General features: G+C 46.1%; 1 pseudogene; it reads left to right on the top strand.

Annotated features, from left to right (window-relative positions):
* Positions 1–224: 224 nt before the first annotated feature.
* Positions 225–56,373, top strand: LOC141239266 (neural cell adhesion molecule 1-like; annotated as a pseudogene).
* Positions 56,374–58,924: the final 2,551 nt, after the last annotated feature.

Raw genomic sequence — 58,924 nt, 5'->3', positions numbered from 1 at the left:
GTTGTAGTGTTCTATGCTTAGAAGTGCCGACCATCTACTGCTTTTTGTCACTATTTTTTATTGGGATGTAAAAAACAAGTGATATTACCCCAGTAGAGTCAGCTAAGCGAAGCGATTTTCATAGCCCTCACCCACCGGCCACCACCTCTAGCACCAACCAGCAAATCGAATTTTACAAAAAGTTCACGTTCTCCTGAATCTAATTTTTTTTAATTCACTTTCTGAGGATTTAGAAAAGCAGCAGCCGGCTGGCATTTTGCTGATTTGTAGAAAGGTGTAAAAAAAATCACCATGTTGCTTCTTACCCCTCGCTCTACAGCAGCCCTTGTCTGTCCCCTGCGGAGCTCTATGCACCACCGCATGTGAGACTCTTATCTTCCAGCATCTTCACCTGTGGTTTCACTCAATGCTTCACTGTCACAGGTGTGTCAGAGGTGACAGACAGTCGCCCTGCAGTGGTTTGCAGGAGATCTCAACGTTTGGCAATGCAGACAGTTGCCTAGATAGGAGGCTGTGTTTAGGACCCAGCGACTACCTCCCTTTAGTCTGGGTGTATATATACCTGGTGTGTCTAGGTGGGCGTCGCTGGTTATACTCATTTCTACTTGGAACTTGGCTGAAGAAGCATCACATCCTCTCTTGAGTCTTGAGGACATGTGCCCTGTTGGAGTTCTTCTAAAGCTAAGTTGTTGTTCCCCTGTGTTGTCTTCCCTTTTTGTCTTTAGAGTGCTAGTGGAGGTTGAGTAGTGCTCATCTCCTTCCACCCCCAGCTATAACCTAACGCCAGGGATAGTAGGATGAGGCACGTGATCGGTAACAGCTGCGGAGGCTGTATAGGGACGTTAGGGGGAGACAGGGTGACGCTTGTCCAGATTAGGAGATCACCTCTTCCCGCTTTCCCTATTGTCTGGGCTCCCATTCCCTTTCCCCCCTGTGTTGCACTCACTCCTGGCGTGACTCTCTGTGTTGCACTCACACCTGGCGTGACATTCACTCTGTGGTCGGACCGGAGTCAGTGACTCAGGCTGCACATAGCACAATGTGATATCGTAACATGAGAGGTGACATCAGTGGCCTACTCCATGGAGGAGGAGGTGAGCTGTGATATCTCCTATTGTGAATGGTGGATCCTGTGTTATCTACTGTATATAGAGGTTTTATCAGTCATTGTACAGGAGGAGGAGGAGGGGAGAGCTGTGACATCACCTATTGTGAATGGTGGATCCTGTATTATCTACTGTATATAGAGGTGTTATCAGTCATTGTATGGGAGGAGGTGAGCTGTGACATCACCTATTGTGAATGGTGGATCCTGTTTTATCTACTGTATATAGAGGTTTTACCAGTCATTGTACAGGAGGAGGAGGTGAGCTGTGTGATCACTTATTGTGAATGGTGGATCCTGTGTTATCTACTGTATATAGAGGTGTTATCAGTCATTGTACAGGAGGAGGAGGTGAGCTGTGACATCACCTGTGACATCACCTATTGTGAATGCTGGATCCTGTGTTATCTTCTGTATGTAGAGGTGTTATCAGGAGGATAACTAATTGAGAAACTTGAATTCAATGATTAATGTGTGTCTCGGCACTTTACTCCATGTTGTGTAGCTTCCCTATCTACTGATCTCAAACCATGAGTCTCTGGGATGTTTCCAGTCTCCAGCTGGCAGTGTGGGGTCTGTGTTTCGCAATGTGCTGTTCTTGTTTCTGAGCTCCAGATGAAATATCTGTCAGTGATATGTGAGACTTACAATGGATCAGACGGTAAGGTGGGATCCGGCTACCGCTTTTCTATTTTTGTTTTAGATTTTTTTCTGTTTTTAGTAGTTTTGCTAACTTTGTGAAGTAATAAAGCTGTAAGATGGAGGCAGTGACTGTAAAAAAAACGTGAACCAAAAAGGATTAGGAAGGGAGTTTTTCATGCAATGAAGTTTTGAAGAAACTTTTGCTTATTGCTGCATTGCCTATTATTTTGTGCCAAATTTATAAAAAAAAATGTTTGCACGATGTTTGATAAATTTGGTGCATATTTAGTTACAACACTTTTGTCTATAAATGTCTTTTTTTTATACTTATCCCCTATGGTAGTGAGAAATGCAACTTTTTTTGCAACTCTTTCAAAATTGCAATTTTTAAAACTGGCTTAAACCTATTTGCATCTCTAGCCACTCTTATGTTCCCACCCACATTTTAATAGTGAAGAAAATCGCAAATAAAAACACACATTTTTGAACAAAAACAAATTTTGACATAATGTGCAAATTATTGATGCCAGAAAACTGATTTAAAAAAAACTATTCGCAATTATTCCAATTTTATTTTTTATTGTTGTTTTTGTAGCAAAAAAAAATAATTATCTTGTTAATATTCTAGAATTTTGAATTTTTTGTTTCGTCTGAAGATCACAATCATTTCCAAGAATCAGAGATTTATTTTTGTTGTGATTCTGTGTTATACCGTGCTACTCATATGTCCTATAATGTGTTTCTGCTATCAGTGAGGTTATTTATGGTCCTCTCACGAAGGTTCTGCCACTAAATGCATTTGTAACTAACAAGTCATGTCAGACTAACTTAATTTCCTTCTATGACAGAATCACTGACTGGGTGGATCAGGGAAATGCTGTAGATATAGTATATCTTGACTTCAGGAAAGCATTTGACAAAGTATCTCACACCATCCTTATTGAAAAAATGACCAAGTATGCAATGGACCAGGCAACTGTTAGGTGGATTCATAACTGGCTTAGTGATCAGACTCAAAGGGTGGTTGTAAATGGCTTCACATCCAGCTGGATGAATGTCTCAAGTGGGGTACCACAGGGCTCCGTCCTGGGACCTGTATTGTTCAACATCTTTATCAATGATTTAGATGAAGGAATTGAGGGTAAACTGATTAAATTTGCTGATGACACAAAGCTAGGAGGGATAGCTAATACTAGAGAAGAGAGAGAGAGGATTCAAAAAGACCTAAATAAACTGGATCAGTGGGCAGCAACCAACAGAATGGTTTTTAACAGGGAAAAATGCAAAGTACTACATCTGGGCAATAAAAATGAAAAAAGCATATACAGAATGGGAGGAATAGAGCTAAGCAACAGTACATGTGAAAAAGACTTAGGTATACTAATAGATCATAGACTGAACATGAGTCAACAGTGTGATGCAGCAGCAAAAAAGGCAAATACAATTCTGGGATGTATTAACAGAAGCATACAGTCTAGATCACGTGAAGTCATTATCGGTCTTTACTCCTCTTTGGTCAGACCTCATCTGGAATACTGTGTACAGTTTTGGGCACCACATTTTAAAAAAGACATAGACAAACTGGAGCAAGTTCAGAGAAGAGCGACCAGAATGGTGACTGGTCTGCAAACCATGTCCTATGAGAAACGGTTGCAGGATTTGGGAATGTTTAGCTTGCAAAAAAGAAGACTGAGAGGAGACTTAATAGCTGTCTACAAATATGTCAAGGGCTGTCACATTGTAGAAGGATCATCTTTATTCTCATTTGCACAAGGAAAGACTAGAAGCAATGAGATGAAACTAAATGGGAGGAGACACAGATTAGATATTATAAAAAACTTTTTGACAGTTAGGGTGATTAATGAGTGGAACAGGCTGCCACGAGAGGTGGTGAGTTCCCCTTCAATGGACGTCTTCAAACATAGGCTGGACAGACATCTGTCTGAGATGATCTAGTGAATCCTGCTTTGAGCAGGGGGTTGGACCAGATGACCCAGGAGGTCCCTTCCAACTCTACCAGTCTATGATTCTATGATTGGGCAATTCGTCAAGATCCGCTGCTGGCAGCTCCTGTGTAGTCACCGACCAATGACGTCCCAGATGTACTTTGTCAGAGACATCAGGGATTTGTGCACACACAACCCCGATTACTCACTACGTAGATATCGGCAAGCTCCCAGTGAGCGTATGGCGTACACTCTGCCGGATCCCTACGCATGGAATTTGTTTATGCGCCCAGTACGGTCACTGCCAGCTTCACAAAAACCCACTTATTATTATTCGCTCCCACCACTGGCTGAGTTTGAAATATAATAACACCTGGTCGGACACCTGCGTTCTGGTAGCGCATATGGCTTCGGGGGAGGGAACAATTACAGGACAAAAGAAACAGGACTATTAAATGTTATATTTAATCCAAAAGGGAGGCAGTGTTAGGAAAAATATACAAGGATTTTACAAAGGGGACATTTACAGTACAGAATATACAGTTACACAAAGTAAACAGGATTAAAGAAGACTTACTATAATGATCGCTGAGACAATTCATTATAGGTGGAGGGGAGGCACTCCAGATTTGACCATTACCGAAAGGCATCCTTTGCTATAAAAAAATATATCCTCCCGGCAATGAATACTGATCCATCCTCAGTGGAGTCTTTTATGCCAAAGGGGGAGGCCGGCCCACACACCCCCTGTGCTGACATCATGTGGGCTGGGCTCCAGCCTTCACATTTTTATTAAAATCGCTAACTTCTGGGATAACTTATCGCTCGTTGATCGCAGAAGCTTGCAAACAATGCCATAATTTCCATTATGAATTTGCCTTTCTTTAGAGACCACACATTACATAGTTGTGTTCTGCTATTTTGTTACTTTTGCTTTAACGCTCCCCGGAGAAGTTCACAGCTCCAGAAAAATAATCATATTGTTCTTTGGCTGACCCTGCCACTAAAAATATAGGTCCCGTTATTGTCAGACGTATGGAACTTGAGATATTCCATATTACATATAAGCGCTGGCCCGGCTGCAGACATCTGTTAAATTCCTTTTGATGTCCTGGGACTACAACCTTCTTACCTAGATGTATATTTATCGCAAGCCAGTGTTAATTGGGTTTGGTAGCACCCTTTGTGCTAGCATTTGCTATAAATTATTTCTCCTTTGTGGGATAATTTGCATGGGGATTGCTGGCCAAAGTGCCACTATAGGGGAGGGGGAATGTGAAGAGGGGTCTGGGAGGGAGAAATCCTTAATATTTCTTAATACTTTTCTGACATACTTGATGGGAGAAAAGTCTGAAGACTCTGCAGCCATGGGAGCACGTTTAAGCCATGATGGCTGCTCACAGTACGGACGCTTTCACTCTCCATTTTGTGGGAGGTTTGGACATAAGCCCCGACGGGTCAAAAAATATAGGAAAATGGGACAAAGCGCACTGCAAAAGGGACCTAACACTAGCAACATGTGGCCTGGTGTTGTCGAGTTGAATAATGCTCCTGGTACACTTTCACATTCCCTCTTGAAGTCCCCTCTGTAGGGTTGTCCACATGGTTTCCAGTACAATCTCGGGCTATCATTGCATCAAAGGCATAAGCAGAACTTATCACTAAAGAGCAGAGACCTTCATTACAGCCTCCATTGCTGTCTTGCTCTGCACACTGATTGCCCTTGAGAGCAGTGGTGTGAGGTCAATGTAACACCCAGGGGTGGATTAAGAGTAGCAAGGGCCCCGGGCAGTTTAGAAGGCGCGGGCCCCCCCCACACACACACACACCTGATGTATCACGTGACATGTCACATGATCCCCTGTGATAGATCATGTGATAGTTCACGGGAAATTAATTTGGCACAATATTAATTGTGCTGCCCCATCTGAGAGCAGCACAATATAGGGGCAGATACCCTGATTCCAGCGATGTGTCACTTTTTCAGCTGCTTGTTGTCATTTTGAGAAAATCACCGTTTTATCTGCTGCAGATCTAGCAGCTCTCTGAATGCTGCACTCTGTATAGCCCCGCCCACACCACTGATTGGCAGCTTTCTGCCCATGCTCAGTGTACACAGAAATCTACTGATCAGTGATGGGGGTGGGGTCCTACAGAACTTACTAGTCATCTAGTGATAATTACCTTCCGACAAATCAATGATTTTATCAAAACAACACTAAGCAGCCCAGTAAGTGACACATTACTGGAATCAGTGCCTCTAACCCTACATTATGCTGCTCTCAGATTAGGTGGCAAAAACCTGATGACAGATTCCCTTTAAAGGAGCTGTAAACACAAAAAAGTTTGTATTAAAAAAAATACAAGCCATTTGGGAAATTAACTTTTTTTCATTGTTAATTCACATTAGACTGTATCTTCAACACTTTTGTCAGCAGGTCTTATTACAGACTCTGAATAGGGCAACTCTCTCCCTCTCCCTCAGCAGAAAGTCACAGCATGGTTAAAAAACGGGATCTTTTATGATTTTCTCATAATAAATAAAAAAGGACATGCAAGTCCTCCAAACTATTTTCCATTTCTCTATAGGGGGGGGGCCTAAATCTTTCTTGTTCTTTAGTTGATCACATGTCAAAAAGGCAAAGCATTTACTATGAACTCGCCTAAAAAAATATACACTTGGAGAGTACTATCATCATCTGCATGTAAATATTCCTTGACTCTAAGGGCTCGCTCACACTGTCGTATAACACGGCCGAATGCTATGTGATGTTTTATCAGATAGGACTCGGCCCTATGTTATATTATGGGAAAGTGCAGATCTGCGATTATTGGCATGAGAAAATAATCTCATTCGATATTCGGACCATGTGCACCCATACAAGTCTATGGGTGCACGTAAAACATTGGACTGCACTCGGATGTCATCCAAGTGCAGTCCGATGAACACTCACAGAGACTATGGAGAAGATGGAGAAATTAAGTTCTCCATCTTCTCCATATCTGTGCTGCGAGAGAATCAGATCACACTCAGTTGAAGCTCTGACAGAGTTTGAGCCGAGTGTCATTAGCATAATTGGCCCTATTCTCTTGCACGAGAGAATATATGGCTTAGTGAGTGGACCCTAAAACTGAATAGTAGTTAGTGACGGACAGGCACCTCACAAGCGGGATCCATGTAGCTCTCAGATGTCATGTAGGTAGGGCTTCATTCCATGGGGTAGGGCTTAATTTCAAGGTATATAAAAAAAAATGGACTTCAAATAAAAATTAAATGAACACAAAAAGCACTAATTGAATTATTTTTTTCGTATTTATGTTTGCAGCCCCTTTAAAAACCCTTTGAGGACCAAGGCACATATATGTCCCATAGTTTTAAACTGGAAAAAAATTTGATTGAATAAAATTTAAGGTCCTCCAAGGTTTAAGTAGGTCATAAATTCATATGAATACTTGCTCATACAATTGCACATGCCAAAAGATGAAGAAGAACAGAATCAAAAATATGACATTAAGTGGAGCACTTACAGGTATTCAAGGTGAAAGAGACCCGCAAAGGCATCGTCTCGAATGACAGTAAATGAGTTAGAATTCAGCAAGCTGAAAATGAAGACAGCAGGTTAGAAGAGAACCAGACTTTATGGTGCTCAGAATTAGTCAAGCAGAATTTATTGACTGCTCTTGCAAAGCACTGAGACTCCCGCTGTGTATAGACGGCGCCGTGCGGCCTCCCGCTGTGTATAGATGGCGCCGTGCGGCCTCCCGCTGTGTATAGATGGCGCCGTGCGGCCTCCCGCTGTGTATAGATGGTGCCGTGCGGCCTCCCGCTGTGTATAGATGGCGCCGTGCGGCCTCCCGCTGTGTATAGATGGCACCGTATAGATGGCTACGTGCGGCCTCCTGCTGAGTTTACGTGTATAGATGGCTACATGCGGCCGCACAGCGCCATCTATACTCAGCGGGAGGCCGCACGTAGCCATCTATACACAGCGGGAGGCCGCACGGCGCCCCCCCCAGACAGCAGGAGGTCGCACAGCGCCATCTATACTCAGCGGGAGGCCGCACGTAGCCATCTATACACAGCGGGAGGCCGCACGGCGCCCCCCCCAGACAGCAGGAGGTCGCACAGCGCCATCTATACTCAGCGGGAGGCCGCACGTAGCCATCTATACACAGCGGGGGGCCGCACGGCGCCATCTATACACAGCAGGGGGGCGCACGGTGCCATCAATACACAGCGGGGGGGCGCATGGCGCCATCAATACATAGCGGGTGGCCGCACGGCGCCATCAATACACAGCGGGGGGCCGCACGTAGCCATCTATACACAGCGGGGGGCCGCACGTAGCCATCTATACACAGCGGGGGGGCCGCATGGTGCCCCCCCCAGAGACAGCAGGAGGCCGCACGGCGCCAACTATACTCAGCAGGAGGCCGCATGCAATCACGCACACACACAAACATATACAGACATATACATACACGCATAAACACATTTGAAACACAAAAATACAAATAAACAGACATCACACAATGATATCTGCCCATACACACACACACACACACACAGACTCACCATCCCCCGGCTCCATTCCTCCTGCCTGCTCTGACCTCTCCGTTGCAGCAGTGCAGGGCGCGCACTGCGTGACGTCAGAGCTAGGAGACAAGGCCGCGCACAGGGCCGTGTCTCCTAGCAGTGACGCGGCCGGGCCAGCACACAGGGAAGTTAACTGCTGCAGTGCTGGCCCGGCCGATGAAGAAGTAGCGGCGGCCGCTGCTGGGGGAGCGGTCCGGGGCCCCCCCTCCCACCACTGCGACTGGTATGTGCCGTGGCGGCCCCCACATATAATGAGGGCAATCCGGCATTAGACACCCCGCCCGGAGCCGCGGGTCCCCTGCAGGCCCGGGCCCCCGGGCGGTAGCCCGGATTGCCCTCATTATAATCCGCCTATGGTAACAGCTGTAGCTGGACGTTTGGCTCATAGCCCAATGTCGTGCAGATGCCTTCTGATGGTTGGTGTAGTCACACTGTTTCACTTGTTATATGACATCCAATCTCACTTGCAGAACACAATGGATCACTATGCACAAGTCTTCTAATCTGAAGACACCACATGAGCAACACAATGAAGATGCCTTCAAAAGGAAACGCCACACCTGTCCTACTCCTGGAATTATAGTGTAGGGTGGCATTATGTACAGTAGCTGGACCCCTCTAGTCTTCATTCCAGGTGCATTGCAGCTCATTAATATGGTCAATGGAATCAGTGTCCATTTCTCCAAAGTGTTCCAGGAGCCATGTTCCAACACGACAATGTCAGGCTGCATATTGCTTGTGCTACTGTGAGCAGCCTGCATGGCCTAAAGCTGATCACATGGCGGCAGCGTCTCCAGACTTGTCTCCCATCGAGCACATTTGAGTCGTCATTGTTATTGGTCGGTGATTACACAGGAGCTGCCAGCAGGGGATCTTGATGATTTGAAGTGCATTCAGCAGCAGAACCTTCCTCAGATGACCATTAATAATCTCAGTGACAGCACCTGAAACTGGAAGTGCCGGGATCTCTGCTAGTTGTGACGCTTATACTCCAGATTGAATTAATTGAGATATTTTGAACATTCTGTTTCCTTTTTTTAACACGTCTATCCATTCTGTGATTTCTGTAAATCAATGACTTTTCCTTCTTGGTGTCGCATTTTCAATCTTGAGGAGTGTATTTTAAATATTGGAAAAAAATCTATATATATTTTGTATAAAAAACAAACAGTAAAGTTATACTTTCTGCTAACGTAAGTCAGTAATTCTTCTGTAATCTGCGCCTTGTTTGGAGCGGTTTTATCTTCTCTGTACTTTGTCCCAGTAATGATTACGCTGTATAAATATAATATTGTTTGTAGAACACGTCTCGTCACATCTCCCATTCAGACTTTATACTTCAGGACGATCAACACAGGATATTTCATTGGGCATCTGAGCTTTATAAATGCTTAATGTGCGTTATTTTATTACAATTTCTCAAAATACAGCAGTAATTCATTTTACTCACTTATATAGCGCCATCATATTCCGCAGCGCTTTACATACGTTATCATTGCTGTCCCCATTGGGGCTCACAATCTACATTCCCTATCAGTCTTTGGAATGTGGGAGAAAACTGGAGAACCCAGAGGAAATCCACGCAAACACGGGGAGAACATACAAACTCCTTGCAGATGTTGTACTTGGTGGGATTTGAAATCAGGACCCCAGCGCTGCAAAGCAACAGTGCTAACCACTGAGCCACCGTGCTGCAGTCAATAATATTTTACATCAAGTAAAAAATATTTTTCAGTATTTCAACATTGCAATGGTGTAATTCTTCATTTCACCTGTGGGAGTGCTGCAGGGAAATTAAGCATTTGCATTAGACTATGCTACTGTTATAGTAAAATTCAATTAATGTGATATGATAAGTTCTAAATTTTGGGGGATCCTGGATTATTTTAGAGCCAAAAAAGTAAATAAAGCTTACCTGTAAGGGCCGCCATAAATATTAGATGGCCGTCGGCCAAACGATGCTTAGGCGGATCGTTCGGCCAACAGCCACCTAAACCAACAATCCCATACACAGTAGTGCTCATTCGGCCGAGCGCTCCTGTGCGCTCTACGAAAAAGCCATCAGATGACGCATCAGCCGGCAGCTTATCTCAGGAAGATCAATGCAGTCGGCAGTCTGAAGTCAGACATGTCCAATCGACATCTCTTCCGACCATTAGTGGACCCGCGCTCCCATACACATTAGACCATTGGACGTACCTGTCGATAATGGAGTTTTCATGCGACATTATTCTAATCTGTATGTGGGCCTTAAAATTCAAGGATCTCAAGGACAGTTACCCACAACTGTCCTAATATAATATCCACTACCACTTAAATTTTAGGGTCAAACTGATTCATAAAAAAAAAAAACAGGAGGACAATTGTATGACCGCATAGTCTTAAACATTATAGGGTCCTAGACACAACACAGCCCATTGGATCCAGCAATTAAAGGCGGCAAAATCTTGTGTTTCTATAGTGGGATGATGGCCCCCATTAAAAAATTTTCTATGGTGGGCTCAAGGTAGTTCAGTCTGATCCTGTCAAATTATGGAATCATTTTACATTACACTGTGGTTTTGCATCTAAGGGTTATGTTCATACGTGATGTTTTTGCAGTGTTTTTCTGCGTGCTTTTTAGTGTAGGAAAAAAATCGATGTGTTTTACAGCACCAGGAAACGAAATGTTTTGGAAAATCTCGTTTACAAGCTGCGGTCATTGTTTTTGTTGTTTTTTTTTTTTTTTTCGGCTGTTGGGCGTTTTTTTCTAATTCCAAAGTCCAATTCTTTTAGCGTTTTTACCGCGTTTTTCAGTTTTCACCCATCCAAAAAAAGAAAATGCACGTGAGAATTCTTGAAAAATGCGTGAAAAATACATATACTATATGTAGCATTTTTCCTGTCAACATTCCTGTCTTTGGTGCAGAAAAATCCGCAGCAAAAATACTGCGTGTGAACATACCCTAGTGGTTTGTTTTATGGCCCATTCAATAAATAATTTTTAATTTCTTTTCAGAGATCATATATTTTCCTAGTCTGGCTGCTCAGTTCAGTTTATATTACCCGTGAATCAGGTAAGTGGATGAATTATCATCTATTTACTTTTTTTAAAGACTATAAAGAGAATCTGTCAACGGGTGAAAAATGTCCAGTTTATGCCCTTATTTTATTACTATACGGTTCCAAAGATAAAGATTTATGATCTTTACAATTTATTGTTTTTACTGATAGGGAGGTGAGGTGCCTAAAAAACAAAAACGCATTTACATTTTGATATACTAGATTTTTACAGATGTGGTTGATATGACATATGTCTTTTTTATTTCTTTATTTTAAAAAGGGGAAGTTGATTCACATTTGAATTTTCTGTATTTTTAAAATCTCAGGGGCCTTGAACATGCGATTGTCTGGGCACTTATAATACCGCAGTATTGAAATACTATATATAGGACAAATTGTGGTCTTCTATGAAGTTCAGACTGTGGCTTAGCTTCACAGGAGAGCCACAATGGCAGTGATGGGGGACTTCAAATGCAAAGGTGCTCTTAACAAAATTATAGAAAAAGTAATCCTTAACTTGGCAAGCGGTACAATACTTTACATGAATACAGTACCAGAACCACCACCAGTACATAAAAAACATCACCAAAACCATCATCAGTATATGTATACAGCACCAGAACCACCATCACACAGCGATTTAATTTCAATGTCATGTCAGCCCCCGCCATATACACTTGTATTGCATGAACCTTCAATTCCCAGTATGTCCTTATTATTAAGGATATGCTGTCTCTTGTTACCAGCCATGATCAGACTATTTACCATACAGGAACCACAGTACTGATGACATGTAGGCAGTATCACAAATACATATTTACATCAAGGTGCCTTATAGGTGACATCTTCTCTGATTGAAGTTGTTTTCTTCCTTTTCTTCTTCATCTGGTCCAGATGCAATATTGACTTTTCACATCCACAGTTTGTCTAAAAATGACTTCCTCCTCCTCCGCCTTCTGCTGCACATTCCAACTCTGTACCCTTAAAAATACCTGAAAAAATAATTGTTCCTCATTGTGCTCCCTATGCAAAGTATGTTCACTACACTGTCCTTCTCAAGGTACAGTGTCTCTACTATCTTCTCCTCTAAAATATTGCCTACACACTGTTAACCTTTAAGAATTAAAACCGCCACACTGTCCGTTTTTATGAACTATATACACCACACTACCCACTCTTATGAACTATAACCACCATACTATCCACCCTTATGAGCTACAACTCCAATACAGTCACCCCTTATGAACTACACCTTCCACACTGTTTCACCTTATGAAATAAAACTGCCACACTGTCCACCCTTATGAACTATAACTACTACACTGTCCTCCTTTCTGAGCTATAACATCCACACTCTTCCCTATTATGAACTATAACCACCACACTTAAAAAATAATAACTGCCTCATTGTCTTCCCCTATGAACTATAATGGCCACATTTCTTCCTTTATGAACTATGGCCTCCACACCATCCCCACTTTTCGTTGTTGCCCCTCTTCTGTTTCAGTTCACGCTGTTCCTATCTCCACACTGTAACCCCTCATGCTGCTATCTTTCCACAATATCTCCACACACTATACTCCACCAACGTTGCCCCCTCTCCATACAGTTCTCCCCACACTATTCCCTCTATGTTGCCCTCTATATATACTGCGCCCCTTTTCACACTGTCCACACTCACACTGTCCTTAGCTCTACAATTTTACTTCCAACAATGCCCCTCTCCATACTATGCCCTCATGCTGTTCCACTACTCACTGCTCACTCTCCATACTGTGCCCTCATATGGTCACCACACACTACTACCCACTCTCCATACTGTGCCCCCTCCTCAAACTGTCCACTCCCCATACTGTGCCCTCACACTGTCCCCCCACGCTGCCTCTTCTCTACACTTTGCCCCCTCCTCACATTTCTCCCTCTCCATTCTGTGGTTCCTCTCACATTTCATTCTTCAACTCCCCCTCAGAAATAATAAAAGTCCCACATATCTTTGGCTTCATAGAGGAGCAACTATCTTCCCACTGTCTTCACTTATTGAGCAGCACAGCAGTGACAGGAGCAGCATGATGAGGTGACGTCATGAGGATGTTGCACGTCGCCTCTGCCCCAGCAGAACTGGTGCTCATTTCATCAATTATCTTCTCATCTAAATGACACACATAAAATGTAATGCAGACAGCAAAGAATCAGCGTTCTACCAATTCTCTGAACCAGATGTCAGTTTAACAACCGGTTTGATAACTGATCGGATCTCATCACTGGGCTGAGGCAATATGCTGCCCCTTGAAGAAGACACCTCAGACCACCGCTTGAGGCGAGATGCCCATCCCATCTCATGGCAGAAGCATTCCTGAGTCATACCTCAAAACAACTGACACCTATAAGTAATGCTGGACAATAATCAGTAAGACTTTTTTTTTTTTTACATGAAAGCATTTTTGGGGTAATGCAATATTTTTTTCATAATATATCTAAAAATCAATACTGAAATATTTTTCATATTTTTTTTAATTCTCTGGATTATGTTTTTTTATTCTCTTTTTACCTTGATTCTGTGTCTGAACAGCTGCAAAGAGATTCGTTTTACAGCAGTGACAGGAAAAAGCAACTTATTAAAGGGATGCCTTTGTCCATAGGGACAGAAGAAACTAAAAATGTCTGCCTGTCGAAAGGGGTTGGTGGCCAATAAGAAAATATTATGAGAATTTTTAGCATCTATAGTGATATGGAAAAATTAAGAAATACCTCATCAATTGTCTTTCAGAAATATCTTTAAAATAAGAGTTAACCAATAGTCATAGTGTGATGATAGATTCTGTTAGTTGGGGAATAAATACAAAAACTGCACCATTAAAAGAAAAAGAGAAAAACTCCTCCACCTCCATGTGGAGCTCATCATAGAACTGTATTACTTTGAAGTTTATAGTTCACTTTGTATCTGTCAAATCCCAAAAGAAAAGTTCTCACAATTCACAGAGAAGTTTTTGTTAATTTTGCAGATGTGGAAATTGAAGTTGGGCCGGTGGAGTACGGGAAAAGTGTAACACTAAAGTGTATTCTACCTCCGCCCATTACTGCCGGGCAAGTGACATGGACAAAGGTTGTAGACGGCAGAGAAACCACTGTAGCCACGTATACGTCAGACTCCGGAGCTGAAATCAGTGAAGGCTACAAGGATCGTGTCTAGATGAGCACTTCAGGCCTAAACGAGACGGCGATCACGGTTAATAAAACCAGCATTCAGGATGAAGGTTGCTACCGATGTACTTTTACTTCCTTCCCTGAAGGGTCAATAATGAAAGAAGTCTGTCTTACTCTTCCTGGTAAGATTTCCAAGAGTTTTCCAAAATTTTGCAAACTTTTATTCTTTTTATACTATTTTTGTTTTTTTTCTGAAAAAAAATCCAAACACATTTAAGTAGCATTAGATGAGAAAAAGATGGCTGATTCCAAACAGAAACAGTGCCACTCCAGTCCAAAAGTTTTTTTCTAGAAAGTGCAAAACCAAATATGGGCCAAGCCCAGGAATGGCGCCATTTCTAGAAGATGGTAACTATCTTAGTCCGATGGATGAGAGTTTTGGAAAATTTAAAGGAGTTTGTCACTACTTTTCAAATAAACCCCATTTGGCCTGGGGAGGGACGGCTGTAACAAAATAAAAAAAAAATTTTTTTCTCACCTTACTGAGGAGCGCCGCTCCTTTGCCCCTTGCAGTTGTGTCCTCCACATCAACATATTGGGGGAGGGCTTCCGTGATGGCTGCAGCCAATCAAAATCGTGATGGAATGAGAAGGCTGATTGGCTGCAGGCAGCACATGACGTCCTCCTGTGGATGTTGATGCCAGTACGTTGGCGGGGGACATAGTTGGGAGAGCAGAGTGGCACTCTTCAGGGAGTTGAGAACAAGTTTTTTTTGTAACTTTTCTTATTTCCTCCATAATTTTATATTGTATTATTGAGTCGATAAGGAGATTTTTCTCACTACAGCAAACTATTGATATATGATTTTAGGGCATAGCTTATGAATATGATAATGGTAAGGGGGTCGCTTGTTTGAGACCCCTTTTGTGATCCAAAGTAACAGAAAAAAGATTCAGCTTGTTCATGTACACGAGGGATTTCTGAAGCCAAATATATGGTTAACAGTTGATCGATGAGCCTGCTTCATTTGTAGGACTATTTTCCCTAAAACAACCAAGTTAATTTGTAACTTTTTTGTCTATAATTTGTTTTATGTTTGTAATTTTTCCAATTTTTCCATTTTACGTATATATTTATATATATTTATATATAAAAAGTTAAAACTTCACTCTTCACTGTCTCCACAGGCGAGGTGTTTATTGAAAAACATCACAGGGTGAGACTCCTTCAACCCGTGACCCTGACGTGCATGAGCAGAAAAATATCTAGGGATGAAAAAAAAATAGTCACGCAGGTATTGTGGCAGAAAAATGACGAAAACATCGCAATCTACAATTTCATTTTAAAGGAACACATTGAGCCAAAATATCAAGGATTCCTCAGTCTGACGATGGAAGACAAGGACACGTCTGTCCTCACCCTGTCCAGGGTTAACGCGAGCGATGAAGGAAAGTACAAATGTCTATTCAACGTGTTTCCTGTAGGATCGGCTGCAGCGGAGACGTCCTTACAAGTTTACGGTAAGGAAAACCACACAAGAGGGTTTCTTAAATATATTTTAATATATTTTTGCTTTTTTTTAAAAAAAAATATGTAAAATAGTTAAGGTCATACAAACTCCACAACCAATTTTTGTACAAAATTACAAAATTTAAATTTTTTTTTCCAGAATTAAAAAAATCCTATAAATGTATTATATCAATGAAAAAAATGTGTAAAGGTGAATAAAGACTTTGAATAATTTTTAAGAAATACGTTCACATTTTTAAGACCCTGTAGTGACAAAAAAATTATGATAATTTCCTTTAATGAAAAATGTGAATGAAGATTCTTCCTCTGCCGTCATTCCTCAAAAAAATGCTATTTTGGAAGGATCTTTTGATCAGAGCTCCACTCCTGATGCTGCTATTAAAAACTGATGTCGGCTGTGTAACACAGCCAGCGTCTATCACATAAGGAGAGAGTTCTGCTACTTACATCCCTCCCTACTTACACACGGTGGTCCCCAGCGCTGATGAATATGTACGGGATTTTACGGGTGGTCCACTGCTTTTAATTTAAGATTAAAAATTGGCACATGGTGCTTCTTTTAAAAAAAAAACAAAAACATATACTCAACCACAAGTCTTCTACTGCTCATCCATAATGAAGCTCTCATAGTTTCTTCTTTGGGCAGATGATCATCAGATGATCAGATGATTGGCTTCAGTGGTCTCATCGTGTCTGATTCAGAAGATAGTCTCTTAGCTCTTTCTTCTAGCTGGGATGGAAGGTGACCACCGCAGCCAATCAGTGGCATCTAGTTGGCTTCATTGACCACTTGATGCCGTGCAGGAAGAGGGGACCAATCTGAGACCAATAGGTGAGTGTTTTTAGATTAAGACAACTCTGAGCCCCTTTTTGACCTAATTAAATATAGTGGACAACTCCCTTAAATGCCCCCACTAACACATCTGTCAAAAACAGTTTTAAAAATAGAACATTTTGTGTTGGGCTCCAGGATCCCTAAGTTTTTCTTGACCATTCGTCATAACGACTTGTCCACACTCTCCAGACTCCAATACTCAAGTTTCTGTTTGTTCTTCTAGAGCCTTTGAACGTAACAGCGTTGAAGGATCATGAAAATGGGCATCTTAAAATAACATGTGTGGCCCGTAGTTGGCCTCGTCCTGTGATTTCTTGGGTGGATGTAGATGAGGGAACCCTCAATGGCACCAGCAATGATGGATTCCTGACGGTTACAAGCTGGGTACTGATAAGAAGTCCGGACACTCAGCAGATAAAAATGCCAAAATGCAAAGTCATCTACTCAGGAGAAGAATCCATATTTGATGTGTTTCCAGGTAAGGAAGGGAAAACCACAAAATCCCATACAGATCATCTCATATCATATAAAGGGGTCTGGCAACAAAACGATGCTGCTATGCCTACAACTGTGTGACTACCACTGATGGTTCTCCATGTGTCACCACCAGCAACGACCCTATTTCTAGCTAACAGTCTGAGCTTCTGGCAGCTGCTGAGCTAATATGACATATATTAACCCCTTCACGACATGTGTTGTATATGTACGGTCCATCTCGTGTCTCCCCCTTTGATGTAGGCTCCGGCTATGAGCCCGCATCTTTCCCGGCACATGACAGCTGATCTGATCAGCCCTTAACACTAATGGGTGGAATCGCAATCCACCTGCAGCTGTTAACATGTTAAATGCCTCTGTCAGTCTCTGACAGCGGCATTTATAACATGGCCGCGTGCCGGAAGCGCGTCACTAGTCCCGCCCATCGGGCAAGTGAGCGTTCTTGCTACACACAGCAGGGCTGAAGCCCAGATATGTGTAACACAGGCGATCGGATGATCGCAGCTTCTAGTCTCCCAATGAGATTATTGCAGCAAATGAAAAGTAAAAAAAAAAAAAGTTTTAAAAATATTAAAAAACTTAAAAAAATATAAAAGTTCAAATCAGCCCCCCCCCCCTTTCGCCCCATTCAAAATAAAACAATAAGAAAAAAAACACATACGCATATTTGGTATCGCCGCATTCAGAATCGCCCGATCTATCAATATAAAACAAGAATTAATCCAATCGGTAAATGGCGTAACGAGAAAAAAAAATCAAAACTCCAGAGGTTTTTGGTCGCTGCAAGATTGCAATAAAATGTAATAACAGGCGATCAAAACATCAGATCTACCCCAAACATGGTATCACTGAATACATCAGTGCGCAAAAAATAAGTCCTCACCTGGCCCCAGATCCTGAAAAATGAAGACTACGGGGTCTCGGATAATGGCGCCATTTATATATATTTTTTTTAACAAACTTTGATTTTTTTTTCTATATAAGTTTGGTGTCTATGTAATGCAGGTGCCGGAATGCAACGCAGAGAGACACAAGGCGAGAACAGTCAGAGATGTTTGTAAACAGTTTTATACAACAGGTATACTGAAACAAGGGATTAGCAACAAGGGTAATGAACAGTGGTTTGAAATATCAGAAAAATACGAAATTTCTCAAAATAAGGCGCAGTCTCTTAAAATAAGGCGCAGTCTCTTAAAGTAAGGTGATGCCCTCAAGCATGAGGAGCACCACACAAGTTCTTTAACCGTGAATTTGGCCCTAGCGGGGGTCACCGGTTATTCCCGCTAGGCCGTGAGTCTCTTTCCGGATAAATTCAATTAAATCACGTTGTGCTACTTTAGCCCCAACCGTTCCCCTCCCAACCTGAGTACCTAAACCCAATTGTCCCCGGTACCGTGGGTGAGCAGTGGAAGTGACGGCCCTGCTCACGTATGCAGCTCCTCTCTGCTTGGCCGTTGGAGGCAGTCTCTCAAGCCGTGGATAGGGGGGTCCAGGCCTCGTCTGTCGGCGGGCGACGTCGGGTTCCGCGAACTCACTCAGCACCGCGATCAGGTTCCTAGTATCCTCAGCAGGCACAGCACTCGGGTCACAACTGTGAGGGATCTGGAGCTCTTTTATCGGTGCCCGGCTGGAGCACCTCTCAGGCCTCTGGATTTGGCCTGCCACGCGGGGTTTCTCAGTATGCAGGGAGCACGTCTGCTCCTCTCTGCTGCTTGGCGCCAAAGACCCCTCAGGTTTGTCGCGCTGGCCTCTTATCTCTCTGAACTCCTTCCTGGAAATCACCTGATCGGGTCCAGTATCTGAACCTGCTCCCCCTGCAACTTCCTTTGTATATTTTGGTTCCACTTGACTGTATCTGGCCAGTAGATGGCAGTCTCGCTCCATCCTTGAAACGTCATGTTGAAGTTCTTTTACAATCTTTCTTGCCCGTTCTACATTCCTCCCTCCTTTTTGCTCGCCAGTCCTCGGGCGAGTGGACTCCTCGCAGAATTGATGTCTCCTTCCAGGCAGTGCAAGCTCAGACAGGAGTTGGGCACACTCCTGCGTTTTCTGTTGGATTCGAGACCAGATAAACTCTTCCTGAGCATACCGGTTAGGAGGAATTCCGGCATTAGCCCGCTCAGTTCTGCGGGGCTATTCTTGCGGAGGAGACTCCGGGAGATCCGAGGAATCAACTACTGGGGATTGCAAATCATTTCCTGACTCATTCTGAGTTCCACTCGGGAGTGGCACCAACGGTTCTGACGGGCCCAACTGCATTGTGGCCCACCCTTCTTCATCCCCCAAGGTTCCTGTATGTGGCACTTCAGCCAACACGTCTGAGGGCCCAGCCCCGTTACAGACTTCTGCTTCAGAGGAGCAAGGTCGCAACATATTACGGTGCAACACCCTGGATGTCGCGGCATCATCCCCTTCGGGCCTAACCTCGTAGACGGGGTTGTCTGGGTGAACCTTCTTCACCACCCGATATGGTATTGCCTCCCAAAGATGGTCCAGCTTACTCCCAAATCGTTTAGCCCTCACCAGCACTCGGTCTCCTGGCTGAAGCGATCCACCTGTGGTCGGGGGCCGAACTGCATGCTCTACTTCCTGAAACTTCTGAGCAACCAGTCTTCTCACGGTATGGAGTCGACGTTGGTGTTCTCGAATCCAGGTACTTGGGCTACTGCCCGGACCGGGGTCTTCTGAGTCTAGCTCCAGTTCGGTGATTTCTCGGCCACTTCTTCCAAACAGCAACATGTAGGGGGTGTAGCCGGTGGTTGCATGAACTCGATTATTATACACCCACACCAGCTCGGACACGAATTCGGGCCACTTCATTTTTTTGTCCGTTTCCAGTGTTCGCAACATTTGCAGCAGGGTTCGGTTAAAGCGCTCGCATGCACCGTTCCCTTGCAGGTGGTAGGGCGTTGTCCGGGAACGGTCGATCCCATAGATGCGGTATAGCTCATCCATCACTCGTCCATGGAAGCAGGCTCCCTGGTCAGAATGTATTCGCTTCGGGCACCCATAAATCCGGATGAAATCTTGACAGATGGCCTTGGCTGCGGCTTCTGCCGTCTGATCTTTAGTGGGCGTCACTACTGCGAACTTGGTGAAGTGATCAGTCATGACTAAACAGTGTCCATAGCCGTTGTATGAAGTTCCTACCATCAAGTAGTCAATCATCAAGACTTCCAAGGGGGCAGAAGTCCGGATGGTCTGAATGGGAGCTCTTTACTCCGGGGGCTTGTTCAACTCACACTGGCGACATGTTCGGCAGACCCCCTTGACTTCTTGTCGCAGTTGAGGCCAATACACCAGCAGTTGCAACCACCGGAAGGTCTTTTCTACTCCGAAGTGAGCACCTCTTCTATGAGCTTCTCGGGCTAGCTGTGTTACTAGCGTTCCTGGAACTACCACTTGCCAGGTAACATCAAACTCTCGAGGCAGCTGGATTCTTCGGCATAGCAAGCCGTCCTTCAGGAGGAGTCTCTCCCACTGGCCTAGGATTTGTAGGGTAGTTGGAAGTGAAGCGGCTCTGGTTTCCTGGTCGGGTCTCTGATTAAGGGCGACCCATTCTCTCAACTGCTAGCTCCGGGTCGTATTGCTGCAGATGTATCCATTCGTCTCTTGAACGGCCCAGAATCTGAGTGGGCCTCGGCTCCTCTCTGGTCTCTTGGGCGTCGACCACAGCAGAGGCGAACTGGCTGAAATCCGGGATCTCGTCGCCTTCGAGTTCCTCATCTCTGTCCTTCTTCGGCCCCGCCTGAGTGACCCGGGACAGGGCATCTGCATGTGTGTTCAGGGCCTTGGACCAAATAGGCGATTTTATACTGGAATTTGGACATCCTTGTGACCCACCGCTGTTCTAACGCGCCCAGTTTGGCATTCTCCAAGTGGGCCAAAGGGTTGTTATCTGTCCGCACTTGCACTTCTGACCCTGACAAGTACTCAGCAAATTTTTCGGTAATGGCCCACACCAGTGCCAGTAGCTCCAGCTTAAACGAACTGTAGTTGTCCGGATTCTTCTCCGTATCTCGGAGTGACCTGTTGGCATATGCGATCACTCGCTCTTTCCCTCCTTGTACTTGAGCCAGCACTGCTCCCAGCCCATGCAAGCTTCCATCAGTGTACAACATGAAAGGCTGCGAAAAGTCAGCGTAGGCCAGAATTGGGGCATCTGTTAGCGTCATTTTCAATGCTCGGAATGCCTCTTCTTGTCGTGGGCCCCACTGAATGGGCTGCCGCTTGGCTCCCCCGGCTGTTCCTCTCAGCAGTTCATTGAGCGGGATCGCAATCTTAGCGAAGTCTTTAATGAATCTGCGGTAGTATCCAGCAAGCCCCAGGAACGCCCTTAGTTCCCTTAGATTGGCGGGCGTGGGCCACTTCTGCACGGCAGCTACTTTCTCCGCAGTGGGGTGCACCCCTGCACTGGACACAGTGTGCCCCAGATATTCAATTTCTCGTTTGAAGAGACGACACTTACTAGGCTTAATTTTCAGGCCGTGCCTTTGTAGCCGTTCTAACACTTGTTCCAATCGGCGGAGATGATCCTCAAACGTAGCGGAATAGATAATTATATCGTCCAGATATATTAAAGTGGCTTCAAAGTTGAGGTCCCCCAAGCATCTCTCCATCAGCCGTTGGAAGGTTCCTGGTGCATTTGTTAGTCCGAACGGCATTCGATTGAACTCAAACAGGCCCATAGGGAGAACAAAAGCTGTCTTCGGACGATCCTTCTCAGCTACTGGGACCTGCCAATAGCCACTGGCCAGGTCGAGGGAGGAGAAGAATTTGGCGCTCCCTAGTGCAGAAAGAGACTCTTCAATTCGGGGGAGTGGATAGGAGTCCCGTACTGTACAGGCATTCAGCTTTCGATAGTCTACGCAGAATCTCAGGGTACCATCCTTCTTTCGGACCAGCACGATCGGAGCCGCCCAGGGGCTCTGGCTTTCACGGATAACCCCGTTCCGCAACATGTGGGCCAACAGCTCTTTCACCTCCTTGTACATTTGAGGCGGGATCTGCCGATATCTCTCTCGGATGGGAGCAGTATTTCCGGTGGGTATTTCGTGCTGAATGTCCCGAGTGCACCCGAAATCATCTTCATACTGTGCAAACACTCCCTGATATCGCTGTAGAAGTTGTTCGATCTGCCTTACTTGTCCAGCAGAAAACTCAGTCAGGTTAGCTTCCATTTCTTCCAGGAGGTGGCGTGGGGTCCATGGTTTTCCTTCCACAGGTGCCAGCCCTATAGCGTCAGCTCTAGTAAGGGCCTCCGGCATTATGCACACTCGCGCCATCTCTTGTCGGGGCAACAACTGTAAACTGGTGCCACTTAAATTGATGCAGCGCACGGGTACTCGACCGTGCCGCACGGTGGCCAGAGTTCGAGCAATCAGGAGTCCAGAGGGCGCTTCTTCTCCCTCTATTGGTTCAACTTGAATGTCCACGCCCTCTAAGGACACATGTGCCAGCACCGGCAAAGTGAGTACAGTCTGTCCCACCGGCAGTGTCATTGTGGCTTCGGGCGGTATCGATACCTTACCAAGGTACAGGGAGGTAGTGGGCAACTTTTGAATCTGACTGACCCGCACGAGGTGCTGGAACACTCTCTTGTTAGCTGGGTCTCGAGTGGCGCGGGTCCAGTTGTTTTTGCTACAGCCCTCAGCCAGGAACTGTCCAACTTCTTTCAGCACATTCATGCCCAGGGTTACAATGGGCCCATCGCCTCCGGGCCCGGTGGTCAGTACGATCCCTTTTCGACCGAGGTCCTTTCCACACGCCCACACGGACATCCATACTACTCCCGCTACTGGGATAGGTAGTTGATTAGCCGCCACCAGTTTGACAGTGGCTTCCCGGCAGGAACGAGCGACTTCAGGAAAGTGACTTTGGAAGTACGTCTCAGGCATAGTGGTCACTTGAGACCCGGTGTCCATCAAACAGCGGATCCGCTGCCCATTGAATTCAGCCCAGATAATGGGCCTCTCAGAGACAATGTCTTCAGAGCTCCCTCTTCTACTCTCTGAAGCTCGAGACCCCACGGTATGCTCCACAACCGTGGGGCATTTTAGTTTAACGGCTGTCCCCTCCTCCTCCTTTCTCGGTTGGGACAGTCTTTGGAGATATGCCCCCTATCTCCGCAGGTCCAGCACTCCGGTCCTCGTTCTGCCGATAGGTTGGGTACATGTCGTGCTGGGGCCGGATAGGAACGTCTTTCTCGTTCTGGTCTCCGTCCGCGTTGAGCAGTACGGTCCGTCGGCAAGGGGGCAGTAGGAGTCTTCCTAATAGCATTCAGCTCACCCCGAATGTCTCGAATTTCCTGACGTATTTCCCGTACCCAATCAGGCTCTTGTTTGGTGAATCCAGGAGCAATTGCCTCATGACTTCTAACTGTGGCTTTGAGAACAGGAACTTCTCTCTCCAGGACTCTAGCTTCAGCCCCTACCTCCAGGAAGCCCATATCAGGGCTCAATCGCAGCCGCTCCTTCAGGATCTGCCTCAGGGAAGGGTCTTTCAAGCCAGCAATCAGTTGATCACGCAACACCTCATCCAATGGTCCCAGTCCTCGGTTCCCATCTCGAGTTTTCTTAGTGATATGGGCCGTCACTTCCTGTAATGCATTAACATACTGATTTACTGTCTCATTTTCCCCTTGGACCCGCTGAAACAACCGTAAGCGCAAGTGTCCCAAATCTGTAGTGTCACCGTGCATGTCCTCTAGAATTTTAATCACTTTATCCACGGTGTCACGGCCCCCAGGTGGGCGGTACATCACAGTCTGTCGGGCCTCTCCATCAAGAGTTAGGAGGGCCAGCTCCGCCTGGGCTAGAGGGTCAAGGGGATACATACGTAGCATACTTCTCAGTCTTTCTGCCCAGTCCCAAAGTGACATGCCATCCCCTGTAAACTTGGGAAGATGGCTGAGTATAGCCCCCAGGGGTATATGGCTCCGGCTGGACCCAACCACAGACTGATCCGCCATCTCTGCGTCTGAATGTTGCATCCTGCCGACTACGCCAAATGTAATGCAGGTGCCAGAATGCAACGCACAGAGACACAAGGCAAGAACAGTCAGAGATGATTGTAAACAGTTTTATACAACAGGTATACTGAAACAAGGGATTAGCAACAAGGGTAATGAACAGTGGTTTGAAATATCAGCAAAATACAAAATTTCTCAAACTAAGGCGCAGTCTCTTAAAGTAAGGTGATGCCCTCAGGCATGAGAGACACCACACAAGTTCTTTAACCGTGAATTTGGCCCTAGCGGGGGTCACCGGTTATTCCCGCTAGGCCGTGAGTCTCTTTCCAGATAAATTCAATTAAATCACGTTGTGCTACTTTAGCCCCAACCGTTCCCCTCCCAACCTGAGTACTTAAACCCAATTGTCCCCGGTACCGTGGGTGAGCAGTGGAAGTGACGGCCCTGCTCACGTATGCAGCTCCTCTCTGCTTGGCCGTTGGAGGCAGTCTCTCAAGCCGTGGATAGGGGGGTCCAGGCCTCGTCTGTCGGCGGGCGACGTCGGGTTCCGCGAACTCACTCAGCACCGCGATCAGGTTCCTAGTATCCTCAGCAGGCACAGCACTCGAGTCACAACTGTGAGGGATCCGGAGCTCTTTTACCGGTGCCCGGCTGGAGCACCTCTCAGGCCTCTGGATTTGGCCTGTCACGCAGGGTTTCTCAGGACGCAGGGAGCACGTCTGCTCCTCTCTGCTGCTTGGCGCCAAAGACCCCTCAGGTTTGGCGCGTTGGCCTCTTATCTCTCTGAACTCCTTCCTGGAAGTCACCTGATCGGGTCCAGCATCTGAACCTGCTCCCCCTGCAACTTCCTTTGTATATTTTGGTTCCGCTTGACTGTATCTGGCCAGTAGATGGCAGTCTCGCTCCATCCTTGAAACGTCATGCTGAAGTTCTTTTACAAGGTTTCTTGCCCGTTCTACATCTACGAACTCATAATGACCTGGGGAATCAAAATGGCAGGTCAATGTTAGCATTTAGTGAACATGGTAAAACAAAAAAATAATAAAGCAACTGTGGAATTGCACTTTTTTTTGCAATTTCACCAAACTTGGATTTTTTTTTCCAATTTTCCAGTACACGATATGGTAAAACCAATGGTGTCGTTGAAAAGTACAACTTGTCCCGTTAAAAAACAAGCCCTCACACGGCCATATTGACCAAAAAATGAAAAAAGTTTTGGCTCTGAGAAAAAGGGGAGCAAAGAAAAGAAAGCGCAACAATGGAAAAGGGACGTGGCATGAAGGGGTTAAGAGGGTTCCACTTTAATGTATTGCTGGCTTCAAATATATACATAAAATTTGGAATAATATCCCCAAAATGCAGTTCATGTGCCTTCTTATTCCTGATAGCACGTCCGCTCCTGGGTACCACTGGTTCAAAGTTGCCTTAGGAGTGTTGGGCAAATTCGAGTCACCGCTTAAAGGGAATGTGCTGCCAAAAAATGACCTGCTGTTTAATTACAGGTTTTTATGTGAATTGCATTTATTTTCAAGTTTGCGCCAATTTTAATTTTTTTTTTCAGTTTTTCATATCAATAGAAATATTAAAAATACAGAAATCCACTAGATCAAACGCTAGATTTCCACTTCCTGTTCTGAAAAGATTACTTTCAGCAGTCTCATAGTTATAACAGTCAGGATTACAATAAAAAAGTGATATCTGCATGCTGCGAGTGGCTACGATATTCAGATGACGCACACCCATACAAGTCTATGGGTGTGTGTGAAACATCAGACTGCACTCGGATGTCATCCGAGTGCAGTCTGATGTATGCTCACAGAGACAATGGAGAAGATGGAGAAATTAAGTTCTCCGTCTTCTCTGTGAATGTGATACATTTATCTCATGCGAGAGAATCAGATCACAAAAAGATGTCACTCGGATCAAACTCTGACAGACTCTGATCATTAGCATAATCGGCCTGATTTTCTTGCATGAAAGAACATGAGGCAGTGTGAGCAGACCTGAAAACAAGGACGGATAAGACCTCTATATACAGTAGATATCACAGGATCCACCATTCACAAAAGGTGATGTCACAGCTCACCTCCTCCTGTACAATGACTGATAACACCTCTATATACAGTAGATAACACAGGATCCACCATTCACAATAGGTGATGTCACAGCTCACCTCCTGCTCCTGTACAATGACTGATAACACCTCTATATACACTGTGTTCCAAATTATTATGCAAATAATATTTTCTCAGATTTTCCCAAATTACCTATATGAATTGCAGTCATTGTAATTTTCCAGTCAAATAACTATTAGAGTACAATTGAAAGGTTTTTGTACAAACTGCCTATGATAACAGGATATTTTTAAAAAAATAAAAAACTCAAACTGCACTCAAAATGCATGTTCCAAATTATTATGCACAGCAGAGTTTTCAACCTTTTCATTTTAATAAAGAACAAAAAAATGGTCATTTTTGCAATTATAAGCATTAGCAGGTTATTACACACTGAAATCAAACAGTTTTCAACTCAAAACTTTATTCTAGGTGATGTTACATTTGCACATAGGACCCCTTGTTGGAAAGGAGCTTCTGAACTCTCTCGTCCATTGAATTTGTCAGGTTTTGGATGGTTTCTGCTTCAATTGTTTTGCATGAGGACAGAATACCCTCCCAGAGCTGTTGCTTAGATGTGAACTGCCTCCCGCCATCATAGACACTCCTTTTGATGATGCTCCAGAGGTTCTCAATGGGGTTGAGGTCAGGGGAGCATGGGGGCCATAAAAGGGGACAAACATAAGTTTGTCCCCTTTTATGCCCATATCAGCCAGACATGCAGATGTGTTATGTGCAGCATGAGACAGGGCATTATCATGCATGAAATGATCTTGCTGCGGAATGCACGGTTCTTCTTCTTGAACCATGGCAGGAAGTGCTGTTTGAGAAACTCAACATACATTATGGAGTTCATCTTTACCCCTTCAGGGATCCTAAAAGGGCCGACAATCTCTCTCCCCATGATTCCAGCCCAAAACATTACTCCACCTCCTCCTTGTTGGCGCTGTAGCCGTGTTTGCATGGGGTGTCCATCAACCAGCCATCCTCCACTCCATCCATCTGGACCATCGAGATCATTTCATGCATGATAATGCCCCGTCTCATGCTGCACATAACACATCTGCATCTCTGGCTGCTATAGGCATAAAAGGGGACAAACTTATGGTGTGGCCCCCATGCTCCCCTGACCTCAACCCCATTGAGAACCTCTGGAGCATCATCAAAAGGAGTGTCTATGATGGCGGGAGGCAGTTCACATCTAAGCAACAGCTCTGGGAGGGTATTCTGTCCTCATGCAAAACAATTGAAGCAGAAACCATCCAAAACCTGACAAATTCAATGGACGAGAGAGTTCAGAAGCTCTTTTCGAACAAGCGGTCCTATGTGCAAATGTAACATCACCTAGAATAAAGTTTTGAGTTGAAAACTGTTTGATTTCAGTTTGTAATAACCTGCTAATGCTTATAATTTCAATAATGACCACTTTTTTGTTCTTTATTAAAATGAAAAGGTTGAAAACTCTGCTGTGCATAATAATTTGGAACATGCATTTTGAGTGCAGTTTGAGTTTTTTATTTTTTAAAAAATATCCTGTTATCATAGGCAGTTTGTACAAAAACCTTTCAATTGTACTCTAATAGTTATTTGACTGGAAAATTACAATGACTGCAATTCATATAGGTAATTTGGGAAAATCTGAGAAAATATTATTTGCATAATAATTTGGAACACAGTGTACAGTAGATAACACAGGATCCACCATTCACAATAGGTGATGTCACAGCTCACCTTCTCCTCCTGTACAATGACTGACAACACCTCTATATACAGTAGATAACACAGGATCCACCATTCACAATAGGTGATGTCACAGCTCACCTCCTCCTCCTGTACAATGACTGATAACACCTCTATATACAGTAGATAACACAGGATCCCCCATTCACAATAGGTGATGTCACAGCTCACCTCCTCCTCCTCTTGTACAATGACTGATAACACCTCTATATACAGTAGATAACACAGGATCCCCCATTCACAATAGATGATATCACAGCTCACCTCCTCCTCCTGTACAATGACTGATAACATCTCTATATATAGTAGAAAACACAGGATCCCCCATTCACAATAGATGATATCACAGCTCACCTCCTCCTCCTGTACAATGACTGATAACACCTCTATATACAGTAGATGACACAGGGGACCAACCATTCACACAATAGGTGGTGTCACAGCTCACCTCCTCCTCCTCTTGTACAATGACTGATAACACCTCTATATACAGTAGATAACACAGGATCCTCCATTCACAATAGGTGATGTCACAGCTCACCTCCTCCTCCTCCTGTACAATGACTGATAACACCTCTATATACAGTAGATAACACAGGATCCACTATTCACAATAGGTGATGTCACAACTTACCTCCTCCCCCTTCCTTCACAATGACCTTTTTTTAAGATTAGGGCATGCTTACATTAAAAGCTCAGGAGGCATACTCTATATCCCAACATGATCTGAGTTCATTTCTGCTCATGTGCATTTGATTAGGTGATTTAATAAGGCCTAGTGGAGAATGTGAAAATTGTAATATTTTTTAATATAGTGAAGTATAATGTCCATGGAGTCATTCTCATTGCAGACCTCTCCTTTCTTACACAACCGCACTCATTTCCTAGTAAATTTCTGCTAAAACAAATGAAATTAGTTCTAAAATACAAACAAAACAGCAAACCGCATGAGAACATCTTAGCGTATGTACACACAGTTTTAACTCTGCAACTTTTTGCGCATGTGATAGCAGGAAAAACTCTGCCTTAATCACCTGCGGTTTTTATGCGTTCAATGGAATTGGTAAAGAAAACGCTAAAAAAATTAACATGCTTTTGAATCGTAGTTACACTGAACCCCCACTAGGTGGCATCAGAGTTTTAAATGAATCCTACCGCTGACTGAGTGCAGCAACCTAGCAGACTCACGGAATAAAGTGAACTGGTGTCTGGTGTCGATACGGGGGTCAGTGCCCATATTAGATGCCAAGGCTGGTTCCGTGGTCCGTGTCACAAGATGGCAGCCACAGATAGTACCGGCCGCATAAGTCTTGGTGTGGGTATTAAAGAATATTCAACAGACATCACCATGTGCAATTATCTGCAGGGAGGGTAAGTCCATGTGTAATGTGTGGGTATATATATGTATATATGTATCTATGTCTAATATGTTTGTATAGAGGTGTGTAATATGTCATGTCTGCAGTATATTTGTGTACATATGTGTACATGTATTTAGTAGATCCATGTAGTCTCATGGGTTCATATGTGGCATTTCAGCTCCATTACAAGTTTGGGAAAGACCCGATGTGGTGGGGCTGAAGTGCCACATGTGAACATGTAGGTGAATAAATACATGTAATGATGTCTATGGTGCGGCTGTTCTTGTCCTGCACCCACCTGTGATACAGAGCGCTGCCTAAAGGGAACCTGACAGATAATACATGCCACTCCGTCCACAGGTGCCGGCCGCTTCATCCACAGGTGCCGGCCGCTCCGTCCACAGGTGCCGGCCGCTTCATCCACAGGTGCCGGCCGCTCCGTCCACAGGTGCCGGCCGCTTCATCCACAGGCGCCGACCGTTCAATTCACAGGCGCCAGCCGCACAGTCCATAGGTGCCGGCCGCTCCATCCACAGGTGCCGGCCGCTCCGTCCACAGGCGCCGACCGTTCAATTCACAGGCGCCAGCCGCACAGTCCACAGGTGCCGGCCGCTCCATCCACAGGTGCCGGCCGCTCCATCCACAGGTGCCGGCCGCTCCATCCACAGGTGCCGGCCACTCCGTCCACAGGTGCCGGCCGCTTCATCCACAGGTGCCGGCCGCTCCGTCCACAGGTGCCGGCCGCTTCATCCACAGGCGCCGGCCGCTCCGTCCACAGGCGCCGACCGTTCAATTCACAGGCGCCAGCCGCACAGTCCACAGGTGCCGGCCGCTCCATCCACAGGTGCCGGCCGCTCCATCCACAGGTGCCGGCCGCTCCATCCACAGGTGCCGGCCGCTTCATCCACAGGTGCCGGCCGCTCCATCCACAGGTGCCGGCCGCTCCATCCACAGGTGCCGGCCACTCCGTCCACAGGTGCCGGCCGCTTCATCCACAGGTGCCGGCCGCTCCGTCCACAGGTGCCGGCCGCTTCATCCACAGGCGCCGGCCGCTCCGTCCACAGGCGCCGACCGTTCAATTCACAGGCGCCAGCCGCACAGTCCACAGGTGCCGGCCGCTCCATCCACAGGTGCCGGCCGCTCCATCCACAGGTGCCGGCCGCTCCATCCACAGGTGCCGGCCGCTTCATCCACAGGTGCCGGCCGCTCCATCCACAGGTGCCGGCCGCTCCATCCACAGGTGCCGGCCACTCCGTCCACAGGTGCCGGCCGCTTCATCCACAGGTGCCGGCCGCTCCGTCCACAGGTGCCGGCCGCTTCATCCACAGGCGCCGGCCGCTCCGTCCACAGGTGCCGACCGTTCAATTCACAGGCGCCAGCCGCACAGTCCACAGGTGCCGGCCGCTCCATCCACAGGTGCCGGCCGCTCCATCCACAGGTGCCGGCCGCTCCATCCACAGGTGCCGGCCGCTTCATCCACAGGTGCCGGCCGCTCCATCCACAGGTGCCAGCCGCTCCATCCACAGGTGCCAGCCGCTTCATCCACAGGTGCCGGCCACTCCATCCACAGGTGCCGGCCGCTTCATCCACAGGTGCCGGCCGCTTCATCCACAGGTGCCGGCCGCTCCGTCCACAGGTGCCGGCCGCTTCATCCACAGGTGCCGGCCGCTTCATCCACAGGTGCCTGCCGCTCCGTCCACAGGCGCCGGCCGCTCCGTCCACAGGCGCCGACCGCTCCGTCCACAGGTGGCGGACGCTTCATCCACAGGTGCCGGCCGCTCCTTCCACAGGCGCCGGCCGCTCCTTCCACAGGCGCCGGCCGCTCCGTCCACAGGCACCGACCGCTCCTTCCACAGGCGTCAGCCGCTCAGTCCACAGGCGCTGGCCGCTCCATTCACAGGCTCCGACCTCTTCATCCACAGGTGCTGGCCACTCAGTCCACAGGCACCGGCCGCCTCATCCACAGGTGCTGGCCACTCAGTCCACAGGCACCGTCCGCTTCATCCACAGGTGCTGGCCACTCAGTCCACAGGCACCGGCCTCTTCATCCACAGGTGCTGGCCACTCAGTCCACAGGCACCGGCCGCTTCATCCACAGGTGCTGGCCACTCAGTCCACAGGCACCGGCCGCTTCATCCACAGGTGCTGGCCGCTCCGTCCACAGGTGCCGATCGCTCAGTCCACAGGCGCCGGCCGCTCCGTCCACAGGCGCCGGCCACTCCGTCCACAGGTGCCGACCGCTCAGTCCACAGGCGCCAGCCGCTCAGTCCACAGGTGGCAGCTGGTCCATCCACAGGTGCTGGCCACTCCATCCACAGGTGGCAGCTGCTCCATCCACAGGCTCCGGTTGCTCCATCCACAGGTGCCGGCCGCTCCATCCACAGGTGCCGGCTACTCCATCCACAGGCGCCGGCTGCTCCGTCCACAGGCGCCGGCCGATCCATCCACAGGTGCCGGCCGATCCATCCACAGGTGCCGGCTGCTCCTTCCACAGGTGCCGGCCGCTCCATCCACAGGTGCTGGCTGCTCCTTCCACAGGTGCCAGTCGCTCCATCCACAGGCGCCGGCTGCTCCATCCACAGGTGACGGCAGCTCCGTCCACAGGCGCCGGCTGATCCATCCACAGGTGCCAGCCGCTCCTTCCACTGGTGCCGGTCGCTCCATCCACAGGCGCCGGCTGCTCCATCCACAGGTGACGGCGGCTTCGTCCACAGGCGCCGGCTGCTCCGTCCACAGGCGCCGGCCGATCCATCCACAGGTGCCGGCCGATCCATCCACAGGTGCCGGCTGCTCCTTCCACAGGTGCCGGCCGCTCCATCCACAGGTGCTGGCTGCTCCTTCCACAGGTGCCAGTCGCTCCATCCACAGGCGCCGGCTGCTCCATCCACAGGTGACGGCAGCTCCGTCCACAGGCGCCGGCTGATCCATCCACAGGTGCCAGCCGCTCCTTCCACTGGTGCCGGTCGCTCCATCCACAGGCGCCGGCTGCTCCATCCACAGGTGACGGCGGCTTCGTCCACAGGCGCCGGCTGATCCATCCACAGGTGCCAGCCGCTCCTTCCACAGGTGCTGGCCGCTCCATCCACAGGCGCCGGCTGCTCCATCCACTGGTGCCGTCCGCTCCGTCCACAGGTGCCAGCTGCTCCTTCCACAGGCGCCGGTTGCTCCTTCCACAACGCCAGCCCCTCAATCCACAGGCGCCGGCTGCTCCATCCAGAGGTGCCGGCTGCTCCTTCCACAGGCACTGACTGGATGATCAGTATAGGGCAGCAGGAGAAGCTGAACTCCGTATGTACAAAGTATCTAGCTTCCCATCATGGAGGGAGTTCATAGCCGTAAATGTCTCCTCTACTTCCTGACCCACAGCGATCTGTATGATCAGAAGTGGAAGCATAAAGCGATGTGTGTTTAGTAAGCACACACATACACAGCACTGCTTACCTTTACACTTCCAGGTTTTTGTTATCATTTACGTCTAAGGTGGACTCTCAGAATCAATCTCACTGGTGGGCCCTATATATCCCAGTCCGACAATTAACACAATGATCGAACAGAGATCTATCTGATTCTCTCACTACCATTCAGCTTGTACGTCTGAGTCTCAGCACAGCAGGCGCAATTAAGTCACAAGCTCGAGCCTGCTGCGCAGAGCCTCAGTCCACACACTACACAGAGTGGAGCAGCACAACAGTGGAACGTGGCCAGATGAGTGGTACTGTATTTTTGCTTTCTTTTATCAGTCAGTAGGGCCATCATGCTCTGTGGTGATGGGGACCATTGTGGTAGCGTTCATACTGTGTTTGGGGGAATTGTAGTGGTGGGGCCATTATACTGTATGAGGTGATGTGGCGGTCTCATTGTGTGGGGTGATCATGCTATATGAGGGTATGTACTGTGGGGACATCATGCTGTGCGTATGGCGGAATTCACTGCTGGGTGGGGGTATCATGCAGTGTGTTAAGATGTATTTTTAGAGGCATTATACTGCATGGGGCCAAAAAAAGGTGTATTGTAGTGGGTGGAAACAGTAAGGGGCTTAAGAAGGTGCAAAATTACTGTGTATGTGCTGCAATACATGTCTCTCTCCCTATCTTCAAAAATTATGAGGTATGCCATTTTGTGACTCTTCCTTACTCCACTGAGAGGGAAGGGGGGGCCTAATAAGGACTTTTTCTATAGGGCCCCATGGTTTCTATTTACGCCCCTGGTCGTGTTCTCCTAGCTCCACCATATGAAGTAGGTAACACTTGGTATAAGTCACTTCACTAGTACATGGTGTGTGTTATACTCCCCGAGTAGACAGGGCTCTGCCTTTTTTTTTCTTGTGAGAGAGGAAGAGACAATGAGACAGGAAGTTACATCGCTTCATAAACTCCACCCTCCCAACAGTATCACATCAAACACACTGATAGACTTACTACCATTTCTAAAAGTGGGACCACCCGGCCTAGTTCCATCATCATAAACACACATAATAACTAATGAAGGAGTTGAGGGTCCCCCTTTTCCTGCAGTCATGTGCCCCCTTCGCTTAATACTCCAGATTGTTTATACATAGTGATATGAAAAATTAAGAAATAACTCATCAAATACTTTTCAAAAATATCGATAAAATACGATTCTCCCGATAGTCATTGTCTGAGGATAGATTCTGCTCACTGATGGTATAAATAGAAAAATTACTGCCCGAAAATAGAGAAAAAAACTCCTCCACCTCCATGTGGAGCTCCATGAAGAACTGTATTATTTTGCTGTTTATAGTTCCCTTTGTATCTGACAAATCCCAAAAGAGAAGTTCTCACAATTCACAGAGAAGTTTTTGTTAATTTTGCAGATGTGAAAATTGAAGTTGGGCCAGTGGAGTACGGGAAAAGTGCAACACTAAAGTGTATTCTACCTCCGCCCATTACTGCCGGGCAAGTGACATGGACAAAGGTTGTAGACGGCAGAGAAACCACTGTAGCCACGTACACGTCAGACTCCAGAGCTGAAATCAGTGACGGTTATAAGGATCGTGTCTAGATGAGCACTTCAGGCCTAAACGAGACGGCGATCACGGTCAATAAAACCAGCATTCAGGATGAAGGTTGCTACCGATGTACTTTTACTTCCTTCCTTGAAGGGTCAAGAATGAAAGAAGTCTGTCTTACTCTTCCTGGTAAGTTTTGCCAACTTTTTTTCTTTCTAGACTATATTTGTTTGTTCTAAAAAAAAAAGAAAAATAGAAAAACATGAACACATTCAAGGGGTTGTATTAGATTAAAAAAACATGGCGAAAGAAGGTATATTTCAAGTATTACGCTCAACCTTTATGTGACAGGAGCTAAAGTGCAAAACCAAAAATGGGCCGAGGACAGGAATAGCACTATCTCCATTTGAAGGCAACTATGTTTTGTAAAAGAAATTGATTTTCTACCCGTATGCCATCAATGTCCAATTTTTCCTATTGACTATGGGTTTCCACTATGTTTTATGTAAACCCAATTTGGCATCTAAGGGGAGCTGAGTGTGTAATAAAAAAGGAACGTGTACTCACCTCCCTGAGGAGCTCCGCTCCTCTGCTCTCGCTCTTGGCCTGTGGTGGGGAGGTTAATGTAATGGCTGCAGACAATCACAATCTTGACTTGGATAAAATGTGAAGGCTGCAGCTGCTCAGCATTTGCTGATTGGCTGCAGCTGGCTCATGACGCCCTCCATTGGATGTTAATGCTTCAGGCCAACGTGGGTCACAGCTCCAAGAGTGGAGATGCGGCGCCCATCAGGGAGGTGAGTCAAGTTTTATTTTACTTTATAACCCCCCCTTATCAATTATTATTATTTATTATTGAATTGTTGCCGAGATTTTCATACGTGATATTCGGATGTAGCTTATAACCATTATAAGGAGGAGGTGGTCACTTGCTTAAGACCCCAGAACAATAGGAAGCAGCTCTCTTTAGAAGACTCAGCTCACTCATGCACATGGTTGTCCACTATGGATTCCTGAAGCCAAACTCAAGGTTAACAGCTGATCGCTGGACCTACTTCATTTCTCGATCATTTCTAACATTATGTCCTCCCTCTGTCTAAAACTGAATCTGTCAAAAACTGAACTGCTCGTCTTTCCTCCCTCCACTAACCTACCTGTGCCCGATATTGCCATTTCCGTTTGTGGCTCAACCATTACTCCCCAGCAACAAGCCTGCTGTCTTGGGGTCATTTTTGACTCAGATCTTTCCTTCACTCCTCACATCAAATCACTCGCTCGTTCATGTCATCTACACCTCAAAAACATCTCAAGAATCAGGACTTTTCTCACCTTTGACTCGGCAAAAACTCTTACTGTAGCTCTTATTCATTCTCGTCTGGACTATTGCAACTCTCTACTAATCGGTCTCCCTCTTACTAAACTCTACCTTCTCCAATCCGTCCTTAATGCAGCAGCCAGGATCATATTCCTCGCCAACCGCTACACCGATGCCTCTTCCCTGTGCCAGTCATTGCATTGGTTACCCATCCAATATAGAGTTCAATTTAAACTTATCACGCTTACCCACAAAGCGCTCCATCCTTCAGTACCCCCCTACATCTCCTCCCTTGTCTCAGTCTAGCACCCTACACGTGCCCTCCGTTCTGCCAATAACTTAAAACTAAAATCCTCCATAATCCGAACTTCCCACTCCCGTCTCCAAGATTTCTCGCGTGCTGCGCCAATTCTTTGGAATGCACTACTCAGGACAGTTTGATTAATTCCCAATACCCATAGTTTCAAGCGGACCCTAAAAACCCATTTCTTTAGACTGGCGTACTGCCTCCACACACTATCTGTCCGTCCCAGGTTTCCCCCATATTAAAATCTTCTTCAATTTCAGGTTCATACCAACCATGCACTTAATAGCCTCGGTCAGGACTGCACACATACAGGTGACCAGGCGACCAGTCCATGTATTAGTATTTATCCTATTTAGTATATCAAGGCTGCATTATACAATATATGTAGATTCTACCTTTTGTGTCTCCCCCATTTCCTCATAGACTGTAAGCTTGCGAGCAGGGCCCTCACTACTTTCGATATGAGATATGCTTATTCTGTATTGTCTGTATAAGTCCCCCCTAAAATTTGTAAAGCGCTGCGGAATATGTTGGCGCTATAAAAATAAAAATTATTATTATTATTATTAGATCTTTTTTTTCCTGAAATAATTGTATGATATTTCTTAGCTCTGAAATTCCAACATCACAGGATGGATAGACATGTTACTAAACTGCAAATTTTAAAAAAAATGGAAACAAGATTTTTAAAATATCTGGATTACTTCCGTCTGGAGTATGAGCACCACGTGCAGAAATCCCGGGACCTACAGCCTCAGCCCTATTGATGGTCATCTGAGGAAGGTTCTGCTGCTCTGAATGCACTCGGACATATCATCAAGATCCTCTGCTGGCAGCTCTCTGTGCTATTGCCGATCAATGACGTTCCAGATATGCTCGATGGCAGACAAGTGTGGAGATGCAGGCGGATCACAGTACCACGAGAAACATAGAACATTGCGTTGAGTTGAAAAATGTCTCTTGGTACACTCGGGAGAAATGGCCGTACCACTGATTCCACTACCAAATTAATGTAACGTTGAGCAGTTAGTGCACGAGGAGTGAAGATTCGAGGAGTTTGCCTACCTAACATTATACCCTCATGCACCATAATTCCAGGAGTAGGACCGATCTGATGTTCAGTTGTGAAGGCATCTTCATATCATTGCCCATACAGTCTCATTAGATTCAAAGAATGCAAAGTAGTGATCCATTCTGCACCGCAAGTGAAACTTGATGTCACACACCGAGCCTTAGGCATCAGACGGCGTCTACACAAACCATCAGAGGGTGTTGGCATGATATTGGGCTATGAGACAGACATCCGGCTACTTGTGTATCATTGACCTCACATTACTGCTCTCAAAACCTATCATGGTGCAGAGAACGATGGCAATCGAAGCTATAATCGAGATCTATCCTCTTCAGCGATGAGTCCCATTTTCGTCTTGGACAACATGATAGCCATGGATTGGTCGGTAGACCACATGGGCAAAGCCACGAGGGAAAGTTAGAGTCTGAGGAGCAGGTTTTCAACACGACAATGCCAGGCAGTATGTTGCTGGTGCTACTGTGAGCAGCCTGCTTGGTCTAAACGTGCTACGATGGCTGCAGCGTCACCAGACTTGTCTCCCATCGAACACAGCTGGGGCGTCATTTGTCGGTGATTACACAGGAGCTGCCAGCAGCGGCTCTTGATGATTTGCCCGAGTGCATTCAGTGGCAGAACATTCCTCAGACATTATTAATAACCTCATTAATAGCAGTCAAGATGTGTAAGTGCGGAGATGTCTGAGCTCATGCTCAATACTGAATATACGGTATCGAGATGTTTTTGAAATGTTCTTCTGTTTTTCCATCATCTGCATATCAGTAACACATCTAGCCATCATGTGACATCCATAATTCAACATCATTTTACACATTTATATATTTTTGTCTAGATTTTGTTTTAGATTTTTTAATTTTATTTTACAATATTTATATAATCTTTATATAAAAAAAAAAAGTCATAAATTCACTATTCTCACAGGCGAGGTGTTCATTGAAAAACATCACAGGGTGAGACTCCTTCAACCCGTGACCCTGAAGTGCATCAGAAGAAAAATATCAAGGGATGAAAAAAGAAAAATCACGCAGGTATTGTGGCAGAAAAATGCCGAAAACATCGCAATCTACAATATCATTTTAAAGGAATACATTAATTCAAAATATCGAGGATTCCTAAGTCTGACGATGGAAGACATGGACACGTCTTTCCTCACCCTGTCCAGGGTTAACGCGAGCGATGAAGGAACTTACAAATGTCTGTTCAACGTGTTTCCCGTAGGATCGGCTGCAGCGGAGACGTCCTTACAAGTCTACGGTACGGGAAACCACACAAGGTTGTTTTATAAATGATGGCTTCTAAAGATAAAATACTAAACATAAGTCTATTCCAACCTCACAACCAATTTTAAACAAAATGGAAATTTTTTTTTACCAGAATTTTTTGTTATAAATCAGTCCCTTAATTCCTACTTGCATTCATTTGGTCGGCGGTCAAGAGTTAAGGGACATGTCAATGTGATATGACTGTAGGATCAGGTTACGTAGGGTTTGTTGTCTGTTATCATCGAAACATATTGTCCTGTATAGGAGCTTAAAACGATTAAATTTTTCGATTTAGACAATTTATACCGTTGATTCTTTTATCACTTTGGATGCATTGGAGCAATTAAAAAATATTATCCTCGAAAGGTGGATAGAGTCTGACAATGAGTCTCGTTATTTTTTAAGGATATGTTCATGTTTTTAAGCCTCAGTAGGAAATGTCAGACTAACTTAATTTCCTTCTATGACAGAATCACTGACTGGGTGGATCAGGGAAATGCTGTAGATATAGTATATCTTGACTTCAGCAAAGCATTTGACAAAGTATCTCACACCATCCTTATTGAAAAAATGACCAAGTATGCAATGGACCAGGCAACTGTTAGGTGGATTCATAACTGGCTTAGTGATCGGACTCAAAGGGTGGTTGTAAATGGCTTCACATCCAGCTGGATGAATGTCTCAAGTGGGGTACCACAGGGCTCCGTCCTGGGACCTGTATTGTTCAACATCTTTATCAATGATTTAGATGAAGGAATTGAGGGTAAACTGATTAAATTTGCTGATGACACAAAGCTAGGAGGGATAGCTAATACTAGAGAAGAGAGAGAGAGGATTCAAAAAGACCTAAATAAACTGGAGCAGTGGGCAGCAACCAACAGAATGGTTTTTAACAGGGAAAAATGCAAAGTACTACATCTGGGCAATAAAAATGAAAAAAGCATATACAGAATGGGAGGAATAGAGCTAAGCAACAGTACATGTGAAAAAGACTTAGGTATACTAATAGATCATAGACTGAACATGAGTCAACAGTGTGATGCAGCAGCAAAAAAGGCAAATACAATTCTGGGATGTATTAACAGAAGCATACAGTCTAGATCACGTGAAGTCATTATCGGTCTTTACTCCTCTTTGGTCAGACCTCATCTGGAATACTGTGTACAGTTTTGGGCACCACATTTTAAAAAAGACATAGACAAACTGGAGCAAGTTCAGAGAAGAGCGACCAGAATGGTGACTGGTCTGCAAACCATGTCCTATGAGGAACGGTTGCAGGATTTGGGAATGTTTAGCTTGCAAAAAAGAAGACTGAGAGGAGACTTAATAACTGTCTACAAATATGTCAAGGGCTGTCACATTGTAGAAGGATCATCTTTATTCTCATTTGCACAAGGAAAGACTAGAAGCAATGGGATGAAACTAAATGGGAGGAGACACAGATTAGATATTAGAAAAAACTTTTTGACAGTTAGGGTGATTAATGAGTGGAACAGGCTGCCACGAGAGGTGGTGAGTTCCCCTTCAATGGACGTCTTCAAACAGAGGCTGGACAGACATCTGTCTGAGATGATCTAGTGAATCCTGCTTTGAGCAGGGGGTTGGACCAGATGACCCAGGAGGTCCCTTCCAACTCTACCATTCTATGATTCTATGATTCTATGAAATTCTGATCATTTCTTTATATGAAAAAATTTTAATAAAGTTTTTTCCTCTGACTTTACTCATAAGAAAATAAATATTTTTAAGGGACCTTTTTTTTGGACCCATAAAAGACACAAGATATTTTGAGATATTTGTGTGAGATAGTTTGATCATGGAAGTAGCTATAGATAGTGCAGAGGTAGCAGATATAACCAATCCCCAGTACTTTAAAAGACTTTTAGAAAACCTGTCACCATTTTACCAATGGTCGGTATTTGCTACTATTCTTTTCCCGCTGTTACCCTGAGTATTACGTTGTTTTCTTTTTTTAAAATCCACCAAACTGTTCCAAAGATGTGGGCCTTCTTATTTACAGTTAATTTTTTTAGTTTTTACCTAGGAGGTGGTGCCTATAGGGTAATTATGCAGTCTAAAGACACGCCCCAGAGGATCCACACCTTTTAATAAAGACCATAAAAATGAGCTCGAAATACATAGACCAGTATCTCTGGAACTGTATGTCAGTTTAAAAAAAAATAAAACAACAAAAAGCTTAGTTGCACAATGGGATTAAAAAGGCAAAAAAATTGGCAACTGCTGAAATGTTGACATGGCCTGTTTAAATGGGTGGTCCACTATTTTTATTTAGCTTGAAATTAGGCCCAGGGTGCTTGCAAAATAAAAAGAAAACGTACTCAACTAGTAGACCTCCGCTGCTCCTCCCCCCTGCTGCCAGCATTCCTCACTGGTCTCATGGTTTCTTCTTCCGGCACATGATCATCAGATGATTGATGAAACCAAGCAGTGGCTGCTAACTGGCTTCATAGATTACCTAATGCCCTTCGAGAAGAGAAACTTAGAAACAAGGGGAAGACCCATAGATGTTTTTAGATTAATACCACTATGGATCCACTTTTAAACTAATTAAAAGTAGTGGACAACCCCTATAAAGGTTCCTCCACTACATCTGAAGACACCAGTTGTATAAATGATACATTTTGCATTGGGGCCCACATCTTTAAGTTACTCTGGACCATTTATTATAGCAACTTGTCCACAGTCCCAGACTCAAGTCTCTGTTTTCTCTTCTAGAGCCTTTGAACGTAACAGTGTCGAAGGATCATGACAATGGGTGTCTTAAAATAACATGTGTGGCCCGTAGTTGGCCTCGTCCTGTGATTTCTTGGGTGGATGTAGTAGAAGGATCCCTCAATGGCACCAGCTATGATGGATTCCTGACTGTTACAAGCTGGATACTGATAAGAAGTCCGGACACAAAGCAGATAAAAATGCCAAAGTGCAAAGTTATCTACTTAGAAGAAGAATCGATATTCAGGGTGTCTGCAGGTAAGGAAGGGAAAACCACAAAATCACACACAGATCATCTTGTATCCTGCCAAGTAAAGGGCATTGGCATTAGCACCATAGATTATAATAATAGATTGTAATTAGTGTTGAGCGCGCATGCTCGACACTGCTCGGTACTCGCCCGAGCATCACGCTACTCGGGATGTTCGGCGAGCACCGAGTATTTCCGGGTTACTCGGACGGGAGCTCGGGTCTCCCCCCTGCACGTTTGGCGCTCTTTACAGAGCCAATGAACATGCAGGGATTGCCAGCCAGTCACTGTAATGCCGCAGCCATGTTTGTGGGCATTACAGTGATTGGCTGGCCGCACGGCGTCACCTCGAGTATTTAAAACCGGGCGCCGCCATCTTGGACACAGTCGCTCCGGATCAGACAGTGTAGGGACAGCGCTGCTGAGCTAGGGAGAGATTTATACTGCGAAATAGTTAGTGTAGGGTCTGTAAAGGCTGTCAGATCAAACAAACAGTTCTCCTCAGGACTAATATCTGTGACGCCCAGCTGTGCTTGGTATCACAGATCCTAGAAGGGTGTATTGAAGGATTCCTCCTCAAGAGGCCCCCATAACCATTCACACATCTTCACCTTCCACCTCAGACCACCAGAGGGAGCCCGTTAGGGAGATATATAAGGGAAGGTGGAGCCAGGCAGCTCAGCCTGTTGATGAGTTCCTGCAGAGCGAGACACAGAAACAGGTCAGTCTGCAGTGGAGCTCAGTGACTCAGCAATTCCTCTGGAGAGTTCAGTTAGTGCAAGCCTGAATACAGAGTTGAGCCCGGTTGAGTCATAGCTCAGAATAGAGAGATTTAGGTGTGCCGGCGCCATAAGATCGGTGAAGTGCGGCACGCTGCCGTTAGTGTGAGTAGCCTATTGAGGGTCCGAGTAGGCCGAAGGCAAAAGACTAGAGAGTTAGTTCATAGGGGGCAGAGGAGCTTAATCAGCTCACCCCGAAGAAGAAGTAGTTACCGGACACCGGGTCCGAAGCTTGCCGGGATCTCCATGACCCAGTAAGATAAACCGGAATCCCTGGAGAACTATAGGCCCCAGAATCGCTAAAGTGCTGATACGTACCAGAGCCAGGAGACACATAGGCCCCGTAGGTCGGGAGCGTGCACTCCAAGAGAAGGCCCTACCACAAGGTCAGCCAGCGCAGGACAGAGACAAAGTTAGGCCTAGCTCCAGGCAGGTCAGAAACTTACTACGCAGAAGCAAGAACCAGGGGGCCCAAAACCTGCTCATTGGGGAGGATCCGGACATACACCCTTCACCCTACAGTGCTCCGGGGAGTGCCTGAAATTCCACCAGTAAAAGGTACTGAAGTGACTATCGTGTCTGTCCCTGTTCTTGCTCTGGCCCGGCGGAGTCTCTTTGTCCTGCATCCCCGTTCTTATACTGCCCTGAGGCCCAGCTCCACCTGTGGGGAGCTATACCATCAAGCTGCCTTATCATCAGCCTCAGTGGACTGCGCAGCGCTGGTGATCCTCACCAGAAGCCACAGGTGGCGTCACAAACTCTTTTATAAACTTAACCAAAAACAACAACCCTTTTAAAGGAGAGGCCCAGGGTACGGGCCCGGGAGCCGACCAACGCGACATCCCTAAAGTCCAGGCTAAAGGCCCGGGTACCGAGTTATCCCCATCTCCCTCTGGGCTAGTCATATCCATCCCAGATATCAGGCAGGCAGGCTGTATAGGAGACGCAGTGGTTATACCAGCAAACGCTGCATTACAGTCCTGTGCGCTCCTGTTGCTGAAATTGCTGGACTTAGCTGCAGGTCTCTGGGGCCAGTAAAAATCCTTTTTTTTCATCTAAATTCTCTTTTTTTTTTCCTCCTACACACTGTACAAATACCCGTCTTATTAACTTATTGGTGTCCCCTCCCCCCCCCAACAAAAAAAAAAAAGTGTGTCTCTGATTTTTCAGACACAAATATATCTGTTGAAAAGAGTCTGGTATAGGCCACAGAAACAGAAGTGTGGTTTTGCAGTTCCACGGGTAAAATCTCTGTAGTATCCAGTTTTGGGCCTTTGGAATCTAAAAAAAAAAACAGTTTGAGTGTGTCGCTCACTGTTCAGCCGCAAATCTATATTTTTAAAAAAGTCTGGTATATACACCAGTAAATTAAAACTGTGGTTTTGCTGTTCCACGGTAAAAAATCTCTATTATACTGCTTTTCGCATTTTTTGCAGTAAAAAAAACAGTAGTGTCTCCTGAGTGTTCTGACACAAAAATATATCTGTTGAAAATAGTCTGGTGTACGCCTGACAAATCCCAGTGTGGTTTTACAGTTCTACGGGTAAAATCCCTGTAGTATCCAGTTTTGGGCCTTTGGTATCTAAAAAAAAAAAACAGTTTGAGTGTGTCGCTCACTGTTCAGCCGCAAATCTATATTTTTAAAAAGTGTGGTATACCCCAGTAAACAATTACTGTGGTATAATTATCTCTATCATTCAGGTTTTGGTATTTTTTTCCGTAAGGAAAAACAGTAATAGTTTCTCCCTGATTGTTCTGATTGTTTAAAAGAGTCGGGTGTAGGCCAGAGAAATAGAACTGTGGTTTTCCTCTTCCACGGTTCTAATCTACTCTTTATTACCCTTTTTCCATTGATAGTGCAAGTGTAAGCTATTTTACTTTCTTTACAATGGGCAAGGCGCGTGGCAAGGAACGTGGAACTGGACGTTCTGGTGATGGTGCGTGCAGAGGACGGGGCCGTGGCCAAGGTGAAAATGTGCCACAACCAACAGCCACATCTTCTCGCTCCCAGTTCTTGACCGAATTACTATGGAAGCACACAACAACACCACTATTGCGAACTGATCAGTGTGAACAGGTTATTAATTGGATAGCAGATAATACTTCCAGTTACCTGGGCACCACCACCTCCGGTCTGTCTTCCACACAGTCAACTCTTAGTAGCCGTGAGTCTCGACTGCATACTCCTCATCACCCTGATGCTCCTTCCTCCCACCATGCCGAGTGTCGTCAGACAGCAATTGATCCCACACTTGGACACTCTGAAGAGCTGTTCACTGGTCCATTTCCAGATTTGTGCCCCTCGCCTGCTCTGCTTGAAGTGGTGGAAGAGGAGATCCCATGTAGCGATGCCCAAATATTTGAACAGCCATGGCCACAGGAAGTCGACGCTGGCAATTTGTCACAAGAGGTGGATGATGACGAGACACAATTGCCAGGAAGTGAGGAGGAGCATCGTGGTGCGCAAGTGGAAGAGGAGGAGGTGGTGGATGATCTAGTAACTGACCCAACGTGGCAGGAGGACATGCAGAGTGAGGCCAGCAGCACACAGGGGGAGGGAGGCAGAGTACCCCAACAGGCAGGAAGAAGCAGTGTGGTGGCCGCAGACAGAAGGCGGGCAACCGTTCCCCGTAACACCAACACGAGGGACGTTGCCAGTACAAGCGGTAGGTCTTCCAGAGTCTGGAATTTTTTTAAAGACTCTGCTGATAACCCCAAAAAGGCCATATGTACCACCTGCCACGCCAGCATCAGCAGGGGTGACAAAACTACCAGGCTGACCACCACCAGCATGATCAGGCACATGGCAGCAAAGCACCCGACTTTGTGGGGCGAAACCCAGGGTCCACGACCCGTGTCAGCGGGTGTCACCACTGCTTCTTCCACTGTTGTGCGTGCAGTAGAACCCTCTTTTGTGTGTGCAAGGCAATCCCCTGTCCATACTGCATGTAAAGATGCCCCCTCCTATCAGTCTTCACTTGTTATGGCAGTTTCTCAAGAAACAGCATCAACCTCTATCTCCTCGTCCCACCGCAGCGTCCAATTGTCCATATCCCAGACCTTTGAACGAAAACGGAAATTCGCAGCTAACGCCCCACAGGCCACAGTCCTAAATTCGCACATTTCACGACTGCTTGCATTGGAAATGCTGCCTTTTAGGCTGGTGGAGACGGAATCCTTCCGCAACCTTATGGCGGTGCCCGTCCCTCGGTACTCAGTCCCCAGCCGACACTATTTTGCCCGGTGTGCCATCCCCGCACTACACAAGCACGTGTCCCAAAACATCTGCCGTGCCCTCAACAACACAGTTACTGGGAGAGTCCACCTGACAACGAACATGTGGACAAGTGCTTGTGGCCAGGGACGGTACATCTCCCTGATGGCACACTGGGTAAACATAGTGGAAGCCGGGACCCAGTCGGATCTTGGGACTTAACACATCCTCCCCACACCGAGGATTGCGGGCCCTATGTCAGTCAGAGATGCCCCCACAGTGTACAGCTCTTGCGCATCCTCCTCCTCCTCCTCCTCCTCCTCATGTTCAGCCTCCATCTCAGATATCACCACATCAGTTACAAGCTGGAAGCACTGCAGTACTGCCTCCGCCAAGCGGCAACAGGCTGTGCTGAAACTCATAAGCTTAGGTGATAAACCTCACACTGCTTGTGTGTTGTGGACAGCTGTGAAAGAGCAGGCAGATCTGTGGCTGAGACCGCTGAACCTACATCCAGGCATGGTCGTGTGTGACAATGGCCGTAACCTGGTGGCGGCTCTGAGGCGAGATCACACACGTACCATGCCTGGCTCATGTGCTTAACCTTGTGGTTCAGCGGTTTCTTAAATTGTACCCCGAGTTGCCAGATCTGCTCGTGAAAGTACGCCGCCTGTCAGCTCATTTTCGCAAGTCGGCTACAGCTTCCGCCGCCCTTGCTGTGTTGCAGCAGCGTTTGCAGCTTCCGGCACACCGACTGGTGTGTGATGTCCCCACATGTTGGAACTCTACCCTGCACATGTTGCAAAGGATTTGTGAGCAGAGGAGAGCAGTTGTGGAGTACCAGCTGCAACAAGGCCGTCGATATTCAGGCCAGACTCCACACATAAGACCTCATAAGTGGACCTGGATGTCTGACATATGTCCCATCCTGACAAACTTTGAGGAGGCCACTAAGATGGTGAGTGGCGATGACGCCATCATTAGTGTGAGCATTAGTGTTGAGCGAACATGCTCGACACTGCTCGGTACTCACCCGAGCATCACGCTACTCGGGATGTTCGGCGAGCACCGAGCATTTCCGGGTTACTCGGGCAGGAGCTCGGGTCTCCGCCCTGCATGTTTGGCGCTCTTTACAGAGCCAATGAACATGCAGGGATTGCCAGCCAGTCACTGTAATGTCGCAGCCATGTTGGTTGTGGGCATTACAGTGATTGGCTGGCCGCACAGCGTCACTTCGAGTATTTAAAACCGGGCGCAGCCATCTTGGACACAGTCGCTCCGGATCAGACAGTGTAGGGACAGCGCTGCTGATTTAGGGAGAGATATAAACTGCAAAATAGTTAGTGTAGGGTCTGTAAAGGCTGCCAGATCAAACAAACAGTCCTTCTCAGGACTAATATCCATCCCAGATATCAGGCAGGCAGGCTGTATAGGAGACGCAGTGGTTATATCAGCAAACGCTGCATTACAGTCCTGTGTGCTGCTCCTGTTGCTGAAATTGCTGGACTTAGCTCCAGGTCTCAGGGGACAAGAAAAATCCTTTTTTTTTCATCTAAATCCTCTTTTTTTTTTCCTCCTTCACCCTGTACAAATACCTGTCTTATTAACCTTTTGGTGTCCCCCCCCCAAAAAAAAAGTGTGTCTCTGATTTTTCAGACACAAATATATCTGTTGAAAATAGTCAGGTGTAGGCTAGAGAAACAGAAGTGTTGTTTTGCACTTCCACGGTTCAAACCTCTGTATTATCCACTTTTGGGCCATTTGTATCTAAAAAAAAAACAGTTTGAGTGTGTCGCTCACTGTTCAGCCGCAAATATATCCATTTAAAAAAGTCTGGTATACCCCAGTAAACAATAACTGTGGTTTTGCCATCCCACGGTAAAAAATCTCTATTATTCAGGTTTTGGTATATTTTTCGTAAAGAAAAACAGTAGTGTCTCCTGACTGTTGTGACACAAAAATATATCTGTTGAAAATAGTCTGGTGTAGGCTCGACAAATCCCAGTGTGGTTTTGCAGTTCCACGGGTCAAATCTCTGTACTATCCAGTTTTAGGCCTTTGGTATCTAAAAAAACACAGTTTGAGTGTGTCGCTCACTGTTCAGCCGCAAATCTATATATTTAAAAAACTCTGGTATACCCCAGTAAACAATAACTGTGGTTTTGCCATCCCACGGTAAAAAATCTCTATTATTCAGGTTTTGGTATATTTTCCGTAAAGAAAAACGGTAGTGTCTCCTGACTGTTGTGACACAAAAATATATCTGTTGAAAATAGTCTGGTGTAGGCCCGACTAATCCCAGTGTGGTTTTGCAGTTCCACGGGTCAAATCTCTGTACTATCCAGTTTTGGGCCTTTGGTATCTAAAAAAACACAGTTTGAGTGTGTCGCTCACTGTTCAGCCGCAAATCTATATATTTAAAAAACTCTGGTATACCCCAGTAAACAATAACTGTGGTTTTGCCATCCCACGGTAAAAAATCTCTATTATTCAGGTTTTGGTATATTTTCCGTAAAGAAAAACAGTAGTGTCTCCTGACTGTTGTGACACAAAAATATATCTGTTGAAAATAGTCTGGTGTAGGCTCGACAAATCCCAGTGTGGTTTTGCAGTTCCACGGGTCAAATCTCTGTACTATCCACTTTTGGGCCATTTGTATCTAAAAAAAAAACAGTTTGAGTGTGTCGCTCACTGTTCAGCCGCAAATATATCCATTTAAAAAAGTCTGGTATACCCCAGTAAACAATAACTGTGGTTTTGCCATCCCACGGTAAAAAATGTCTATTATTCAGGTTTTGGTATATTTTCCGTAAAGAAAAACAGTAGTGTCTCCTGACTGTTGTGACACAAAAATATATCTGTTGAAAATAGTCTGGTGTAGGCCCGACAAATCCCAGTGTGGTTTTGCAGTTCCACGGGTCAAATCTCTGTACTATCCAGTTTTGGGCCTTTGGTATCTAAAAAAACACAGTTTGAGTGTGTCGCTCACTGTTCAGCCGCAAATCTATATATTTAAAAAACTCTGGTATACCCCAGTAAACAATAACTGTGGTTTTGCCATCCCACGGTAAAAAATCTCTATTATTCAGGTTTTGGTATATTTTCCGTAAAGAAAAACAGTAGTGTCTCCTGACTGTTGTGACACAAAAATATATCTGTTGAAAATAGTCTGGTGTAGGCTCGACAAATCCCAGTGTGGTTTTGCAGTTCCACGGGCCAAATCTCTGTACTATCCACTTTTGGGCCATTTGTATCTAAAAAAAAAACAGTTTGAGTGTGTCGCTCATTGTTCAGCCGCAAATCTATATATTTAAAAATCTCTGGTATACCCCAGTAAACAATAACTGTGGTTTTGCCATCCCACGGTAAAAAATCTCTATTATTCAGGTTTTGGTATATTTTACGTAAAGAAAAACAGTAGTGTCTCCTGACTGTTGTGACACAAAAATATATCTGTTGAAAATAGTCTGGTGTAGGCTCGACAAATCCCAGTGTGGTTTTGCAGTTCCACGGGTCAAATCTCTGTACTATCCAGTTTTGGGCCTTTGGTATCTAAAAAAAAACAGTTTCAGTGTGTCGCTCACTGTTCATCCGCAAATCTATATATTTAAAAAAGTCTGGTATACCCCAGTAAACAATAACTGTGGTTTTGCCATCCCACGGTAAAAAATCTCTATTATTCAGGTTTTGGTATATTTTTCGTAAAGAAAAACAGTAGTGTCTCCTGACTGTTGTGACACAAAAATATATCTGTTGAAAATAGTCTGGTGTAGGCTCGACAAATCCCAGTGTGGTTTTGCAGTTCCATGGGTCAAATCTTTGTACTATCCAGTTTTGGGCCTTTGGTATCTAAAAAAAAACTGTTTGAGTGTGTCGCTCACTGTTCAGTCGCAAATCTATATATTTAAAAAAGTTTGGTATACCCCAGTAAACAATAACTGTGGTTTTGCCATCCCACTGTAAAAAATCTCTATTATTCAGGTTTTGGCATTTTTTACCTAAAGAAAAACAGTAATAGTTTCTCCCTGATTGTTCAGATTGTTTAAAAGAGTCGAGTGTAGGCCAGAGAAATAGAACTGTGGTTTTCCTCTTCCACGGTTCTAATCTACTTTTTATTACCCTTTATCCATTGATAGTGCAAGTGTAAGCTATTTTACTTCCTTTACAATGGGCAAGGCGCATGGCAAGGGACATGGAAGTGGATGTTCTGGTGATGGTTCGTGCAGAGGACGGGGCCGTGGCCAAGGTGAAAATGTGCCACAACCAAAAGCCACATCTTCTCGCTCCCAGTTCTTGACCGAATTACTAGTGAAGCACAGAACAACACCAATATTGAGAACTGATCAGTGTGAACAGGTTATTAATTGGATAGCAGATAATACTTCCAGTTGCCTGGGCACCACCACCTCCGGTCTGTCTTCCACACAGTCAACTCTTAGTAGCCGTGAGTCTCGACTGCATACTCCTCCTCACCCTGATGCTCCTTCCTCCCACCATGCCGAGTGTCGTCAGACAGCAATTGATCCCACACTTGGACACTCTGAAGAGCTGTTCACTGGTCCATTTCCAGATTTGTGCCCCTCGCCTGCTCTGCTTGAAGTGGTGGAAGAGGAGATCCCATGTAGCGATGCCCAAATATTTGAACAGCCATGGCCACAGGAAGTCGACGCTGGCAATTTGTCACAAGAGGTGGACGATGACGAGACACAATTGCCAGGAAGTGAGGAGGAGCATCGTGGTGCGCAAGTGGAAGAGGAGGAGGTGGTGGATGATCTAGTAACTGACCCAACGTGGCAGGAGGACATGCAGAGTGAGGCCAGCAGCACACAGGGGGAGGGAGGCAGAGTACCCCAACAGGCAGGAAGAAGCAGTGTGGTGGCCGCAGACAGAAGGCGGGCAACCGTTCCCCGTAACACCAACACGAGGGACGTTGCCAGTACAAGCGGTAGGTCTTCCAGAGTCTGGAATTTTTTTAATGACTCTGCTGATAACCCCAAAAAGGCCATATGTTCCACCTGCCATGCCAGCATCAGCAGGGGTGACAAAACTACCAGGCTGACCACCACCAGCATGATCAGGCACATGGCAGCAAAGCACCCGACTTTGTGGGGCGAAACCCAGGGTCCACGACCAGTGTTAGCGGGTGTCACCACTGTTTCTTCCACTGTTGTGCGTGCAATAGAACCCCCTTTTGTGTGTGCAAGGCAATCCCCTGTCCATACTGCATGTAAAGATGCCCCCTCCTCTCAGTCTTCACTTGTTATGGCAGTTTCTCAAGAAACAGCATCAACGTCCATGTCCACGTCCCACCGCAGCGTTCAATTGTCCATATCCCAGACCTTTGAACGAAAGCGGAAATTCGCAGCTAACGCCCCACAGGCCACAGTCCTAAATTCGCACATTTCACAACTGCTTGCGTTGGAAATGCTGCCTTTTAGGCTGGTGGAGATGGAATCCTTCCGCAATCTTATGGTGGTGGCCATCCCTCGGTACTCGGTCCCCAGCCGACACTATTTTGCCCGGTGTGCCATCCCCGCACTACACAAGCACGTGTCCCAAAGCATCTGCCGTGCCCTCAACAACGAAGTTACTGGGAGAGTCCACCTGACAACAGACACGTGGACAAGTGCTTGTGGCCAGGGACGGTACATCTCTCTGAAGGCACACTGGGTAAACATAGTGGAAGCCGGGACCCAGTCGGACCTTGGGACGGAACACGTCCTCCCCACACCCAGGATTGCGGGCCCTATGTCAGTCATAGTTGACCCCACAGTGTATAGCTCCTGCGCATCATCCTCCTCCTCCTCATGTTCAGCCTCCATCTCAGATATCACCACATCAGTTACAAGCTGGAAGCACTGCAGTACGGCAACAGGCTGTGCTGAAACTCATAAGCTTGGGTGATAAACCTCACACTGCTTGTGAGTTGTGGACAGCTGTGAAAGAGCAGGCAGATCTGTGGCTGAGACTGCTGAACCTACATCCCGGCATGGTCGTGTGTGACAATGGCCGTAACCTGGTGTCAGTTCTGAGGCGAGGTGAGATCACACACGTACTATGCCTGGCTCATGTGCTTAACCTCGTGGTTCAGCGGTTTCTTAAATCGTACCCCGAGTTGCCAGATGTGCTCGTGAAAGTACGCCGCCTGTCAGCTCATTTTCGCAAGTCGGCTACAGCTTCCGCCGCCCTTGCTGTGTTGCAGCAGCGTTTGCAGCTTCCGGCACACCGACTGGTGTGTGATGTCCCCACATGTTGGAACTCTACCCTCCACATGTTGCAAAGGATTTGTGAGCAGAAGAGAGCAGTTGTGGAGTACCAGATGCAACAAGGCCGTCGATATTCAGGTCAGACTCCACACATAAGATCTCAGGAGTGGACCTGGATATCTGACATATATACCATCCTGACAAACTTTGAGGAGGCCACCAAGATGGTGAGTGGCGGTGACGCCATCATTAGTGTCAGCGTCCCACTTGTCTGTCTTTTGCAGAGAATTAAAGTCTAGGCATTGCAGCCAAAGTATGATGAGATGGATCAAGAAGCCGTAGTGGGCGATTACACACAGCCCAGCCTCATCTCATCCCAACGTGCATTGGGGGACAATGAGGGAGAGGAGGAGGAGGAGAAAGAACAGGAGCTGCTATCATGCGCTGTAGACGGTAGTACCTGTACAAGTGTCATACCGTCGGTTCAGCGTGGGTGGCCTGAGGTCAGGGGGGAGGAGGAGGAGAGCATGGTCAGTCGACATCTTGGTGAGGACACGGAAATCTTGCCCGTTACCAGTCTGGCACGCATGGCTGACTTTATGTTACGCTGCCTTAACCGTGACCCTCGCGTTGTCAAAATGTTGGGTGACAGTCATTACTGGTTGGTGACACTTTTAGACCCCCGCTACAAGGAGAACTTTCACTCTCTTATTCCTGAGGTGGAGAGGTCTACAAAAATGGGGCAGTACCAGAAGGCCCTTGCTGCAGACCTGTTAAAAAAATTCCCATCTGAACACGCTAGCGGCAGAGGTCATAGTTCGTTGACCAACCAAAGCGTACAAGCGAGAGAGAGGCAATTCCAATCCAGCAGAGGCAGGGGAACACTGTCAACGTTCTGGGACAGTTTTCTCAGACCCTCCCTTCGGACAGAGTACTCTCACAAGGAGTGGAAAGTTTCAAAAGATGGTGAGGGAGTACCTTGCCGACCGTACCAGCATCCTCCGTGATTCCTCTGTGCCTTTTAATTATTGGGTATCCAAGCTGGACACTTGGAATGAACTCGCTCTGTACGCCTTGGAGGTCCTGGCCTGCCCTGCCGCTAGGGTGTTATCGGAGCGTGTTTTTAGTGCCGCTGGGGGAATTATAACTGATAAGCGCACTCGCCTGTCAACTGACAATGCTGACAAGCTGACCCTTATCAAAATGAACAAGGGCTGGATTGGGCCAGACTTCTCATCACCACCAAATGACAGCAGAGTAACATAAAGTCAAATCCACTGTGTTATTTCGGGAGGTGTATTCACATGCACCGCTTCACACCCACACATGGGTATATGCTTCCTCATTTCGGTTGTTTTATGTTCTTCTCCTTATCCTCAGCCTCCACCACCAGTATACCACCAGGCTGACCGTGGTCCGTGTTGCCATTATTGAAAGTTCCTCCGTCCTTATTTTTGTCAGCTTTTGCTTGGAAGGCATAAGCAAAGACTGTGGGAGACCCACTCCCCAATAATGGGAATAATATTTTTAAGATGCTGTACTGTATGGCTCTTGTAAGGGGCATTAAAAGCGTCTTGTTATATCACTCTGACCTCCACATCTCTTGTAAGGGGCATTAAAAGCGTCTTGTTATACCACTCTGACCTCCACGTCTCTTGTAAGGTGCATTAAAAGCATCTTGTTATACCACTCTGACCTCCACGTCTCTTCTGAGGGGCATTAAAAGCGTCTTGCTATACCACTCTGACCTCCACGTCTCTTGTAAGGGGCATTAAAAGCGTCATGTTATACCACTCTGACCTCCACGTCTCTTCTGAGGGGTATTAAAAGCTTCTTGTTATACCACTCTGACCTCCACATCTCTTGTAAGGGGCATTAAAAGCATCTTGTTATACCACTCTGACCTCCACGTTTCTTGTAAGGTGCATTAAAAGTGTCTTGTTATACCACTCTGACCTCCACGTCTCTTGTAAGGGGCATTAAAAGCGTCTTGTTATACCACTCTGACCTCCACGTCTCTTGTAAGGGGCATTAAAAGCGTCTTGTTATACCACTTTGACCTCCACGTCTCTTCTGAGGGGCATTAAAAGCGTCTTGTTATACCACTCTGACCTCCACGTCTCTTGTAAGGGGCATTAAAACCGTTTTGTAAAGCTACTGGGACCTCCACGATTTTTCGAACGGGCATTGCATTTCCTCCTAATTTTTGGAAGCTTTTGCTTGGAAGGCATAAGCAAAGACTATGGGAGACCCACTCCCCAATAATGTGACTTATGTGTGTAATATGCTGTACTGCATGGCTCTTGTAAGGGGCATTGCAAGTTGCTCCGTCCTAATTTTTGGAAGCTTTTGCTTGAAAGGCATAAGCAAATACTATGGGAGACCCACTCCCCAATAATGGGAACAATGTTTGTAATATGCTGTACTGCATGGCTCTTGTAAGGGGCATTGCAAGTTGCTCCGTCTTAATTTTGGGAAGCTTTTGCTTGGAAGGCATAAGCAAATACTATGGGAGACCCACTCCCCAATAATAGGACTTATGTTTGTAATATGCTGTACTGCATGGCTCTTGTAAGGGGTCATTGCAAGTTGCTCCGTCCTAATTTTTGGAAGCTTTTGCTTGGAAGGCGTAAGCAAATACTATGGGAGACCCACTCCCCAATAATGTGAATAATGTTTGTAATATGATGTACTGCATGACTCTTGTAAGGGGCATTACAAGTTGCTCAGTCTTAATTTTTGGAAGCTTTTGCTTGGAAGGCATAAGCAAATACTATGGGAGACCCACTCCCCAATAATGGGAATAATGTTTGTAATATGCTGTACTGCATGGCTCTTGTAAGGGGCATTGCAAGTTGTTCCGTCTTCATTTTGGGAAGCTTTTGCTTGGAACGCATAAGCAAATACTATAGGAGACCCACTCCCCAATAATGGGAATAATGTTTGTAATATGCTGTACTGCATGGCTCTTGTAAGGGGCATTCAAGGGGCATTCAAACCGTCTTGTTAAGCTACTGGGGCCTCCACGTCTTTTCCGAGGGGCATTAAAACCGTCTTGTTAAGCTACTGCGACCTCCACCACTTTTCCGAGGGGCATTAAAACCGTCTTGTTAAGCTACTGTGACCTCCACGTCTCTTCAAAGGGGCATTAAAAGCGTCTTCTTAAGCCACTCTGAACTCCACAGCTCTTCCAAGGGGCATTGCATTTCCTCCTAATTTTAGTCAGCTTTTGCTTTTCAATGCAAAGGCGAAAACTAAGGGAGACCCACTCCCCAATAATGGGTAGAAGGTTTTTAGTACGCTGTAATCCACATCTGTTTCAAGGGGCATTGGCTGCGGGGCTGTTACATAACAATGTCAATCAAGTCCTGGTTGACCCGGCGCCGGTATGGGAAGTGAGTACAGGATATTTTTATTTTACAAGGGGAACTACTTTATTTTAAAAGGGGTTGTCCAAGTAATGCTCTTTAAGGCCCCACATACACATTTTAATTAGCTAAATCTGCCGATATTGGTGGAATTGATCTTTCTTGGGTACCTAACAATTATCTTCCGGCAAATATTGTCAGAGTGAGCGAAGGATCCAGCATGTTGGATTTCCAAGGGCCGATCATTTTCTTCATTAGCAGATAAGCAACTGGTAAGGTAGTTTGGAGGAGGTCTGAGGAGTCGAGAGGAGGGGCAAATAAGTCCAGAAGAGGGCAAATGAGTCTGGAGGAGGGGCAGATGAGTCCAGAAGAGGGGCAAATGAGTCCAGAAGAGGGCAAATGAGTCCGGAGGAGGGGCAGATGAGTCCAGAGGAGCGGCAAATGGGTCCAGAAAAGGGTAAATAAGTCCAGAGGAGGGGCAAATGAGTATGTAAGAATGGGGATATGAGTCTGGAAGAGGGGCAAATTTGTCCAGAATACCGCAAATGAGTCTGGAGGAGGGGCAAATGAGTCCAGAAGAGGGCAAATGAGTCCAGAGGAGGGGCAAATTAGTCTGGAGGCGGGGAAAATGAGTCTGGAGGAGGGGAAAATGAGTCCAGAAGAGAACAAATGAGTCTGGAGGAGGGACAAATAAGTCTAGATTAGGGGCTAATGAGTCCAGAAGAGGGCAAATGAGTCTGAAGGAGGGGCAAATGAGTCCAGAAGAGGGTCAAATGAGTCTGAAGGAGGGGCAAATGAGTCCAGAAGAGGGCAAATAAGTTTGGAGGAGGACAGAGGAGTCTGGCGATGGCTCTCTCATGGAGGATACAGGAGTATTCAGGTCCGTTTGTGCTGTGTATGAGAGTCAGGAATTATAGTTTTAATTAGTTTTGCTACTATATTGTTTACTTGTATATTCTTTTATATTTTAAGTTATGATTCTCATTTTATTATCTTTTATATTAGATCACTGATTAAGCTCTCAGATCTGAGATGAAGCAAAGAAATAGTTCAAGGCAAAAGGCAAGAAAAACAAGAGGGTGAAACGACAACGGTTTTAATAATTAAAAACTGAGACTCACGTACGTCTTACAAAATACACTATACGGGTTTACTATGTAATTATAACAGGAAATATTCATTCCGACCTTCCTCCCACTTAGTGACTGATAGAGTTTCCTTATATCGATATAGATACAGAGGAGGCAACACCAGGCTCTGGACTAACACAGAGAACTTATTCTGGGTCAGATGTAGGTCCGTAGAGAACTTGGCTAAATTTGTCTGCAATATATATACAAAAAACATACAATGCATAACCGCCACAGTAATGCCCACGTAATAGAGCTCTACAGTGGTTTAATGGGTGGGTACTAGTGTTGAGTGAGTATGTTTTATTAACCCTTTCGCCGAGTATGCTCGGGCCGAGCTCCGAGTATTTATAGCTGCTCGGTGATATGGTTGAATTGCTCCCGTGTGTATGATTTGCAACTGTTTGACAGCTTTAGTACATGTAAGGAATGTCTATTTCTTACACATTCTTCACATGTAATAAAACTGTCAAACAGTTGCAAATCATGCACACGGGAGCGATTCAACCATATCACCGAGCAGCTGTAAATACTCAGAGCTCGGCCCGAGCATACTCGGCGAAAGGGTTAATAGAACATATTCGCTCAACACTAGTGGGTACGGAGGGACTTTATACCTGGAAAAGGTGTGAGCCTATGTCAGAAAACTTTACTCCCGTACTCACAGAAGAAATGTGGGGCTTCTGGAGAACAGGCAACATGGCTATAAACAGGGATGTGGTTTCAACCGGAGATTTTCCATGTACTTGCATTGTGCCGCTTCATTGGAGATTATTCTCTGGATCCCTGAATATTTCTTCTCTGTATCTAGTGTTGAGCATACCGATACTGAAATATCGGGTATCGGCCGATATTCGCGGTATCGGAATTCCGATACTTAATTCCGATACTTTTACAATATCGAATACCGGAATCGGAAGTTCCCATAATGCCTGCGCTCTGCAGTGTCTCTGAAGGAAGACAAGCTGGATGGCAGCGCTCAGCTGATATCCAGCCTGTCATCAGAATGCCATCCCAGCGTGAGAGAATTCTCCTGATTGTTTAAAAACCGGCGGGCGGTAAAAAGCCGCCGGCTTTTAAACAATCACACAGCCCCATACTGCTTCCCCGCAGCCTCCGACCCCGATCCTCCGCTCCCCCCATCCTGATCGTAAGTTAGGACCGGGCGGGGAGCGCAGCACCAAGGAGCGGGGAGCGAAGGACACGGGCGGGGAAGCCGGCAGTGAAAAGACTTCACCGCCGGCTTTCCCGTTCTGTGCTGCGCTTTCCCACCGGTTATTTCAAATGAACAGCTGAGGTATCAGGTGATGCTGATCAGCTGTTCATTTGAAGTCGCCGCGGTGCCCTCGGAGGGTTCATGTGAGTTCATGCTTTACTGCATTGCATGAACTCACATGAACTTTCCCACGGCCGCACAGGTCAGCCACACCTCGCAGACCATCAGCCCGTCATGATTGGTGTGTGTGGGTGTCTGTGCGATGTGTGCGGGTGTGCGCGGTGTCTGTGCGATGTCTGCGGGTGTGCGCGGTGTCTGTGCGATGTCTGCGGGTGTGTGCGGGTGTGCGCGGTGTCTGTGCGATGTCTGCGGGTGTGTGCGTGCAGGCAAACATAGGCCAATGTGACACTACTACTCCCATCGGCCTATGTCTGTCCCCCGTCCACTCGTGCCAGCAGGATCAGCTTGATGGGAGCCGTAGTTCCCATCAGCCTGATCCTGCTATTTAAACTGCCCCACATATTATTTTGGCCCCCATAGGTTTATATTTTTGCCCCTATACACGTTTTATTTTTTTAGGCCCCCATATTTTTTTTTGTTTTTGGTCCCCAATAAATTTTAACTACATGTCATTGGTGGCCAGTGGTTACCTAAAATAAATTAGTTCATACATTACCTGTCCCCGCCGATCGCCACCTAAAATAAAGTAAAAAATAAAAACTACACCTATACTCACCTAGACACCTAATTCCCCGAAGCCATCGATCTCCTGTAATAAAATATTAAATAATAAACCACAACCTTATCCTTACCCCTCTGTAGTAGTCCACGAGTATCCCACGATGATCTCCAGTTTAGAGCAGCCACATAGAATGTGACCGCTTTGAACCGCTGCCGCCGCTAGAATGATGGGGCCGTAAAGCAGCCCCATCATTGCATAAGCGGGTTCGCCGGAGTTCAGGCAGCGCTGCTCCGGTTAGCTCCTTTACGGCCCTGCTGTACCGTGAGAAATTCCCTGAATGCACTCCGGTGACCTCAGTCAGTGGCTCCCGCTGCCGGGAGCGGACGTGTTCCCGGCAGCGTGAGCTTACAGCAGCCATGCACAGCTGTCACCATCTCCAGATGTGACAGCTGTGCATGGGAGATCAGCTCAGGAACGTGGACAGGTAACTATTTTTTTTAGTAAACTAAGAATTAAATAAAATGGTGTGTTTTATTTCAAATAAATTATTTTTTTTCTGGGTGTAGTGTGTGTTTTTTATTTTTAACACTTTGTAGGTTAGTAATGGGGGTGTCTTATAGACGCCCATTATTACTAACCTGGGCTTCATGGCAGCTGGCGCTGACATGAACCCCACCACTATTACCCCCTGCCACCGCACCAGGGCAGCGTGGAAGAGCGAGACTAAGTGCCAGAATTGGCGCATCCTATGGATGACGGCTGGTGTTTCTAGCCTGGGAGGGGGCCAATATTCATGGCACCCTTCCTGGGCTATTAATGTCAGCCCCCAGCAGTCTGCCTAGCCTTTGCTAGCTATTAAATTAGGGGGGACCCCACGTCATT

Source organism: Phyllobates terribilis, unplaced genomic scaffold (assembly GCF_046119375.1).
Source record: "Phyllobates terribilis strain yellow unplaced genomic scaffold, ASM4611937v1 Scaffold_2__4_contigs__length_985480577, whole genome shotgun sequence".
NCBI classification, from domain to species: domain Eukaryota; kingdom Metazoa; phylum Chordata; class Amphibia; order Anura; family Dendrobatidae; genus Phyllobates; species Phyllobates terribilis.
The sequence above is the reverse complement of the archived record's forward strand: the minus strand, read 5'-3'. Positions and strand labels throughout refer to the sequence as shown.